The sequence below is a fragment of the Callorhinus ursinus genome, unplaced genomic scaffold (assembly GCF_003265705.2).
Source record: "Callorhinus ursinus isolate GAN/ISIS: 27379988/994484 unplaced genomic scaffold, GSC_fseal_2.0 scaffold1, whole genome shotgun sequence".
In the NCBI taxonomy this organism is placed as follows: Eukaryota; Metazoa; Chordata; class Mammalia; order Carnivora; family Otariidae; genus Callorhinus; species Callorhinus ursinus.
The window spans coordinates 49,839,208-49,900,155 of record NW_027397063.1 but is presented as its reverse complement, the minus strand read 5'-3'; the positions used below and the strand labels follow the sequence as shown (position 1 = coordinate 49,900,155).

At 37.5% G+C, this 60,948-nt stretch overlaps 1 protein-coding gene across 1 annotated transcript; it reads left to right on the top strand.

The window, feature by feature from the left end:
* Nucleotides 1–9,398: 9,398 nt before the first annotated feature.
* LOC112819346 (cell surface glycoprotein CD200 receptor 1-like) lies at nucleotides 9,399–49,303 on the top strand (the record flags this gene model as incomplete). Its single annotated transcript, XM_073893406.1, has 6 exons — nucleotides 9,399–9,471; nucleotides 24,756–24,815; nucleotides 27,305–27,622; nucleotides 27,740–27,988; nucleotides 38,309–38,414; nucleotides 47,515–49,303. Coding segments are annotated over 6 exons (867 nt in total), but the record flags the coding sequence as incomplete, so codon positions are not given.
* Nucleotides 49,304–60,948: the final 11,645 nt, after the last annotated feature.

The window sequence follows — 60,948 nt, the reverse complement described above, 5'->3', positions numbered from 1 at the left end:
TAAAAATTTATTCATGTTTCAGCCCTAATTTATGGTGTTTTGAACTATAGTTTTTTTCAGAGTACACAATGAACAATATTTCCAGAAATACAAGTTCTAAATAGAAGTAAGATGAGATCCTACATTAGATCCATTTTCTATATTAGATCTAATTTTTCAGCAATCAATTATTAGTAATATGAAGATATGTAAAAGTATAAAACATGTTGGCAATGATAAGTACATCGTCAAATTCAGACTACTCCAACACTGGTGTGTAAATCACTTAGTTGTAGTATAAAGATGAACAGAAGAAAGCATTAAAAATAACTATAGCTTTGACAATATGTTAATGGATACACAATATAAAAAGATGTAAATTGTGACATCAAAAACATAAAATAGGGAGCAGTAAAAGTGTAGAATTTTTATGTAAATGAGGTTAAGTTGTCATCAACTTAAAATGGATTGCTATATATACCACATCTTTATCCATTCATTTGTCAATAGACATCTGGGCTCTTTCCATATATTGCTTATTGTGCACATTGTTGCTATAAACATTGGAGTGCATGTGCCTCTTTTGGATAAATACCTAGTATGCAATTGCTGGGTTGTTCTATTTTTTAACTTTTTGAGGAACCTCCACACTGTTTTCCAGAGTGGCTGCACCAGTTTGCATTCCCACCAATAGTATAAGAAAGTTCCCCTTTCTCTGCATCCTCACCAACATCTGTTGCTTCCTAACTTGTTAATTTTAGCCATTCTGACTGGTGTGAGGTGCCATTTGTAATGACATGGATGGAACTAGAGGGTATTATACTTAGCGAAATAAGTCAGTCAAAGACAAACACCATATGATTTCATTCATATGTGGAATTTAAGAAACAAAACAGATGAACATAGGAGATGGGAAGGAAAATTAAATAAGATGAAAACAGAGTGAGGCAAACCATAAGAGACTTAACTATGGGAAACAAACAAGGTTGCTGGAGGGGAGTGACGTGGAGGGGAGGGGATAATTGGGTGATGGGTATTAAGGAGGGCACTTGATGTACTGAGCACTGGGAGTTAATTGCAACTGATGAATCACTAAATTCAACCCCTGAAACTAATAACGCATTATGTGTTAACTAAATTGAATTTAAATAAAAAATCTAAAAAAAGGAGACTGCTATAACTATGGGTTATATAAACCTAATGGTAACCATTAGGAAAACCTCCTTAGGTAACCAAAGGAAAAACCTCTAGTAGATACATGAAATATAAAAGTTAACAAAGAATACCATTATAGAAAGACATCAAATCACGAAGCAAAACTGCAAGAGAAGAAGAAAGGTATGAAGGATCTACAAAACAGCTAGAAAACAATAAAAGTACAGTATTAAGTCCTAACTTTTCAATAATTACTTTAAATATAAATGGATCAAGTTCTCCAAACTAAAGACAGAGAGTGGTTGAATGGATTTGAAAAAAAAATCCAACTCTATGCTGACTATGAGACTCACTTCAGTTTTCAGGATACACATAGATGTGATGAGATGGGAAGATATTCTACGCAAATGGAAACCAAAGGAGGATAGGGGTAACTATGCTTATATCATACAAAAGAGATTTTAAGTCAACCCTTGACAAGAGGCAAAGATGGTCATTATATCATGATACAGGGATCAGTTCCTCAAGAGGATATAACATTTGTAAATATATATGCCCCCAGTATTGGAAAATCTAAATATATTAAGCCAATAGTAACAGATCTGAAATACAGCAATACAATCATTGTAAGGGACTTTAAACCCCACTTCAGATATTAAAAGGAGATACTGCAACTGAATTGTTCAGACATATACAGAACACTTCATTCAGCAACAGCAGAATACACATTCTTTTCAATTGTACACAGAGTATTATCCAGGATAGATCACAAGTTAAAAACAAGTCTTATCAAATTTAAGAGTTTGGTTTATACCAACTATCTTTTCCAAACACAGTGATATGAAACTAGAAATTGATAACAAGAGGAAAACTGGAAAACTCACAAATATCTGGAAATTAAACAGCACACTCCAAAACCACTAATGGGTAAAAGAAGAAATCAAAAGGGAAATCAAAAATATCTGGAAGCAAGTGCAAATGGAAATACAATATACCAAAACTCCCAAGGTACAGCAAAATTAGTTCCAAGAGAGGAGAAAAAAAAATCAATAACCATTGTATTCACTGGTGAAAACCTCAAGTTTTCCCCTGAAGATCATGAACAAGACAAGAATGCCCACTTTTGCTACTTCTATTCAACATCATACCAGAAGTTCTAGCCAGAGCAATTACACAAGGAAAAGAAATGAAAAGTATCCAAATTGCCGAGGAAGACCTAGTGCTATCTCTTCACATATGACATGATCTTATATATAGAAAATCCTAAGCATTCTACCAACCCCCATCCCCAATACAATTAGGGTTAATAAACAAATTCAACAAAGTTCCAGGATACAAAATCAAAGCCAACATGCAGAAATTAGCAATGAACAACCTGAAAAAGAAATTAAGAAAACTATTCCATTTACAATAGCATCAAAAAGAGTAAGATACTGAGGAATAAATTTAACCAAAGAGTTGCAAAACATGCACTGAAAATTGTAAAACATTGCTAAAAGAATATAAAAATATATAAATAAATGGAAAGATGTCCTACATTCTTGGATTAAAGACAGTATTGATAAAATGGCAATATTACTCAAAGAGATCTACATATTCAATGCAATCCCTATCAAAATCCCATGGCTTTTTTTGGGGTGAAATGGAAAAAACTCAAATTCATGTGGAATTTTAAGAACTCCGAATAATCAAAACAATATTGAAAAATAAGTATAAATTTGGAGAATTAACATTCCCAATTTTAAAACTTCTTACAAAGCTATAACAACCAAACACGTTGGTACTGGCCAAAGCATAGGTATGCAGACCAATGGAAAAGAATTTAGAGTCGACAAATAAAACCACACTTTTAGGGCTCATTAATTTTCAACAAAAGCATCAAGACCATTCACTGGGGGTAAGAATAGTCTCTCCAACAAGTGAACAAACTGGATCATCACCTGCAAAAGAATGAAGGTGGGTCTTTATCTGACACCATATTCAAAAACTAACCCCAAATAGATCAAAGTCCTAAGTATGATTGGTAAAATGTTTAAACTCTTAGAAATGTTTCTACTACCTTTAGATTTGGCAATGGTTTTTAGATATGGCATCAAGAACACAAGCTCCAAAGAAAACCCAGAGAAATTAGAGTTCATCAAAATTAACAAATTTTGTGTACACAGTTTTGTGAATCATAGTACATTATCAAGAGTGGAAAACAACCCAAAGAATGTGAAAAAGGTAATTGCAAATGATATATCTGGTAAGATTCAAGGGTTGAGATATATAAAAAAAATTTTACTACTCAAAATTCAACAACCCAATTAAAAAATGGATGAAAGACTTGAATAGGCATTTTTGCAAGGAAGATTTACAAATACCCAATAAACACATGATGAGATGGTCAATGTTATTTGTTATTAGGAAAATGCAAATCAAAACTACAATGAGATACGACTTCACATCAACTAGGGAGGCAAATAATAATGAAAATAACAAGTGTGGGCAAGGATGTGGAGGAATTGGAGCTCTCATGTATTGTTAGTAGAAATGTACAATGGTGTAGTCATGATGAACAATAATTTGGCAAGTGCATAATAAGTTAAATATAGAATTACACATTGGTCAGCAATTTCACTTATAGGTATATAGCCAAGAGAATTGAAAACAGGTGTTCAAACAAAAACTTGTATACTAATGTTCATAGCAGAACTATTCACAATAGCCAAAATAGGAAACAATGCAAAAGCTCATCAGTTGTTGGATGTATACAAAAAAGTGGTAGATCTCTACAATGGAATATTATTGAGTCATGTAAAGAAAAGTAGTACTGACACATGCCACAACACAGATAAACTTTTAAAACACTATGGGACACGAACAAATCCAGACACAAAATGCCACATACTGTATGATTCCTTTTGTCTGAAATATCTAGAATAGGCATATACATAGAGACAGGAAGCAGATTAGTGATTGCCAGGGGCTGTGGGGTGAGTACTTATGAGTACGGAGTTTCCTTTTAGGATGATTAAAATCCCCTGGAATGTGGTAGTGGTGATGGTTTCTTTACACTGTGAATGTACCAAATGCTACTGAATTGTATACTTTAAATAGGTAAACTGGTAAAATTTAAGTTATGCATATTTGCCACAATAAAAAAAGGTACACTTTAGTTTCTTATAACACTTGAGGAGAAATATTTTAGGCAATCTTACAAATAAGAGAATGGAATTTTTAAAAATATTTTCACTTTAAATTAAATTTTATTTTTTATTTTGAGATGATTGCAGATTCACAAGCAGTTGTAAAAAATAAGCTAGAGATAGGGTGCTTAGGTGGCTCAGTTGGTTAGTGGTCTGACTCTTAATCTCAGCTCAGGTGTTGATCTCAGTTTTGTGAGTTCAAGCCCTTCCTTGGTCTCTATCCTGGACATGGAGCCTACTTAAAAAAAGAAGAAATAATCTAGAGAACCTATGTGACTTAACCCTGTTTTCTCCAATAGTAACATTTTGTAAAACTGTACTATAATAACAACTATTATATTGACATTGACCAAGATATAAAGCAGTTCTCTCATGTTATCTTCAAATAGGAAAAGATTTCTTTTCTTTCTCATCTGTATCCTCTTCATTTAGTTTTCTTGCCTTATTGCACTGGCTAGAACTTTCAACACTATGTGAATAAAAGTTTTGAGAATAGGATCCTTGCCTTGTTCACTGCCTAAGATGGAAAACATTCAGTCTTCCACATTTAATTATAAGGTGAGCTGTAGGTTTTTATAGATGCCTTTTATCAAAATGGGGAAGTTTCCTTTACTGCTATTTTTCTGAGAGTTTTTATCACAAGTTTGTGTTATGGCAATAGATATATTGAAGCTCTATCCCCAATGTGTTAGGAAGTAGGTCTTTAATGTGGTCATAAGGATGGGGTCTTAATCTAACTATTATTCTTAAAGGAGGAAGAGACAGAAGAAGCATATCTCACTCAAGCACATACACAGAAGAAAGCCATCCAAAAACATGACAAGAAGGCAGCTATCTTTTAGCCAGAAAGAGAAGCCTCACTAGAACACTGCTGGTACAAAGTTTGTGATATTTTCCTATAGTAGCTCTAGTGGACTAAGACAATTGATTGTAAAAGTGATTGATAAATGCACTTTAGTTACCCATAGCTGGAAGAGAAAAAATTAAAAAGAGAAACTTTAAGGAAACTTAAAGAGAATGGAATTTTCTTTCTCTCTCCTCCTCCTCCTCCTCCTTCTTCTATGGTCTGTTGTTATCAAAGTCATGCATAAACTTATTTAAGTTCTACTGCAGACTTTGAGTAAATAATTCCAGAGGAATTCAAAATTTATGTATATTTTGATGGCTGTATTGTAAACTGCATCTCTACTGTTTAAAATTGTATGTTGGAGAATAATTCAGAATAACTTTTTTTGCAATATTCTCAAGTTCTGAGAAAGGATTAGGTATATTGTTCCTTTGTCAAAAAAATTTTAGAGCATCCTAATGACCATAACAACAAATAATACTCTAGAATTATGGTGTACAATGTGTTAGTTGGCAGCCACAAGGACTGTCGACCACTTGAACTGTGGCTAATCTCAGTTGAGATGTAAGATGTGGCAAATTGTCTTGGCAGATATGGTGAGGATGTGTGTAACTGGCTCTCTGCAATGGTAGGAATGAAAAATGGCACTATTAGCTTGGAAGTGTATTAGTTTTCTAAGGCTCCCTTAACAAAGTACCACAACTAAGTAGCTGAATCAACAGAAATTACTGTCACAGTTCTGAAGGCTAGAAGTCTAAGATCATGGCATCAGCAGGGTTGGTTCTTTCTGAGATCTATTTGACAGTTTTTTTTTTTAAATGCTGTTTTTATTTAGTTTTAAGTTCCTTGCTAGAAGCCAGTTAGTTCCCCCTCTTAAGCGCTTGATTAAGTCTACCTCTCAACCACTTGCTTGTTAGGATTTGCACTTGGGGCCACCATGCACCTGCCCTAATTGCCACAGGACCAACACCAGATAACTAGGGACAGCCCTTGTGTCCTGGGGCCAAGGAATTATTCAAATTAGCCAGTTCATCAAGATAAAAATCTTTTGCACACTTAAGGAAACAGTCGACAAAGCCAAAAGACAACCTACAGAATGGGAGAAGATATTTGCAAATGTCTTATGAGATAAAGGGCTAGTATCCAAGGTCTATAAAGAACTTATCAAACCCAACACCCAAAGAACAACTAATCCAATCAAGAAATGGGCAGAAGACATGAACAGACATTTTTCCAGAGAAGACATCCAAATGGCCAACAGACACATGAAAAAGTGCTCAACATCGCTCAGCATCAGGGAAATCCAAATCAAAACCTCAATGAGATATCACCTCACACCAGTCAGAATGGCTAAAATTAACAAGTCAGGAAATGACAGATTTTGGTGAGGATGCAGAAAAAGGGGAACCCTCCTACACTGTTGGTGGGAATGCAAGCTGGTGCAGCCACTCTGGAAAACAGTATGGAGGTTCCTCAAAAAGTTGAAAATAGAGCTACCCCATGACCCAGCAATTGCACTACTAGGTATTTACCCAAAAAATGCAGTGAACTGAAGGGATACCTGCACCCCAATATTTATAGCAACAATATCCACAATAGCCAAAATATGGAAAGAGCCCTGATGTCCATTGACAGATGAATGGATAAAGAAAGTGTGATCTATATATCTATATATCTATATATCAATCTATATATATATAATGGGATATTACTCAACCCTCAAAGAAAATGAAATCTTACCATTTGCAACGATGTGGATGGAACTAGAGGATATTATGCTAAGTGAAATAAGTCGATCAGAGAAAGAAAATTATCACATGATTCAACTATTGTGGAGTTTAAAAAACAAAACAGATGAACATAGGGGAAGGGAGAAAAAAATAAAATAAGATGAAATCAGAGAGGGAGACAAACCATAATGACTCTTAAGTATAGGAAACAAACTGAGGGTTGCTGGAGGGGAGGTTGGGCAGGGGTTGGGGTAACTGGGTGATGGGCATTAAGGAGGGCACGTGATGTAATGAGCGCTGGGTGTTATATGCAATGGATGAATAACTGAATTTTACCTCTGAAACTAATGATATACTATGTTAATTAATTGAATTTAAATATAATAAAATTTTTAAAAAGGAGCAAAGTAACCAATGCATGGGAAACTAGGAAATCTAGTGAACTCTGCTCTACCTGCCAGGCATAAGCTTCTCCCTACGGTTCTCACTGTTACCTTGAACCTGGTTCATCCTCTGTGTGGCTCTGTATGGCAGCCTTCTTTCATTTGGAATTGTCACAGAAACTGCCTTTGATCTATTCTGAGTGTCATCTGTTGTGTTCCACCATAAAAAAAAAAAAATCTTTCAATCTTATAAAACATTTGGCACTGTGAGCAAGAAAGCATGGCCATGACTCTTGCATAGCTTCTTGGGGTCTGCTCTTGGCATACCAGTTTACTCCAAACCACCAGGAGAAGAGCTTGGATAAGAACTGCTGCCTGTTGTTAAGTGGGAGCTTTAACCTTGCAGCTTGCTGCTGTGTCTGCTGGTGGTTTCCATATTTTTCCTTACCCAAATTTTCTTGGTATTGGAAGATTAAGAAAAAAGAAACAACAGTCCTAAATGGCTAAACTCCATTGGCTAGATACTAGCCCGAGTGGGAGCCACCTTAAGGCAATGGGACTAATAGGCCACTTGAGCCACACTTTCCATGGTCCAGCCTTAAGTTGTGTTTTCAGTCTTCTGTAGACTGCAATTTGCAGGCAAATTTATATACTGAAACCTATTTTTCCAAAAGATGGTATTTGGAGGTGTGGCCTTTGGGAGCTGATTAGGTCATAGAAACAGAGCCTTCATGAATGGGATGAATGCCCTTAGAAAAGAAATCCTAGAGAGCTAGCTCCTCCCTTCTACCATGTGAGAATACAATGTAAAATTGTTCTATGAACTAGGAAGCGGGTCCTCAACAGGTACCAAATCTGCTGATGCCTTGTTCTTAGACTTCCCAGCATACAGAAGTATGAGAAATAAATTTCTTTTGTTTATATGTCACCCAGTCTAAAGTGTTTTGTTTTAGTCGCCTGAACAGACTAAAATAGTAGGCGTACACACTCTGACACAATAAGTAATAAAAAAATGAATTAAATTAATTAATTAATTAATTAATTATGTCATCAATTAAATTTGACAAAATGGGACCTGGTAACCTACAGTTAAAATAGTTAATATGGCTCAATGTAAATTAAAACAGGCCCCTCTGATAGACTGAAACATTTTGTAAGACCTAATCAATAGGTGATTATTCCCACTGCTTCTCCATTGGACAGCTCAGTTTGCCTGTTCTTAAACCTGCAAAGAATGAATGGTGCCTCATAGTAATTATTGCAACCTTAATACCATTGCTGCATCCATTAAAGCCCACATGCCCAATATCCAGCATTATTAAAAGTAGTAACATCATCTAATATGTTTCATGCAGTGCTTATTTCAACAGGCTCTCAGTTTGCCTTCTTCAAAGGGACACAATACACCTTTACTGGACTACCCATGGAGTACCTCAGCAGCCCTACCATCACACACAGGCTTTACAGGCAAGATTTTAAGTGCATCCACCTTTCCCCATGAACACAAGTAGGGCATTACATTAATAACATTCTCATCCAAGGAATTTTGTTTAACCTACTCATTAAATGCATAAGTAGACCAAAAGATATGTACAAAACAGAAATGTTCATAGAAGCTTTATTTGTGTTATTCTTGAACTGAAAAATCCAAGTCCACAGCAAAATGGATTAATAAACTATGGCATGGTCAGAACAAAAAGCCACTATATAGGGTTACAAAAATGAACTATGTGAACAGTTTCATTTATATGGAGTTCAAAATCCAAAGTGGTGATAGATGTCAGAGTAGTGTTTCTTTCTGGAGAAGGCTGTTGACAGAGAAGTAGCATGACGGAAACTTCTTGAGTAGCGGAAATGGTCTTATCTTGGTTTTGGAGGTGATTATCTGAATTCATACATATGTAAAAACTCATCAAGCTTTACATTAAAGATTTGTGCATTTTACCATATGTAATTTATGTTTCTCAAAATGCTGCTTTCTAAATAAATTGCTATATAATTTATTTTATCACCTCAGCACTATGGGAGAACCAATGAATTATAAGTATTGTCTTTTTTCGTTTATCGCTCAACAAAACTCAGTGACATTTCCTGTCCATGGCTAGTCAGTGGCTAACCACTCCAAATACATACTCTGGGGAGGAGTTCAGCTTTGAGAGTACTGATCTCTGTCAATATCCTGGTATCTGGTAAGTCTGATGCTGTGACATTTTTAGCAAAATGTAAAGCTGTTTTTCAATAGTGCCAAGGTTGCTCTTTAGCCACTCATAAGATGTTTTAAAATTTGTTTTAGTAGCAGTGATACATTTGTATATTATCCAGCAAACCTTCATATTTACCTTATGTCAATGGTGCACTGACTCGTTGTCTAGCTGAGTCCAGGGTAATACTGGGGGCCCTGGAATGGAGTGAAACCAAACTTGTGTGACTAGAAAAAATGTAGTTTGTCCTCCAGTTTCTTGGTTTGTATTTTTATTGTCTCCTTGAATTCTTATTTTTTGGGCCTTATATTTATTGATGTGTATTATTTTTCTCCTTTGATATTTCTAATATTTCTAGCACACAGGCTAAGAAAGAAACCATGTTTCTATTTGAGGTTGTTATAAAATAAAGGCAAAAAATGAATGGGTAAAATTTGTTTTAGAAAATGAGGATCAGAGAACATAAGAATATATAAATGATAAACAATTATTCGAAGTCACTTTATACAAATGGATCTTAACCCAAAGCATGAATAGGTAGAAGAAATGAGTGGAGTGACTAAAATTAGAGCAGTCTTAGGCCGATGGAAACAAACTTGAATCCATTCTGCGTTTCCTTGAAATCATCCCAAAGAAGTTCCAAAACATTCTTAGAAACAATTGCTTCCACATTTCCATATTATGTCTAGTTAAGGGAGAAGAGAACCAGTTCTTAGAAGAAAGGTGGGACTCTAGGGTGAGGAAAAGGTGAAAGAAATTGGGAGGGAGGAGGGAACATTTGGGAAGAACTCAGAAGACAGTGAATAGCAGATTTGACTCATGAAAAGTTCTAGAGAAATATTTAGATGTGGCAGGAAACAGATGGCAACAAAAAGATGTAATTGAGGAGTGTAATTAAAACCAGTTAATGTAATTGACTCCATTCCCTGTTTTAAGGAGAAATACCACAATATTGATGATGTATTTGATAAAATTAAATATCCATTTATTATAATAAGGGTGTTTTTTTTCATATTTTAGGACTTTTTTTAGGGCAGTTTTATGTTATAGCAAACTTGAGAGGGAGGTTCAGAGATTTCCCATATACCTCCTAACCTCACCTGTGCATAGCCTTTATCTCATTATCAACATCCCCACCAGCCTGTTACATTTGTTATAAGTGATGAACCTATACTGACACACAATTATCACCCAAAGTCCATAGTTTACACACGGTTCATTTTAGGTGTTGTGCATTCAATAGGTTTGAACAAAATATAATGACATATATCCAACACTAAAGAATCATACAGATTGGTTTCTCTGCCCTAAAAGTTCTCTGTGTTCTGTGTATTCATCCTCCCTACCCTCTAAACCATGACAACCACTTGTATTTTTTAGTGTCTCTACAGTGTCTGCCTTTTTCAGAAAATCACAGTTGGAATTGCACAGTATATAGCCTTTCAAGGGTTTTTTTCACTTTGCAATATGTATTACAGTTTCCTCTTAGTCTTTTCATGGCTTGATAGCTCATTCTTTTTAGCACTGAATAATATTCGTGTTTGGGTGCACCTCATTTTATTCAGCCATTTACCTATTGAATGGCATCTTTGTTGCTTCCCAGTGTTGGCAATTATGAATAAAGTTGTTACAAACATCTGGGTACAGGTTTTTGTAGCATTTTGCATTCCCACTGCCAATCACTGAGTCCATATTGCTTCACATCCTTGACAGCATTTGATGTTATTAGTGGTCTAGATTTTGGCCATTCCTTGTATTATTGCTGTCACTCATTTCAATTGTATATAAATATACTCTATCCAATTAAACATAGATAAGTATTTTTCTATTTGTATATATTTTATAATATATTTATGTTATATGTATATCCAAAGAATTATGTTATGTTATGTATATCCAAAGAATACATCGTTGCTATTATTATTTTGAATACACTGTTATCTGTTAAATCAATTAAGAATACGAAAAATAAAGAAAGAAAGAAGAAGAAAAATAAAAGTTTTTATTTTACCTTCACTTATTCATTCTCCAATACTCTTCTTTCTTTATGTAGATCTGAGTTTCTGACTTACATTATTTCTTTCCCTGAAGTCAACATTTCTTGCAAGGCAGGTCCACTGGAATCAACTGACCTCAATTTTTGTTTGTTTGAGAAAGACTTTCATTTCTCCATCCCTTTAGAAGGGGAAGATAATTTTCTAGGATACAGAATTCTAGGGTGGTGGGGTCTTTTCCTACTAACATTTTAAATATTTTACTTCATTCTTTTTCATTGCCTGGTTTCCTAGAATAAGTTGGATATAATTCTCATCTTTGTTCCTCTATGTTTTGTTTTTCCTGCCTTTTTTCAAATGTTCTTCTTTATCTTTGATTTTCTGTAGTTTTAATTAATATGACAGGTCTAAGCTTTTTTGGCATTTATTCTGCTTGGTGTTCTCCAAGCTTCCTAGAACTTTGGTTTGGTATCTGAGAGTAACTTGGGGGAAATTCTCAGTCATTGCTTCAAATATTTCTTCCGTTCCTTTCTCTCTTTTCCTTCTGATTTTTCCATTACATGTGTTTACATGTTTTCATAGTTGTCCCATAGTCCTTGGATATGCAGTTCTTTTTTTTTTTTTAACTGTTTGTCCTCTTTGCTCTTCAGTTTTGGAGGTTTCTATTGATATATTCTCTAGCTTAGAGATTCTTTCCTCAGTCATATCCCATCTATTAATAAACTCATCAAAGACATTCTTCATTTCTGTTACAGTATTTTTGATTTAATTTTGTCAACTTTGCCTCATGTATTTTGAAGCTCTTATTAGGTATATGGGCATATCTTGTTTTATTGTGTTTCACTTTATTGCACTTTGCAGATATTGTGTTTTTTAGTAAATGAAGATTTGTGGCAACCTTGAATGGAGGGTACCAGCACTGTTTTTCCAACAGCCTTTGTTCACTTTACCTCTCTGTTACATTTTGGTAATTCTTACAATATTTGAAACTTTGTTATTATATTTGTTATGGTGATCTGTGGTCAGTGATCTTTATGTTACTATTGTAATTGTTTCACACTGTCACTAAGCATGCTCATAGAAGATGGTAAATTAAGTGATACGTGTGTGTGTTCTGGTTCTTCCACTGACTGGTCATTCCCCGCTCTCTCTCTCCCTTTCCTTGGGCCTCCCTCTTCTCTGGGACACAACAATTTTGAAATTAGGCCAGTTAAAAACCTCACAATGGCCTCTAAGTGTTCAAGTGAAAGGAGGAGTCACATATTTCTCACTAAATCAAAAGTTAGAAATGATTAAGCTTCGTGAGGAAGACATGTCGCTATTTGTGCTTCTTGTGCCAAGAAGTTAGCTAAGTTGTGAATGTGAAGGAAAAATTCTTGGAGGAAATTAAAAGCACTACTCTAGTGAACACACTAATGATAAGAAAGTAAGAGAGCCTTATTGCTGCTAAGGAGAGAGTTTCAGTGGTCTGGAAAGAAGACCAAACCAGGTACAACATTTCCCTAAATCAAAGCCTAATCTAGAGTAAGGCACTAATTTTCTTTGATTCTGTGGAGGCAGAGAGAGTTGAGGAAGCTGCAGAAGAAAAGTGGGAAGCTAGCAGAGGTTGGTTCATGAGGTTTAAGGAAAGAAGCCGTCCCCATAACCTAGAGGTACAAAGGGGAAGCAGCAAAAGCTGATGTAGAAGTTATAGCAAGTTATCCAGAAGATCTAGCTAAGATAATTCATGAAGGCAACTACACTAAACAATAATTTTTTTTATGGAGATAAAACTGCTTTATATTGGAAGAAGTCATCTAGAACTTTCTGAAATTCTCCCTTTCTCATATCCTGTATGTTTGTTTTTCATTCTAGTTTTCCAGTTTGAATAAGGAGACAATGAGTATATTGAACTCTGTTGTGTTCTACTAATCTACCCAGGGTTTTTGGGAGGATAGATGAGGCATATATATATATATATATATATATATATATATATATATATATATTAATTGTTCTTTTATTTCTTTAAACATCCTCAATGCATTTAATTTATACCCTATATTCAATAATTCCAAACACTGAAGTAAAAGTACATTATCGAGGGGCACCTGGGTGGCACAGTCATTAAGCGTCTGACTCTTGGTTTTGGCTCAGGTCATAATCTCTCTGTGGTGGGATCGAGCCCCATGTTGGGCTCTGTACTCAGTATGGGGTCTGCTTCAGATTCTTTCTCCCTCCCTCTCTGCCCTTTCCCCATCAAAAAAAAATTTTTTTTAAATCTTAAAAAGGTGCATTATCTGATTTTATGGTTTGCTTTCTTTCCCCTGGTTTCATAATTTTGGAATATGAGCTCATAATTGTGTTGGTTTGAGTCTGAGAACTGGTTTGAGGTTAGAAACCTCGTGAAGGATCATCATTTTCCATTATGGCAACTAACCTGAGTCTTTACTCACTGCTATGGACTGAATGTGTCTTCCAAAATTCATATGTTGGAACCTAATCTCCAAGGTGATGGTATTTGGAGATGGAAACTTTGGGAATTAATTAGGTCATTATGGTGGAGCTTTCAGATTAGTACCCTTATATGAAGAGAACCAGGAGAGCTTGTTTTCTTTATTTCTCTCTCCCTCTGGCCCTCCCATGTGAGAATATAGTGAGAAGGCCACTGTCTACAAGCCAGGAAGTGGGCTTTCACTGGATACCATATCTGCCACTGCTTTCATCTTAGACTTCCCAGCCCCTAGAACCGTGAGAAAAAATATTTGTTATCTAAGCCACTCTATGGTATTTTTTTTTAAGATTTTATTTATTTATTTGACAGAGAGAGAGACAGTGAGAGAGGGAACACAAGCAGGCAGAGTGTAAGAGGGAGAAGCAGGCTTCCCGCTGAGCAGGGAGCCCGATGCGGGTCTCGATCCCAGGAAGCTGGGATCATGACCTGAGCCGAAGGCAGACGCTCAACGTTGCAAAGGGCAAAACTAAGACACTCATTTACCCTTAATTTGGTTATATAGGGCAAACCATACCCATAAATGGCAGGATTTCAGAATTCTGTCTGTTTTTGTGGGATTGAGAGGAGACACATAATCCTAAGACTTTCACCTTAAGGATCCAGGAGAATGGAGAAGGTGTGTGTCCTTAGGAAAGGTCTGAGAGACCCCCCAGAATCTCTAGCTGGGCTTACAGGTGAAGATCTTTTTCTGAAGTAGCCAGTCAGTAAAACTGGGTGAAATGACAGCCTCTAGAAATGTGAAGACTTAAAATTAATTAATTAAAATTAATTCTAAAGGGAGCTCTTCAAATTGTTATTAAAGGATGCTAATCAGCATAGTGAAGACATATAGACAACAAAACACACTGATAAAGGCAAATATGTAATTGAATTCCCCTGAGCCTAATCTAGATTTGGATGCTTAACTGATTGAGCCACTCAGGCACCCTAACTCTAAGGTATTTTATGTAAGTCTCATAGTAACCACAAAGAAAAACATCTGGTAAATACACAAAAGATATAGAAAAAGAAATTGGGGTGGTGCAAGATGGCGGAGGAGTAGGAGACCTGGATTTCATCTGGTCTCAGGAATTCAGCTGAATAGGGATCAAACCATTCTGAACACCTACGAACTCAACAGGAGATCAAAGAAAAGAATAGCAGCAACTCTCTGAACAGAAAAGTGACCACTTTCTGGAAGGTAGGACGTGCGGAGAAGTGAATCCGAGGCGATATTTTGGAGGATAGATGGTGGGGGAGGGGGCCTCCGTCGGCAGCTTCTGGCAAGTGATAGAGCCACGGAGGACAAAATCGGAACTTTTAGAAGTCGGCTCCGCTGAGGGACATTGCTCCAGTGGCTAAGTGGGGGGTGGAACCCTCGCGGGACAGTGGGGTCTCAGGACCCTCAGGGTCACAGAAAGACCGGGGGTGCCTGAGTGTGGCAGAGCTTCCAGATATCAGAACGGGGAAGCCAGCTGCAGAGACAGAGCCGAGGCGCGGGCTCTCAGCTCGGGGTTGCCATAAACCGTGATCCGTGGCACAATTGGGCCACTGCTTCTCCAGCAGGGACCCAATAAGTGGCAGATCCGGGGACATCCCCTTCCTCCCCCGGGAGAAGCGGCGCGGGAGCGCACCGCAGGGATCTGCTGGGTTTGGAGACTCCACACGGGGTCGTGAGCCAGAGATAGAAACGCTTGGTCACAGGCCGGGTGAGCACGGAGTGCGGCGGGAGACCAGGGAGACAGGAGTGATTGACTGCTTCTCTCTGGGGGCTCACTGAGGAGCGGGGCCCCGAGTTCTTAGCTCCTCTGGGGCAGAGATTGGGAAGCCGCCATTTTCACTCTTGTACTCCAAAGCCGATTGGAAAACTTGCAGGGAACAAAAGCTCCCGAGAGCAAACCCCAGCAGATTACTTAGCCCGGCCCTTGGCAAGGGTGGGGCAATTCCGCCTGCAGCAAAGACATTTGGGAACCACGGCAACAGGCCCCTCTCCTAGAAGACCAGCAGGAACAGCCAGCCAAGACCAAGTTTACCCATCAATGAGAACGGCAGAACTCCAGCGCTAGGGGAATACTGCACATAGAATTCATGGCTTTTTTACCATGATTAGTCTTTCAAAGTTAATTTTTTTCTTAACCGTCTTTTTTTTTTTTGAATTTTTCTTTTTCCCTTTTTCAACCAACATCTTATCAATCCCTTTTTTAAAAAAACATTTTTGTTTTTCATTTTTAGAGTCATATTCTATCCCTTCATAGTAGTTACCCTTATTTTTGGCATGTATATATAAGTTGTTCTCTCATTAAAATTTTGAGATACAGTTTCTTCTAACAGATCAATGTTAGAATTGTTAGAATGTTAGAATGTTATGGCTTTGTTCTGGTCTCCTGCCTGATCACATTCTCTCCCTTTTTATTCCTTTTTTTTTTTTAAATCCTCTTCTTTCTTTTTTTCAAACAACTTCTTACCAATTCCTTTTATAAAATCTTTTATAATTTTCATCTTTACAGCCATATTCCATCCCTTCATCATATTAACTCTTATTTTTGTACATATATAAGTTTTTCTTTCTTTAAATTTTTGGGAGGCACTTTCTTCTAACAGACCAAAATACATGAAAAATATAGTGTGTGGCACCGATCTATGCACCAGCCTGATCATATTTGATCATATTCTGTTTTTGTTTGTTTTTCTCTTTTTCTTTTTCTTTTTTCTTTCTTTCCCTTTCTTTTCCCCTGGTTTTGGGTCTCTTCTGATTTGTTTAGCACATATTTTTCTGGGGTTGTTGTTACCCTGTTAGCATTTTGTTCTCTCATTCAACTATTCTCCTCTGGACAAAATGACAAGACAGAAAAAATCACCTCAACGAAAAGAACAAGAGGCTGTACCAACTACCAGGGACCTACTCAATATGGACATTAGTACGATGTCAGAACTAGAGTTCAGAATGATGATTTTAAAGATACTAGCTGGGCTTGAAAAAAAACATGGAAGTTATTAGAGAAACCCTTTCTGGAGAAATAAAAGAACTAAAATCTAACCAAGTCGAAATCAAAAAGGCTATTAATGAGGTGCAATCAAAAATGGAGGCTCTAACTACTAGGATAAATGAAGCAAGAGAGAGAATTAATGATATAGAAGACCAAATGATGGAAAATAAAGAAGCTGAGAAAAAGAGAGATAAACAACTACAGGATCATGAGGGCAGAATTTGAGAGATAAGTGATACCATAAGACAAAACAACATTAGAATAATTGGGATTCCAGAAGAAGAAGAAAGAGAGAGAGGGGTAGAAGGTATATTGGAGCAAATTATAGCAGAGAACTTCCCTAATTTGGGGAAGGAAACAGGCATCAAAATCCAGGAGGCACAGAGAACCCCTCTCAAAATCAATAAATATAGGTCGACACCCCGACATCTAATAGTAAAACTTACAAGTCTCAGAGACAAAGAGAAAATCCTGAAAGCAGCTCAGGAGAAGAGATCTGTAACCTACAATGGTAGAAACATTAGATTGGCAACAGACCTATCTACAGAGACCTGGCAGGCCAGAAAGGACTGGGATGATATATTCAGAGCACTAAATGAGAAAAATATGCAGCCAATAATACTATATCCAGCTAGACTGTCATTGAAAATAGAAGGAGAGATAAAAAGCTTCCAGGACAAACAAAAACTTAAAGAATTTGCAAACATGAAACCAGCCCTACAAGAAATATTGAAAGGGGTCCTCTAAGCAAAGAGAGAGCCTAAAAGAAACATAGACCAGAAAGGAACAGAGACAATATACAGTACCAGTCACCTTACAGGGAATACAATGGCGCTAAACTCATATCTTTCATTAGTTACCCTGAATGTAAATGGGCTAAATGCCCCAATCAAAACACACGGGCTATCAGATTGGATAAAAATACAAGACCCATTGATATACTGTCTGCAAGACACTCATTTTACACCCAAAGAAACCCCCAGATTGAAAGTGAAGGGGTGGAAAACCATTTACCATGCTAATGGACACCAAAAGAAAGCTGGGGTGGCAATCCTTATATCAGACAAATTAGATTTTAAACCAAAGACTGTAATAAGAGATGAGGAAGGACACTATATCCTACTTAAAGGGTCTATCCAACAAGAAGATCTAACAATTGTAAATATCTATGCCCCTAACATGGGAGCAGCCAATTATATAAGACAATTAATAACAAAATCAAAGAAACACATCAACAACAATACAATAATAGTGGGGAACTTTAACACCCCACTCACTGAAATGGACAGATCATCTAAGCAAAAGATCAACAAGGAAATAAAGATTTTAAATGACACACTGGACCAAATGGACTTCACAGATATATTCAGAACATTCCATCCCAAAGCAACAGAATACACATTCTTCTCTAGTGCCCATGGAACATTCTCCAGAATAGATCACATCCTAGGTCACAAATCAGGTCTCAACTGGTACCAAAAGACTGGGATCATTCCCTGCATATTTTCAGACCACAGTGCTTTGAAACTAGAACTCAATCACCAGAGGAAAGTCAGAAAGAACTCAAACACATGGAGGTTAAAGAGCATCCTACTAGAGAACAAATGAGTCAACCAGGAAATTAAAGAAGAATTTAAAAAATTCATGAAAACAAATGAAAATGAAAACACAACTGTTGAAAATCTTTGGGATACAGCAAAGGCAGTCCTAAGAGGAAAGTATATAGCAATAAACCTTTCTCAAGAAACAAGAAAGGTCTCAAATACACAACCTAACCCTACACCTAAAGGAGCTGGAGAGAGAACAGCAAATAAAGCTTAAACTGAGCACGAGAAGAGAAATAATAAAGATCAGAGCAGAAATCAATGAAATAGAAACCGAAAGAACAGTAGAACAGATCAACGAAACAAGGAAATGGTTCTTTGAAAGAATCAATAAGATTGATAAACCCCTAGCCAGACTTATCAAAAAGAAAAGAGAAATGACCCAAATCAACAAAATCATGAATGAAAGAGGAGAGATCACAACCAACACCAAAGAAATACAAACAATTATAAGAACATATTACGAGCAACTATATGCCAGCAAATTAGATAATCTGGAAGAAATGCATTCCTAGATGTATCAACTACCAAAACTGAATCAGGAAGAAATAGAAAACCTGAACAGACCTATAAGCACTAAGGAAATTGAAGTAGTAATCAGAAATCTCCCAACAAACAAAAGCCCAGGGCCAGATGGCTTCCCAGGGGAATTCTACCAAACATTTCAAGAAGAATTAATACCTATTCTTCTGAAACTGTTCCAAAAAATAGAAATGGAAGGAAAACTTCCAAACTCATTTTATGAGGCCACCATTACCTTGATCCCAAAACCAGACAAAGACCCCATCAAAAAGGGGAATTACAGACCAATATCCTTGATGAACATGGATGCAAAAATTCTCACCAAAATACTAGCCAATAGGATCCAACAGTACATTAAAAGGATTATTCACCATGACCGAGTGGGATTTATCCCTGGGCTGCAAGGTTGGTTCAACATCCGCAAATCAATCAACGTGATACAATACATTAATAAAAGAAAGAACAAGAACCATATGATCCTCTCAATAGATGCAGAAAAAGCATTTGACAAAGTACAGCATCCTTTTTTGGTCAAAACTCTTCAGAGTATAGGCATAGAGGGTACGTACCTCAATATCATAAAAGCCATCTATTAAAAACCCACAGCGAATATCATTCTCAATGAGGAAAAACCGAGAGCTTCCCCCCTAAGGTCAGGAACACGGCAGGGATGTCCACTATCACCACTGCTATTCAACATAGTATTAGAAGTCCTAGCCATAGCAATCAGACAACAAAAAGAAATCAAAGGCATCCAAATCGGCAAAGAAGAAGTCAAACTCTCACTCTTTGCAGATGATATGATACTTTATGTGAAAAACCCAAAAGACTCCACCCCAAAACTGCTAGAACTCATACAGAAATTCAGTAAAGTGGCAGGATATAAAATCAATGCACAGAAATCAGTGGTATTCCTATACACCAACAACAAGACAGAAGAGAGACAAATTAAGGAGTCGATCCTATTTACAATTACACACTTCAAACCATAAGATATCTAGGAATAAATCTAACCAAAGAGGCAAAGGATCTATACTCAGAAAACTATAAAACACTCATGAAAGAAATTGAGGAAGACACAAAGAAATGGAAAAACGTTCCCTGCTCATGGATTGAAAGAACAAATATTGTGAAGATGTCAATGCTACCTAGAGCAATCTACACATTCAATGCAATCCTCATCAAAATACCATCCACTTTTTCAAAGAAATGGAACAAATAATCCTAAAATTTTATGGAACCAGAAAAGACCTCAAATAGCCAGAGGAATGTTGAAAAAGAAAAGCAAAGCTGGTGGCATCACAATTCTGGACTTCAAGCTCTATTACAAAGCTGTCATCATTAAGACAGTATGGTACTGGCACAAAAACAGACACATAGAACAAAGGAACAGAATAGAGAGCCCAGAAATGGACCCTCAACTCCATGGTCAACTAATCTTTGACAAAGCAGGAAAGAATGTCCAATGGAAAAAGACTGTCTTTTCAACAAATGGTGTTGGGAAAATTGGACAGCCACATGCAGAAGAATGAACCTGGACCATTTCCTTACACCACACACAAAAATAGACTCAAATGGTTGAAAGACCTCAGTGTCAGACAGGAGTACATCAACATCCTAAAGGAGAACACAGGCAGCAACCTCTTCGACTTCAGCCACAGCAACTTCTTCCTAGAAACATCACCAAAGGCAAGGGAAGGAAGGGCAAAAATGAACTAGTGGGACCTCATCAAGATAAAAAGCTTTTGCAGAGCAAAAGAAACAGTCAACAAAATCAAAAGACAACCGACAGAATGGGAGAAGATATTTGCAAATGACATATCAGATAAAGTGCTAGTATCCAAAATCTATAAAGACCTTCTTAAACTCAACACCCAAAGAACAAATGATCCAATCAAGAAATGGGCAGAAGACACGAACAGACATTTTTCCAAAGAAGACATCCAAATGGCCAACAAACACATGAAAAAGTGCTCAACATCGCTCGGCATCAGGGAAATCCAAATCAAAACCTCAATGAGATATCACCTCACACCAGTCAGAATGGCTAAAATTAACAAGTCAGGTAATGACAAATGTTGGCAGGGATGCGGAGAAAGGGGAACCCTCCTACACTGCTGGTGGGAATGCAAGCTGGTGCAGCCACTCTGGAAAACAGTATGGAGGTTCTTCAAAAAGTTGAAAATAGAGATACCATACGGTCTAGCAATTGCACTACTGGGTATTTAACCCAAAGATACAAATGTAGGGATCCGAAGGGCTACGTGCACCCTGATGTTTATAGAAGCAATGTCCACAATGGCCAAAGTGTGGAAAGAGCCATGATGTCCATTGACAGATGAATGGATAAAGATGTGGTATATGTATATAATGGAATATTATGCAGCCATCAAAAAGAATGAAATATTGCCATTTGCAATGACATGGGTGGAACTGGTGAGTATTATGCTGAGCGAAATAAGTCAATCAGAGAAAGACATGTATCATATGACCTCACTGATATGAGGAATTCTTAATCTCAGGAAACAAACTGAGGTTTGCTGGAGTGGTGGGGGTGGGAGGGATGGGGTAGCTGGGTGATAGACATTGGGGAGGGTATGTGCTATGGTGAGCGCTGTGAAGTGTGCAAGACTGTTGAATCACAGATCTGTACCTCTGAAGTAAATAATACATTATATGTTAAAAAAAAGAAGAATAAGATAGTAGGGGGGGAAGAATGAAGGGGGAAATCGGAGGGGGAGATGAACCATGAGAGACTATGGACTCTGAAAAACAAACTGAAGGTTCTAGAGGGGAGGGGGGTAGGAGGATGGGTTAACCTGGTGATGGGTATTAAAGAGGGCATGTACTGAACGGAGCACTGGGTGTTATACGCAAACAATGAATCATGGAACACTACATCAAAAACTAATGATGTATGTATGGTGATTAACATAACATAATAATAAAAAAATGTGCAAAGAAGTTGAATAAACATCTTTCCAAAGACATACAAAGAGCCAACAGGTACATGGAAAGGTACTCAACATCACTAATCATCATGGAAATGAAAATCAAAACTACAATGAGATGTCACCTCATACCTGTTAGAATGGCTATCATCAAAAGGACAAGAAATAACAAATCCTCAGACTGTTGAGAAAAGTGAACCCTCATGAATTATGGTAAGAATGCATATTGGTGCAGCCACTAAGGAAAACAGTATGGAATTTCCTCAAAATCCCCCAAATAGCTACTATATGATTCAGCAATCCCACTTCTGAGTATATATCCAAAGAAAATGGAAACAGGATCTCGAAGAGATATCTGCATTCAAGTTTTGTAGCCAAGAAATGGAAAGAACCTAAGTATCCATCAGTGGCTGAATGGATAAAGAAAATACAGTATTTATATACAGTGGAATATTATCCAGCCATGAGAAAGGACACCCTGCTATTTGCAACAAGATGGATGGACCTTGAGGGGATTATGCTAAGTAAAATAAGTCAGATAGAGAAAGACAAATACTGTATGGTTTCACTTATATGTGGAATTTTAAAAAGCTAAATTAATAGAAACAGATAGTAAAATGGGAGTTCCTAGGGGCTGGGGACTGGGAAAAGAGGGAGATAATGGTCAAAAGTATGAACTTCCAGTTGTGGGACGCCTGGGTGGCTCCATCAGTTGAGCGTCTGCCTTCAGCTCAGGTCATGATCTCAGGGTCCTGGGACTGAGTCCTACGTCGGGCTCCCTGTTCAGCAGGGAGTCTGCTTCTCCCTCTGCCTCTGCCCCTCCCCTCCACTCATGCTTTCACTCTATCAAATAAAAAAATCTTAAAAAAAAAGAAAGAAATCAAAGCATACGCTACAAAAAATCAGCAAATCACAAAGGACAGAAGGAGAGGAGAAAAAGAATAAAGGGACTTCACAGCAATCAGAAAACAATGAACAAAATGGCAATAGTAACTACATATCTACCAATTATCTTAATATAAATGGACTAAATTCTCCAATCAAAAGGTACATAGAGTCTGAACAGATGTAATAATAAGATTCAATAATATGTTACCTACAGGAGACTGACCTCAGCTCTAAGGATACACATAGGCCGAAAGTGAAGGGATGGAAAAAGGTGTTCAATACAAATGAAAACCACAAGAGAATAGGGATAGATATATTAGAGAAAAGAGACTTTAAGTCAAAAACTGTAACTAAAGGCAAAGAAAGTCACTATCTAATGGTAAAAGAGTCAATTCATCAAGAGGATATAACCCTTGTAAATATTTATGCATACAACATCAGAGCACCTAAATACATAAAGCAGATATTAACAGAACTGAAGGAGAGATAGAAAACAATATAGCAGTTGTAGGGAACTGTAATACTCCACATAAAAATGGATAGATCTTTCTAATATAAAATCAATAAGGAAACAGTGCACTTGAACAACATTGTAGACCAAATGGCCTAATCGACATGTACAGAACATTCCTTCCAACAGCAGAACACATTCTTCTCAAGCACACACAGAATATTCCACAGGATAAACCATAGTTTAAGAAAAAAGTTTTTACAAAAATTACTTCAATACAGAATTTTTTTCAGAACCTGGATTTGAAGTACATTAGGACTACTTTGATTGTCAGAAACTCTGTAGAACCCAAGCGAAGGAATGCATGTGGATCTCAGGAATTATGGAATTAGAAACGAGCTAGGTGAGGAGTATCATTCTATATCTTTCTGCTTCTGCTTCATTCTTCCCAAGATGGGTCTATTAATCAGTTCCTCAGAGAAACAGAATAACAGAGAGAGAGAAAGAGGGAAAGAGAGAGGAAGGAGGAGGGAGGAGGAATTGTGGGGGAGAGAGAGATTTATTTTAAAGAATTGGCTCACATGATTGCAGAGCCTTGGCAAGTCCAGAATCTGCAGAGTGGGCCAGCAGCTAGAGACCCAGGAAAGCATAGCAGTTTGAGTCTGAAGGCAGTCTACTATAGAACTCACTTTCCCAGCTGGTCACTTTTTTTCAATCAAGGCCTTCAACTGATTGGACAAGGCTCACCCACAAATGGAAGGTAATTTATTTTATTGAAAGTCTACTCATTTAAATGTTAATCTTATCTAAAAAAATACTTTCACAGAAACATCTAGAATACTGTTTAACTGAATACCTAGGAACCATGTCTAAGCCAGGCTGACGTAAAATTAGCAGTCACAGTAGGAAAAATGGGAGGAGAAAGGGGATGAGCTATTCTTCTCAATCTGGTTCCAAATTCTCCTGAAAGTAATCTCATTTCTGCAGCTGGGTGAGGCCTACCACTGGATTAAACAACTTTAATCCTGGGGGTGGCATCTTGAGAAAGCACTACTCAGCCCAGCTCATGTGAGGTACCCATGATGGACCAATCCACTGTGGCTAGGAAAGAGGTGGAAGCAGAGTTATCTCGGATAAAATGGTTACCAAGTATACAGGATGGTGTCCCATAAATGGGAAATCATTGATTAAGAAATTATAATGTAATTTTGAAGTATTAACATGTTTTTCCACTTGATGGAGTAACTTCTAATTTCTGTTTTGCAAAGCTTTTTGTGGAATTTATTTAGAGTTAACTGATTTTCTGTCATGGTTTCTGTAAGATTTGTGGATACACAGTGGCTTGCACTCCATTTAGGCACCTAAAATTGCTTTCTTTTACTTTTCTTTGAATATTTTCTAGCTACAACAAATAAGTCATCTGTGGAAGGAAAGCAGAGCAAGCTCACACCTCCTGTGGAAGGTAATATGGGTTTTAATTTTTTCTAGAGGCCAGTATTAAAGGGAGGAAGTGTGGAACTTCCTTAGAAGCATAGTTGACGGTCTGGTCAGGGGGCCAGGCTTGAGCCCAGTTGAAGAGTATGGTGATCTGAATGCTGTGGTGTGAGGGACCCTGAGTGACCCCAGTCCTCCTCCCCCAAAGCAGTTCAATTCCATGGGAAGATTATGGAGCTCTCTCTATCAGGCACTGTGCCGGGCTTTGTGGGGAGCACAGAGATGAGCAAGGTGAGCCAGACTGCCAAAGCGCCCTAAAGGGGTTCAGTTTTGTGGGGGAACCCAGAAATAAGCACAGATACCCTATAAAACAGAGGAGATAAGCCCTCACATCAGGTGTGCCGGGAATGTAGAGGAGGGAGAGAGAGCACCAAAGCCTGAGAAGGCCTCAAGGAGGATGCAGCATGTGAATTGGCTCTTGAAGGAAGAGGAGGGTTTTCATAGACAGAGGGTACTGTGTAGGCATCCCAGACTGCAAGAACCATTGAGGGAAGACCTAGATAGGCACTTGGGCTTGCTGTTTCCTTTTTGAAGTGTGGGGGCGACACAGGGATGATAAGCTTGCCAAGGTGAGTCAGTGTGAAAAAGAGGGCTTTCAAAGCCAGTACAAAGACATGTAAGTGTTGTCTTCAGGCAGTGAGAGATCTCTGAAGGGTGTCGGAGTGGAGAGGCTCACCCCTGTGTTACAGAATCATGTACCTGGCTGCAAGGTAAGGTATGAGGTGAGGAGAGGAGAATTTTGACAGAGAGACAGATGGGAGGAGGCTTCTGTAGTGGTCCAGGTGTGTCGTGATAGGGTCTTAAACTAGGGTAAGGCAGTGAGAACAGAAAGGAAAAGGGATTTGTGTGCAGAAGGCTGCAGAGGCTGGGGGGGAGTCATAGACACTGCAGGTGAAGGGGGATTGCTGGAGGGTCATAGAGCAGAGCAAGCTGAAAGAACAGAGACTACCCATGGTGCTTGGGATCCTCACTGATGGAGCTACTTCACTGGAGACTGTGCCCTTGTTAAAATGCATATGTTTAATTGATCAGCTCGTAGGTTCCTTTAAAATAATAGAGTCAGATCTTGAGAATAAGTATCAGGCAAAATATTAAAGCCTTAGACTGTTCACAGGCTGAAGTACAAACAGAACACTCACAACATGTTCCTCACCAGCCTCTTCTCTTTCTGCGGTCATCTTCAGCATCCTGGCCTTGGGCACATGTGTGCTCACCCACACCCACCCCTAGCTGTTCTCCAAGCAGCTGTGTTGCTGCTGGCCTCTGAGCCTTGGCCAAGTTGCCTAGGGTGGGGAGCCACCTGCAGTGGTAGGAGGAGCATGGTTTTAACTGCCCCTCAGATCTGCTCTAAAATCCACCCCCACTTGCTTCCTGCAGTTGTGGGATCTTGATTTGGCTGTGAAATGCAAGATCTTGAGTCCATCACAGAGGAGGCAAGTGACACCAAAAGAGGAGAGGAGAGATCTCACATACAGAGTTTCGCACAACGAGGTTCACCCACATAACAGCTTAGCCCGTCACAGCTGGTTCTGCTCACGTTAAAGTGATGAGCTCCCTGCCACACGTCTGCGTTACAGTACGTGGTACCTGATGCCCCTAATCCTCTCTCAGCAAAGCCCTCCCAGTCATGGATGCATTATGTGTATTTATGGGAGAGCTGAAGCTTCTAGACTGGAGAAAAATCATAGGTTGCAGGGCGTAATTTTTACACTAAATGGGCAAAAGCAGTGAACTTCTTCATTTAATCCTCATAATTAGGTAGAATGTCTAGAACCAACATCTGTGAGCAAATTCATAGTGGGACTGTTTGGCAGTATATGTGTGACTCAATAGGAAGGAAGGAAAATCTGTTGCTTTTACTGACTTTGTGATTCTCCAAATAAAAAGTAGCTTAAAAAAGTCCAGTTTGTTCAACCTGAATGCCATCTTATGCTTTTTATTTATGTTTGTCCGAAGTGGCACCCTTCGGGATAGGCATTTCATTCTGATAGTACTGATTTAGTCTCTCTGACCAAAACATAGGAGGAGAAAACCACATCATCAATTTTTCCACTTTCTGTCCTGAGGAGAACCAGTTATAAGATAAATCTAATAATTTCTGCTACCAAAAGATTAGATTTAGATGACGTTGTCCTTTAATTTAAATTGTGTTTTCTTGTTTGTTTTATACAGAACTTCTGAAGTGATTTTAGACCCTTAAAATATTTCTCATATATATATAATAAATATAGTTTATCTAATAACACAGAACATGAGAAAATGCTTTCATCTTTGGATTAGGTTTAATGTGCTATATATTTTGGTTCATATTTAATTTTTTATGTAGGCCTAATATTTTGGGATAGGATCACCAGCAAAGTCATGTTCTAGTACTACTTTATGTGCTATGTTGGGGAAAATTGAACACCTGAAGTTTTTTATCAAGCTTTTCTTTTCTTCCTCCTTGTGTGTGTCCAGCTAACACTTCTCGGTCTGCACCTGTGGCGACAAAGGCTGTGCTCACTTGCCCTTCTGTCAGCTTAACAAATGTGCTGATAATAAGGTGGGAAATAAACCTCCGAGACAAGCCTTCCTGCATCAGAGCCTACAGGAGAGATAACAATGAGACCAGTGAAAGAAACTGTACCGACGAGAGAATATCCTGGGAGTCCAGACCCGATCAGAATCCTGCCCTTCAGATTGATCCCGTGGCCACCACTCATGATGGATATTACAGGTGTGAAGTGGCCGCACCTGATGGGAATTTCGGTCTTGGATATCACCTCCAAGTGTTAGGTAAGGTGCATGACATATTGGGGTACGTCAGAGAAGCAGATCTGGGACTGAACCAAATCTCTCTCTATTCCATACCCCACGTGTTAAGCCTGAAGCACTTCCCCTGCATCTTTGCAGTGCCCCCCGAGGTGACCCTGTTTCGAGGCAGCAATGGAACCCTCGTGTGCAGGGCAGCTGCAGGGAAGCCAGCTGCACAGATCTCCTGGACCCCAGGGGGAGACTGTCACACTGCGGAACAACAGTTGGGCAATGGCACAGTGACCGTCCTGAGTACATGCCGCTGGGAGGACCGCCAGGTGTCTAACGTGTCCTGCTCTGTCTCCCACGTGACCGGCAACAAGACTCTGTCCTTTGAGCTGAATCCAGGTTAGTAATTCCGGTTTTTGCTTGATATGTTCATTCTTTCAGAGAAGTTACAGAAGAATGAAACAGGAGTGTGCAGAGAATTTCTCTCAAGCATAATCTCCCCACCCTCTTTTTTATGTCCTTCTCCTCCCCCATTAAGAGTTATGTCCAGAAGAATAATGCAGAAGTTTGTTTTCAATAAGCCATATTTTACAGCAAAGTTTATTATTTAATAAAGTAAAATGAAAAATAATTTAATAATTTAATGGCTACTCTATACTAGTAGTAAGTTGGCTTGAGTAGTATACTTTTAAATTAATACTTCTGGTTTTGGGAAAAGGCTAAATTGTATTTTTAAAGAAATCTTTGTGCTTTTATTTTTATTTATTTGTTTATTTTTAGATATATATATTTAATTTTTAAAATTTTATTATGTTATGTTAGTCACCATAAAATACTCAGGAAAGGATTCTGCATTCTGCATCAGTTGAGAGGACCATATTGTTCTCTCTCCTCTTACTAATGTGTTCTATCACATTGATTGATTTGCAAATTTTGAACCACCCTTGCATTCTGGGGATACATCCCGCTTGGTCGTGGTGGATGATCCTTTTAATGAATTGTTGGATCCTATTAGCTAGGATTTTGTTGAGGATTTTGGAATCCATATTCATCAGGGAGAATTCTCCTTTTTGATGGGGTCTTTGCCTGGTTTGGGGATTTAGGTAATGCTGGCCTCATAGAATGAGTTTGGAAGTTTTCCTTCTGTTTCTATTTTTGAAACAGCTTTAGGTAGATAGGTATTATTTTTTTTTATTTCTTCTTTGAATGTTTGGTAGAATTCCCCAGGGAATTGATCAGGCCCTGGACTCTTGTTTTTTGGAGGTTTTTAATCACTGCTTCAATCTCGTTACTGGTTATTGGGCAATTCAGATTGTCAATTTCTTCCTGTTCCAGTCTTGGCAGCTTATAGGTTTCCAGAAAGGCATTCATTTCATCCAGATTGCTCAGTTTATTGGCATATAGTTGTTGATAATAATTTCTAATAATTGTTTCCTTGGTGTTAGTCGTGATCTCTCCCCTTTCATTCATAATTTTATTAATTTGGGTCCTTTCTCTTTTCTTTTGGATGTCTGGCCAGTGGTTAATTTATCTTATTAATTCTTTCAAAGAACCAACTTCTAGTTTTATTGATCTTATCTTCTGTGCTTCTGGTTTCTAATTCATTGATCTCTGTTCTAATGTTAATTATTTCTCTTCTAATGCGTGGCTTAGGCATCGTTTGTTGCTTTTTCTCTAGTTCTTTAAGATGTAGAGTTAGTTGGTGAATTCGGGATTTTTCTGTTTTTTTGAGTGAGGCTTGGATGGCTATGTATTTCCCCCTTAGGACCGCCTTTGCAGTATCCCATAGGTTTTGGACCGACCTGTTTTCATTCTCATTGATTTCCATGAATTGTTTAAGTTCTTCTTTGATTTCCTGGTTGACCCAAACATTCTTGAGCAGAGTGGTCTTTAGCTTCCAAGTGTTTGAATTTCTGCCAAATTTTTTCTTGTGATTGAGTTCCAGTTTTAAAGCACTGTGGTCTGAGAATATGCAGGGAATAATCTCAGTCTTTTGCTATTGGTTGAGACCTGATTTGTGACCCAGTATGTGGTCTATTCTGGAGAAAGTTCCATGTGCGCTCGAGAAGAATGAGTATTCTGTTGTTTTAGGGTGGAATGTTCTGTAAATATGAGGTCCAGTGTATCATTCAAAACTCTTGTTTCCTTTTGATTTTCTGCTTAGATGATCTGTCCATTGCTGAGAGTGGAGTATTGAGGTCTCCTACGATTAACGTATTGTTATCAATATGACTCTTTATTTTGGTTAACAGTTTGCTTATGTAGATGGCTGCTCCCATGTTGGGGGCATAGATATTTACAATTGTTAGATCTTCTTGTTGGATAGACCCTTTAAGAATGATATAGTGTCCTTCTGTGTCTCTAACTACAGACTTTGGTTTAAAATCTAATTTGTCTGATATAAGAATTGCTACCCCCGCTTTCTTTTGAGGTCCGCTGGCATGGAAGATGGATCTCCATCCCTTCACTTTCAGTCTGGATGTATCTTTAGGTTCAAAATGAGTCTCTTGTAGACAGCATATGGATGGGCCCTGTCTTTTCATCCAATCTGCAACCCTGTGCCGTTTTATGGGAGCATTTAGGCCATTCACATTGAGAGCGATTATTGAAAGATATGAATTAATTGTCATCATGTTGCCTGTGAAGACGTTGTTTTCATATATTATCCCTGTAAATTTCTGTTGTGTATCACTCTTGGGGTCTTTCTCCTTTCATAGAACCCCCCTTAATATTTCTTGCAGGGCCAGCTTAGTGGTCACATGTTCTTTCAGTTTCTGCCAGTCTTGGAAGCCCTGCATCTCTCCATCCATTCTAAATGACAGCCTTGCCAGATAAAGTATTCTTGGCTGCATGTTCTCTCATTTAGTACCCTGAATATGTCTTGCCAGGCCTTTCTGGCTTGCCAGGTCTCTGTGGATAGATCTGACATTATTCTGATGTTCCTCCCTCTTTACATAAGGAATCTCTTCCCCCTAACTGCCCTTAAGATGGTTTCCTTGGTTCTAAAATTTGCGAGTTTTACTATTACATGACGGGTTGTTGGCCTGTTTTCCTTGATCTTGGGAGGGGTCCTCTCTGCCTCTAGAACACGAATGTTTGTTTCATTCCCCGGATTAGGAAAGTTCTCAGCTATGATTTGCTCAAATATATCTTCTAGTCCTCTCTCTCTCTCCACTTCCTCCGGGATTCCAATAATTCTGACACTGGAATGCTTCATGGTGTCACTTATTTCTCTGATTCTATTTTCATAGATTCTGAGTTGTTTTTCCCTGGCCTCCTCTTTTCCCTTTTTATCTATTAAATTGTCTTCCAGGTCACTGATTCATTCTTCTGCCTCATTTACCCTAGCTGTTAGATTATCTAGATTAGATTGGATCTCATTGATAGCATTTTTAAGTTCTGCCAATTCAGCTTTTGTTTCTGCCCTCAGAGACTCTATGTTGCCATTAATTGATTTCTCCATTCTAGCTATTGTCTTCACAATTGCTAGCCTGAATTTCCATCTCCGACATCTTGGTTATATCTGCATCCATTTGTAAATCTGCAGCATAAGTCATAATCTCTGAGTCTTTTCTATTTTGAGGGTTCCTCCTCCTAGTCATTCTGTTGATGGGTGGTTGAGGGAATGTATAGAGTCCAAATTATTGACCACAACCCAAGGAGGAGGCACCTGTATTCTAGGGACCTTAGGGTTACTGGCCTCTTGTTTTCCCAGCCTGTCTTCTGGGGGAGGGGCCTGCCACACTGTTACTCAGGCAACCCTGTTTGGGCAGAGTTGACCTGCCCCCCTGTGGTGGGGGATGGGCTCAGTGGGAACCAGTTTTGGGGGCTTTTGTTCTCTGGTGGCTTTCCGCATCTCTTCTGCGAGTCAGAGCAGAAGAGACCATTTCCAACCCTTTGCCTCAGAGCAGAGAGATCGTAGTCTGTTCTTCAGTGAGCTCTCCAGGCCACACCATCTCTCTTTCTGTCTGCGCTGCTATAAACTGCAGCAGCCTGGGTTGTGCTCCCCTCCGCAGCGCTCCCAGTCCTGCCTCCAGGTTGGAGCAGGTCTCTGCCCTTTGTGCTTCTAAAAGCACCAGCCGTTCCCCATTCACATTCGGGATCCCGCCGTTCCAGGTTTCCATCCAGGGGGCTGCCCCAAAGTCCTTTCCCTGCCGCTGCCAGTCTGCAAGTCTGTGCTCTGTCCCCAGCGTGGGAGGTTGTCACTCACTGGCTGTGTAGGATCCCCACCGCCAGGCTCCCTCCCACTCCCCTTCAATATCTGCCCTCGGAATCATGGCTCCCCGCTTCATACCTTGAAACCAAGTGCCTGCAATATTCTATTTGTAGAGATCCAGATCTTCTTACATCTCAGGCTGGTTTCGTGGGTGCTCAGAGTGGTCTGGTAGATATCCAACTCAATTCCGGGGACCAGTTGGAATAGGGTCCCCTACTCCTCCGCCATCTTTTCTCCTTCGAAATCTTTGTGCTTTTAGAAGGATCAAGTCACTCATAAGTTTTCTTCACAGATTTTTAGTTTGGTGGGATTTTCTTCTCCTGGTTCTTCCTAGAATTTCTTAGCTATATTATAGTAACCTCTATGCTTGATTTAAACTTTACTCTTTTCTATATATGTAGAAATATATAGAAAATATATGTATTTATTGTTAAATATATGTATTTATTGTTAATTATGATTAAGCTCACTGACAAAATTTTAAAAAACCATCTTTTTAAATTTAAATCCAGTTTATTTTTATTTATATTTATTTTTATATGTATTTATTATTTATGTATTTATTTATCTATTTATTAGCTATCTATTTATTTATTTATTTGACAGAGAGAGAGAGAGAACACAAGCAAGGGCAGTGGCAGGCAGAGGGAGAGGAAGAAGCAGGCTCCCCACCGAGCAGGTTGTCAGATGCAGGGCTTGATCCCAGGACCCTGGGATTAAGGCAGATGCTTAACCGACTGAGCCACCCAGGTGCCCCTAAATCCAATTTATTAACATATAGTGTATTATTAGTTTCAGAGGTAGAGTTCAGTGATTCATCAGTCTTATATAACACCCAGTGCTCATTATATACATGCCCTCCTTAACACCCATCACCCAGTTACCCCATCCCCCTACCCTCCTCTCCTCTAGCAGCTCTGTTTGTTTCCTATGATTAAGAGTTCTTATGGTAGAAAAACCCCTCTTAATCCTACTTTCCACATGGTCAAATTTATTGGGTAATCCATCGGTTCTATTTTTTTTTTTTCCTTGAAGAAATCCTTCTTGAGTTTTACAACCTCTTGTTCTAATTTGGCCTGGGGAGTCACTAGACCTGCTGCACAACTATTGTCCTGGGCACTCTTTCTCACAGTGCTCTGCTTGATTCCATGTCTGTTTAATCTGAGTTCCTTCTACCTTCCAGACATTTGCTAGTTTTATCTCTTTATGTATGAGGCTTTCCTTAACTCATTGGTATCCTTGGCTAACCATTCATTTCAAGCATTGAGCATTCAAAATGAACTGATTGGATGCTATGTTATCTGTGGGTGATCTTGTCATCTAGTTAGCTTCAAGGAGGTAAATGAAAAAAATTAAATATGGATTCTTTAGTTATTTAAAGGACTTTTCTCTGGGACTTCTTAGGTTCTGCAGAAAATAATTCTCCAGTCTATTGTCTTAGAGGGATAATCCTGACTATTAGTGTTATGAGAGTAGGGAAGAAGAGGAGTGTGTATGTGTGTGTGTGTGTGTGTGTGAGAGAGAGAGAGAGAGAGAGAGAGAGAGACTGTTCAGAACTCAGACTTTTCTTTAACACCTCTCTTCAGTGTGGTACTTCCTCTCCACCTTCCATTATGTCTGGATCCTTGACTCTGGAATCTCTGCAGTTTACCTTTTCTGGTCAAACTTCCTGTTTCCTACGGTTTGAGGAAGGTGAAGTGACCTGGCTGCACAGGGTGGGAGTGGACTTGGCAGCCTACCTCTTCTTAATACAGACCTTCAAAGAAGCTTCCAACTTTTAGCTCACAGTTCACCCCCTCCACTTGCCCCTTTTTTATATATTTACCCTTCCTATTCTAAAGTCTTCTTGGTGTTCTATGGGCACCAAGATTCTTACTTATTTCTACCTTAAATTATTTGCCACCTTCTGTTCATTTTTCATTTATAATGAAATGAAATAAGTTGAAATAGTTTGAAAATAAGTTGAAAATTTTTATCTGCTCATCTTATCCATGTTCTTTGTCTTTGCAAGTCTATATGGAAAAAATTTTCCTACTGATAATTTAGTAAAGTTTAAGAAGGGAGAGGAGAAAAACCCATTTCTTTAAACCACCATTTTCTAATATCCATTATTAAAGTGATTTTTAAAAAAGATTTTAGCATTATTTACTGAGGAGAGTAACTGTGCCTTACTTATGTATGCAATTTGACTATCCAGTATTACAATAAGATGTCATGTTTATGGATGCTCAGACTTGAAGGGACTGTCTCATTCACTCTCAGCCAGTGCTGGGGTCACCTCCCTCTCTTCCTTGCAGGGCAGATCCTCAGCCTCTATGGCTATACTTCCAAAGAAAGAGAGTGCATTAATTTGCAAGAAAGGGTTTCAAAACAATATTATTGGTTTTAAATGTAATTTTTTTTCAAATAAAAGAGAAACACAATGTTTAAAAAACAAACTGTTGAAGGAATGTGAAGGGACAGGATGCCAGCCTACTTAGCCTCCACTTACTTCCCTCTGCTGCCCTCAGCCCCATTCAGGGCACAGCAGGAAGAAGGTCTTAGAACCACTGCCTCTTAAAATGGATGAAAGACCTAAATGTGAGACAGGAATCCATTAAAATCCTAGAGGAGAACACAGATAGCAACCTCTTTGACCTTGGCCACAGCAACTTCTTCCTGGACACATCTCCAAGGCAAGGGAAACAAAACTGAACTACTGGAACTTAATCAGGATAAAATGTTTTTGCACAGCAAAGGAAATAGTCAACAAAACCAAAAGACAACTGCCAGAAGGGGAGGTGATATTTGCAAATGATTTATCAGATAAAGGACTAGTATACAAAATCTATAAAGAGCTTATGAAACTCAACACCCAAAAAACAAAAAAATCCAATCAAGAAATGGGCAGAAGACATGAACATACATTTCTCCAAAAAAGACATAAAAATGGCCAACAGACACATAAAAAAGTGCTCAACATCACTCCACATCAGGGAAATACAAATCAAAACCATAATGAGATACCACCTCATACCAGTCAGAATGGCTAAAATTAACAACACAGGAAACAACAGGTGTTGATGAGGATGCAGAGAAAGGGCAACCCTCTTACACTGTTGGTGGGAATGAAAACTGCTGCAGCCACTCTGGAAAATAGTATGGAGGTTCCTCAAAAAGTTAAAAATAGAGCTACTTTATGATCCCGCAATTGCACTACTAGGTATTTGTCTAAAGGATACAAACATAGCAATTCAAAGGGGCACATGCACCAGAATGTTTATAGCAGCAATGCCCACAACAGCCAAAGTATGGAAAGAGCCCAGATGTCCATTGAGAGATGAATGGATAAAGATGGTGTGGCATATATATACATAGTGGAATATCACTCAGCCATCAAAAAGAATGAAATCTTGCCCCTTGCAACGATACAGATGGAACTAGAGGATATTATGCTAAGCGAAATAAGTCAGTCAAAAAGACAAATACCATATGATTGCACTCATATGTGGAATTTAAGAAACAAAACAGATTAACATAGGGGAAGGGAAGGAAAAATGAAGATGAAAACAGAGATGGAGACAAACTATAAGAGACTCCTAATGCTAGGAAACAAACTCAGGGTTGTTGGAGGGGAAGTGTGTGGGAAAATGGGGTATTTAGGAGGGCACATTATGTAATGAGAACTGGATGTTATAAGCAACTGATGAATTACTAAATTCTACCCCTGTATCTAATAATACAGAATATGTTAACTAAATTGAATTTAAACAAACAAACAGTGCCTCTCAGAGCTGGCAATTCCTTTGTTGACATCTCTTTTTGCTGCCAGAGTTAATAAATAATTGAAAGTTGCTACCATGCACTCATGTCAGTTTCAAAGACCTGGAAGAAAGGTGACTTCAGGATTCAGTTGTTTTTCCAATTACCTCCTTTGCAACTCCCCATTTATTTCTGAATATTGGAGATGAGAAACACCCTGATATTACTGTAACTGAGAAATTTAGTCTGCACATCTCTCCTATAGGAATTCATCATTCATGAATCCTTAAAGCCACAAAACCTTGACTTAGGATGATGTCTTGCTAAATACCCTAGAATTGGAATTAATAAAGCAATTTTATTATAATAATGAGTTGAACTATTAATGAATTAAAACTGTTTAAAATCACAGAAGTGAACTTCCTGAACTCTGAGACATCCTTGAACATATATTTTATTTTACAGTTATATATATATTTAATAGACTTTAGTTTTTAGAGAAGTTTTAAGTTCACAGCAAAATTGAGTGGAAAGTTCAGAGAGTTCCCATATTACCCCGTCCCAACACAAGCACTGTCTCCCCCTCTCTCTACATCACCCATGCTACAGTACAGTACATTTGTGAGAGTTGATAAACCTACATTAACACAACATTGTTACCAGGCTGTGTTACCAGGGGTACTTGGAAAAGATGGTGGAGGAGTAGGGGACCCTATTCCAAATGACCCCCGGAATTGACCTGGATATCTATCAGACCACAAACAATCCTAAAATTTGTATGGAATCAGAAAAGACCCCGAATCACCAAGGAAATGGAAAAGGAAAAACAAAGCTGGGGGCATGATGTTACCTGATTTCAAGCTATATTACAAAGCAGTGATCACTAATACTTCATGTTACTGGCACAAAAACAACCATATAGACCAATGGAACAGAATAGAGAACCCAGATATGGAACCTCAACTCTATGGTCAAATAATCTTCACAAAGCAGGAGAAAATATGCAATGGAAAAAAGACAGTCTCTTCAATAAATGGTGCTGAGAAAATTGGACAGCCACGTGCAGAAGAATGAAACTCAACCATTCTGTAACACCATACACAAAGATAAACTCAAAATGGATGAAAGACCTCAATGTGAGACAGGAATCCATCAAAATCCTAGAGGAGAACATAGGCAATAACCTCTTTGACATCGGCCACAGCAACTTCTTTCAAGATACATCTCCAAAAGCTAGTGAAACAAAAGCAAAAATGAACTTTTGGGACTTCATCAAGATAAAAAGCTTCTGCACAGCAACGGAAATAGTCAACAAAACAAAGAGGCAACCCACAGAACGGGAGAAGATATTTGCAAATGACACTACAGATGAAGGGCTGGTATCAAAGATCTATAAAGAACTTCTCAAACTCAACATCCAAAAAACAAATAATCAAGTCAAAACACGGGCAGAAGACATGAACAGACACTTCTCTGAAGAAGACATACAATGGCTACAGACACATGAAAAAATGTTCATCATCATTAGCCATCAGGGAAATTCAAATCAAAACCACATTGAGATACCACCTTACACCAGTTAGAACGGCAAAAATGGACAGGGAAAGAAACAACAAATGTTGGAGAGGTTGTGGAGAAAGGGGAACCCTCTTACACTGTTGGTGGGAATGCAAGTTGCTGTAGCTACTTTGGAAAACAGTGTGGCGGTTCCTCAAAAATTTAAAAATAGAGCTACCCTATGACCCAGCAATTGCACTCCTGGGTATTTACCCCAAAGACACAGATGTAGTGAAAAGAAGGGCCATATGCACCCCAATGTTCATAGCAGCAATGTCCTCAATAGCCAAACTGTGGAAAGAGCTGAGACACCCTTCAACAGATGAATGGATAAAGAAGATGTGGTTATATACAATGGAATATTACTCAGCCATCAGAAAGGATGAATACCCAACTTTTACATCAACATGGATGGGACTGGAGGAGATGATGCTAAGTGAAATAAGTCAAGCAGAGAAAGTCAATTATCAGATGGTTTCACTTATTTGTGGAACCTAAGGAATAGAATGGAGGACATTAGGAGAAGGAAGGGAAAAATGAAGAGGGGGGAGATCGGAGGGAGAGAAAAACCATGAGAGATGATGGACTCTGAGAAACAAACTGAGGGTTTTAGAGGGGAGGGGGGTGGGGGGATGGGTTAGCCCGGAGATGGGTATTAAGGAGGGAACATACTGCATGGAGCACTGGGTGTTGTATGAAAACAATGAATCATGGAACACCACATCAAAAACTAATGATGTATTGTATGGTGACTAACATAACATAATAAAATTAAATTAAAAAAACCACGATATTATCACTCAAAGTTTGTAGTTTACATTAGGGTTCACTCTAGGTGTACATTCTATGAGTTTTAGCAAACGTAGAAGTGGCATATATCCACCACTGTAGTTTCATACAGAGTAGTTTCACTGTCCCAAAGGTCCCCTATGCTCACTTGCTCATCTCTCCCTCCACCCTAACCTCTAGCAACCCCTGATCTTTACACTGTCTCCATAGTTTTGCCTTTTCCAGAATGTTTATATAATTGGAATCATACAGAATGTAGCAGTGTCAGATTGGCTTCTTTCACTGAGTAATATGCATTTAAATTTCCTCCATGTCTTTTCATGACTTGATAGCTCATTTCTTTTTAGTGCTAAGTAATATTTCATTGTCTGGATGCACCACAGATAAACCATATATTTTTGTGTTTATTTTTACAGGTGACCAATCACCACTAAACTTAACTATTCTATTTATCACCTCCTCTATTTTGATTACCTTGGTCATTGTGGGATCCATTTGGCTTTTGAAAATCGATTGCTGCAGGTATTGAGTGATGCCTTTTCTTAGCTTTCTTGGGCTGGAAGGGGCCAGGTATATGGAGTTAATGGGGTATAATTAATGTGTTAACAATAACTCTCCCATAATCAAGAAGCATGTCCTAGAGGTGTTAGATTTGGATGACTCTAAATGACAAGACGGATTTTGCTTGGTCACTTAGGCATGCAAGCATAGTGAAATAGGCCATTTAGGGCAAGATCTTGGTAGAGACAATGTATGCTAATCTGTATTTGAGAAAAGAATAACAATAATTCATTTCAAGTACCAAAAAGGATGTGCCACATTTATTTCATATATCTGGCTTCTGTTGCATAATTGTGGTTCCTTTCCCCAAATCCAGAATTATATTGTTTAGATATATTAACTGCAAGCAGTATTCTTATTTCTGATGGTCGATTTCTGATTTACTATGGCTTCTATAAAAAATAAACCACACATATCAATAGTATACTGTTTTGTTTTCCTATTTTTCATTAAATAATGATGTTTTCTACATTCACTCCAGCTTATTTTTTGGGGGGGCAGAAAATGTTAATTAAAAAAAAAGAAGCTACTGAAGTTGTTGAGGAGGTAAGATAACATTAAAAAGTATTTTTGCAAACTTTTTTTTTTGCATCTGTAAAAGGCATTTATTCTGAGAATCTAAAACCTGGACAAAGAATACTGAACTTTTTAGAAAAAGCGTACACAGGATTTTGTTGTTTCTTCCTAATACATTAACAAACCTAATAAGGAGAAAAGAAAAACTTTTAAAACAGTATCGCTCCAGTTTGTCTGCAGTTATGGGATTCAAAATATTCCTGTTCTATTGAGGTAAAAGCTGCAAACTTTGGTAAAGTTAGAAAAAAAAATCAACAAATCATTAAAAAAAAATACAAAACCAAAAAAGAAAAAAACAAAACAAAAACAAAAACACAACCAAACCCTAAGTTATAGCTTTCTTGGTACATATACAATAACTACAAAAAATTTCATTCAAAAAAGTACTTAAAAAAAATTCCCCTCTTAAAATTCTCAGTTGGTGAGCTGACAATTCAACTGAAAGGATCCACAGAAATGAAATCATCCCCAAACACTCACCCAGTATCAGGAAGAACTGGCTAGCCCCAGTTTTAGAATCTGGCCGGCGTTTTCAACAATTCAGTGCTAAAAGAGAGCCTCGTGTTTACAACAAAAGAAAGACCCCAAGGCAAATGTCAAAATATAGCCATGTAATTATAATTTGCATCCATATTAGTATTTTAGTTAAAAAGCAAATATTCTAATTTCATAATGCTAATAGTCAGGTGTACTTATTTTGTGAATTATCTACCATGTACTACTTATACACATTCTGAACAATATTGTAATTTCAAGAACTGTATCCTATATAGCACATAATATTTGCCAAATTTGGACTCTAATGTTTGGAGAAACTGAATTGGCCTTTCCTCCCCCATGAAACCATCTCTAATTCTTGACTTCCCTTTCTCCATACGAACATTATTTCCCTCTTACTTGCACTTAAATCCTCTTCTGCTCCATTATCTCTTTTTTTTAAATTTTTATTTTGTTATGTTAAACAACATACATTACATCATTAGTTTTTGATGTAGTGATCCATGATTCATTGTTTTCATATAACACCCAGTGCTCCATGCAGAATGTGCCCTCTTTAATACCCATCAGCGGGCTAACCCATCCCCCCACCCCCTCCCCTCTAGAATCCTCAGTTTCTTCTCAAAGTCCATCGTCTCTCATGGTTCGTCTCTCCCTCTGATTCCCCCCCCTTCATTTTTCCCTTCCTATTATCTTTTTTTTTTTTTAACATATAATGTATTATTTGTTTCAGAGGTACAGGTCTGTGATTCATCAGTCTTAAACTATTCACAGCGCTCACCATAGCACATACCCTCCCCAATGACTATCACCCAGCCACCCCATCCCTCCCACCCCCCACCACTCCAGCAACCCTCAGTTTGTTTCCTGAGATTAAGAACTCCTCATATCAGTGAGTACATATGATACATCTCTTTCTTTGATTGACTTATTTCGCTTAGCATAATACCCTCTAGTTCCATCCACGTCTTTGCATATAGCAAGATTTCGTGGGGGTTTTTTTGATGGTTGCATAATATTCCATTGTGTGTGTGTGTGTGTGTGTGTGTGTGTGTGTGTGTGTGTGTATGCCACATCTTTATCCATTCATCTGTTGATGGACATCTTGGCTCATTCCATAGTTTGGGTATTGTGGACATTGCTGCTATAAACATTGGGGTTCACATACCCCTTTGAATCACTACATTTGTTTCTTTGGGGTAAATACCCAGTAGTGGAATTGGTGGGTCGTATGGTAGCTCTATTTTCAACTTTTTGAGGAACCTCCATACTGTTTTCCAGAGTGGCTGCACCAGCTTGCATTCCCACCAGCAGTGTAGGAGGGTTCCTCTTTCTCCGCATCCTCACCAACAATTTCGTTTCCTGACTTGTTAATTTTAGCCATTCTGACTGGTGTGAGGTGATATCTCATTGAGGTTTTGATTTGGATTTCCCTGATGCCAAGGGATGTTGAGCACTTTTTCATGTGTCTGTTGGCTATTTGGATGTCTTCTTTGGAAAAATGTCTGTTCATGCCTTCTGCCCATTTCTTGATTGGATCATTTGTTCTTTGGGTGTTGAGTTTAAGAAGGTCTTTATAGATTTTGGATACTAAACGTTTATCTGATATGTCATTTACAAATATCTTCTCCCATTCTGTCGGTTGTCTTTTGGTTTTGTTGACTGTTTCTTTTGCTCTGCAAAAGCTTTTTATCTTGATGAAGTCCCAATAGTTCATTTTTGCCCTTCCTTCCCTTGCCTTTGGTGATGTTTCTAGGAAGAAGTTGAGGCGGCTGAGGTCGAAGAGGTTGCTCTCTGTGTTCTCCTTTAGGATTTTGGTGGATTCCTGTCTCACATTTAGGTTTTTTCAACCATGTTGAGTCTGTTTTTGTGTGTGGTGTAAGGAAACGGTCCAGTTTCATTCTTCTGCATGTGGTTGTCCAATTTTCCCAACACCATTTGTTGAAGAGACTGTCTTTTTTTCCATTGGACATTCTTTCCTGCTTTGTCAAAGATTAGTTGACCATTGAGTTGAGGGTCCATTTCTGGGCTCTCTATTCTGTTCCATTGATCTATGTGTCTGTTTTTGTGCCAGTACCATACTGTCTTGATGATGACAGATTTGTAATAGAACTTGAAGTACGGAATTGTGATGCCACCAGCTTTGCTTTTCTTTTTCAACATTCCTCTGGCTATTCGAGGTCTTTTCTGGTTCCATACACATTTTAGGATTATTTGTTCCATTTCTTTGAAAAAAGTGGATGGTATTTTGATAGGGATTGCATCAGATTGCTCTAGGTAGCATTGACATCTTCATAATATTTGTTCTTCCAATCCATGAGCAGGGAACGTTTTTCCATTTCTTTGTGTCTTCCTCAATTTCTTTCATGAGTATTCTATAGTTTTCTGAGTACAGATTCTTTGCCTCTTTGGTTAGATTTATTCCTAGGTATCTTATGGTTTTGGGTGCAATGGTAATTGGGATCGACTCCTTAATTTCTCTTTCTTCTGTCTTGTTGTTGGTGTATAGGAATACCACTGATTTCTGTGCATTGATTTTATATCCTGCCACTTTACTGAATTCCTGTATGAGTTCTAGAGTTTTGGGGTGGAGTCTTTTGGGTTTTCCACATAAAGTATCATATCATCTGCAAAGAGTGAGAGCATGACTTCTTCTTTGCTGATTCGTATGCCTTTTATTTCTTTTTGTTGTCTGATTGCTGTGGCTAGGACTTCTAGTACTATGTTGAATAGCAGTGGTGATAATGGACATCCCTGCCATGTTCCTGACCTTAGGGGGAAACTCTCAGTTTTTCCCCATTGAGAATGATATTCACTGTGGGATTTTCATAGATGGCTTTTATGATATTGAGGTATGTATTCTCTATCCCTACACTCTGAAGAGCTTTAATCAAGAACGGATGCTGTACTTTGTCAAATGCTTTTTCTGCATCTATTGAGAGGATCATATGGTTCTTGTTCTTTCTTTTATTAATGTATTGTATCACATTGATTGATTTGCGGATATTGAACCAATCTTGCAGCCCAGGGATAAATCCCACTTGGTCGTGGTGAATGATCCTTTTAACGTACTGTTGGATTCTATTGGCTAGTATTTTGGTGAGAATTTTTGCATCCATGTTCATCAGGGATATTGGTCTGTAGCTCTCCTTGATGGGGTCTATCTGGTTTTGGGATCAAGGTAATGGTGGCCTCATAAAATGAGTTTGAAAGTTTTCCTTCCATTTCTATTTTTTGGAACAGTTTCAGAAGAATAGGTATTAATTCTTCTTGAAATGTTTGATAGAATTCCCCTGGGAAGCCATCTGGCCCTGGGCTTTTGTTTCTTGGGAGATTTTTGATGACTGCTTCAATTTCCTTAGTGGTTATAGGTCTGTTCAGGTTTTCTATTTCTTCCTGGTTCAGGTTTGGTAGTTGATACATCTCTAGGAATGCATCCATTTCTTCCAGATTATCTAATTTGATAGTATATAGTTGTTCATAATATGTTCTTATAATAGTTTGTATTTCTTTAGTGTTGGTTGTGATCTCTCCTCTTTTATTCATGATTTTATTTATTTGGGTCCTTTCTGTTTTCTTTTTGGTAAGTCTGGTCAGGGGTCCATCAATCTTATTAATCCTTTCAAAGAACCAGCTCCTAGTTTCGTTGATCTGTTCTACTGTTCTTTTGGTTTCTATTTCATTGATTTCTGCTCTGATCTTTATTATTTCTCTTCTCCTGCTGGACTTAGGCTTTATTTGCTGTTCTCTTTCCAGGTCCTTTAGGTGTATGGTTAGGTTGTGTATTTGAGACCTTTCTTGTTTCTTGAAAAAGCCTTGTATTGCTATATACTTTCCTCTTAGGACTGCCTTTGCTGCATCCCAAAGATTTTGAACAGTTCTGCTTTCATTTTCATTTGTTTTCATGAATTTTTTAAATTCTTCCTTAATTTCCTGGTTGACCCATTCAGTCTTTTTTTTTTTTCAATGAGATACCACCCATTCATTCTTTAGTAGGATGCTGTTTGGTCTCCAGGTATTTGAGTTCTTTCTGACTTTCCTCTGGTGATTGAGTTCTAGTTTCAAAGCACTGTGATCCGAAAATATGCAGAGAATGATCCCAGTCTTTTGGTACCAGTTGAAACCTGATTTGTGACCTAGGATGTGATCTATTCTGGAGAATCATCCATAGGCACTAGAGAAAAATGTGTATTCTGTTGCTTTGGGATGGAATGTTCTGAATATATCTGTGAAATCCATTTGGTCCAGTATGTCATTTAAAGTTTTTATTTCCTTATTGATCTTTTGCTTAGATGATCTGCCCATTTCCGTGTGGGGGATGTTAAAGTCCCCTACTATTATTGTATTGTTGTCAATATGTTTCTTTGATTCTGTTATTAATTGGCTTATATAATTGGCTACTCCCATGTTAGGGGGATAGATATTTACAATTGTTAGATCTTCTTGTTGGATAGACCCTTTAAGTAGGATATAGTGTCCTTCCTCATCTCTTATTACAGTCTCTGGTTTAAAATCTAATTTTTCTGTATAAGGATTGCCACCCCAGCTTTCTTTTGGTGTCCATTAGCATGGTAAATTGTTTGCCACCCCCTCACTTTCAATCTGGAGGTGTCCTTGCATCTAAAATGAGTCTCTTGCAGACAGCATATCGATGGGTCTTGTTTTTTTATCCAATCTGATACCTTGTGTCTTTTGATTGGGGCATTTAGCCCATTTACATTCAGGGTAACTATTGAAAGATATGAATTTAATGCCATTGTATTGCCTGTAAGGTGACTGTTACTGTATATTGTCTCTGTTCTTTTCTGGTCTATGTTACTTTTAGGCTCTCTCTTTGCTTAGAGGACCTCTATCAATATTTCTTGCAGGGCTGGTTTGTGTTTGCAAATTCTTTAAGTTTTTGTTTGTCCTGGAAGCTTTTTATCTCTCCTTCTATTTTCAGTGACAGCCTAGCTGGATATAGTATTCTTGGTTGCATATTTTTCTCGTTTAGTGCTCTGAATATATCATCCCAGTCCTTTCTGGCCGGCCAGGTCCCTGTGAATAGGTCTTTTGCCAATCTAATGTTTCTACCATTGTAGGTTACAGACCTTTTTTCCTGAGCTGCTTTCAGGATTTTCTCTTCTCCTCTGAGACTCGTAAGTTTTACTATTAGATTTCGGGGTGTTGACCTATTTTTGTTGATTTTGAGGGGGTTCTCTGTGTCTCCTGGATCTTGATGCCTGTTTCCTTCCCCAGATTAAGGAAGTTCTCTGCTATAATTTGCTCCAGTATTCCTTCGGCCCCTCTCTCTCCTTCTTCTTCCTCTGGGATCCCAATTATTTTAATATTGTTTTGTGTTATGGTATCACTTATCTCTCAAATTCTGCCCTCGTGATCCAGTAGTTGTTTATCTCTTTTTCTCAGCTTCCTTATTTTCCATCATTTGGTCTTCTACATCACTAATTCTCTCTTCTGCCTCATTTTTCCTAGTAGTTAGAGCCTCCATTTTTGATTGCACCTCATTAATAGCCTTTTTGTTTTAGACTTAGTTAGATTTTAGTTCTTTTATTTCTTCAGAAAGGGTTTCTCTAGTATCTCCCATGCTTTTTTCAAGCCCAACTAGTATCTTTATAATCATCATTCTGAACTCTAGTTCTGACATCTTACTAATGTCCATATTGATTAGGTCCCCGGCAGTAGGTACTGCCTCTTGTTCTTTTTTTTTGAGGTGAATTTTTGTCTCTCGTCATTTTGTCCAGAGGAGAATAGTTGAATGAGAGAACAAAATGCTAACAGGGTAACAATGACCCCAGAAAAATATGCACTAACCATTCAGAAGAGACCCAAAACTGGGGGAAAAGGGAAAGAAAGAAAAAAAAAAGAAAAAGATAAAAAAAGAAGAATATGATCAAATATGATCAGGCTGTTGAATATATCAGTGACACACAGCAGATTTTGGGCGTATTTTGGTTTGTTAGAAGAAAGTGCCTCCCAAAATTTTAAAGAAAGAAAAACTTATATATGTACAAAAATAAGGGTAAATATGATGAAGGGATGGAATATGACTGTAAAGATGAAAATTATAAAAGATTTTATAAAAGGAATTGATAAGATAAGAAGTTGGTTGAAAAAAGAAAGAAGAGAAATTTTTTTTAAAGAAAGGGAGAGAATTGATCAGGCAGGAGACTAGAACAAAGCCATACACTAGAGATTTCAGGTATATTTTGGTCTGTTAGAAGAAACTGGATCCAGGGTGCCTGGGTGGCTCAGTCAGTTAAGTGGCTGCCTTCGGCTCAGGTCATGATCCTGGGGTCCCGGGATCGAGCCCCATGTCCGGCTCCCTGCTCAGCAGAGAGCCTGCTTCTCCCTCTCCCTCTGCCTACTTGTGCCTCTATCTCTGTGTCAAATAAATAAAATCTTTTAAAAAAAAAAAGAAGAAACTGGATCCCAAAATTTTAAAGAGAGTACAACTTATATATATACCAAAAATAAGGTTAACTACAATGAAGGGATTGAATATGACTAAAAATGAAAAATAAAAAAAGATTTTTATAAAAGGGATTGATAGGATGTTGGTTAAAAAAAGGAAAAAGAAAAATTCCAAAAAAATAGAAAAAGAACCAAAGAAAATTTTAAAAATTAACTTTAAAAGACTAAAGAATCATGGGAAAAAAGCCATGAATTCTATGTGCAATACTCCCCTAGTGCTGGAGTTCTGCCATTCTCATTGATTGGCAAACTTGATCTTGGCTGACTGTTCTTGCTGATCTTCTGGGGGAGGGGCCTGTTGCGTGGTTCCCAAATGCCTTTGCCAGAGGCGGAATTGCCCCGCCCTTGCCAGGGGCCGGGCTAAGTAATCTGCTCGGGTTTGCTCTTGTAGCTTTTGTTCCCTGCAAGCTTTCCATACAGCTTTGGAGGCCGAGAGTGAAAATGGCAGCCTCCCAATCTCTGCCCCGGCAGAACCGAGAACTCAGGGCCCCGCTCCTCAGTGAGCCCCCAGAGAAAAGCAGTCAGTCACTCCCATCTCCCCGGTCTCCGGCTGCACTCCATTTTCACCTGGTCTGTGACCGAGTGTTTCTATCTCTGGCACACGACCCTGTTTGGAGTCTCAAAACCCAGCAGATTCCTGCAGTGCACTCCTGTGCCACTCCTCCCTGGGGGAGGAAGGGGGTCTCCCCAGATCTGCCCCTTGTTGGGTCCCTGCTGGAAGAGCAGTGGCCCGACTGTGCCGCAGATCATGGTTTATGGCAACCCCCGAGCTGAGAGCCCACTCCCCGGCTCCGTCTTTGAAGCTGGCTTCCCTGCTCCAATACCTGAGAGCTCTGCCTCACTTAGGCATCCCCAGTCTTTCTGTGACCCTGAATGTCCTGAGACCACAGTGTCCCAGTGAGGCTTCCACCCCCCGCTTAGCCACTAGAGCTACATCCCTCAGCAGAGCCGACTTCTAAAAGTTCTAATTTGTGCTCCACTGCTCTATCACTTGCCAGTAGTGGCTGATGGAGGCTCCCTCCCCCGCCATCTATCTTCCCGAATATAGCCTCGGATTCACTTCTCTGCACGTCCTACCTTCCAGAAAGTGGTCGCTTTTCTGTTTAGAGAGTTCTTTTCTTCAATCTCCTGTTGAGTTTGTAGGTGTTCAGAATGGTTTGATCCCTAACTCACTGAATTCCTGGGACCAGACGAAATTTATGTCTCCTCCTCCTCCATTATCTCTTATTACCAGGAGCTTCCCAAGTCTTTGACCCTCTCCTTTGAAATACCTCACATATTACTTCATTTTATTGTCAAGCAGGCTTTATAATCTCACCCTGAGACTTAAGTAATCAGTAATTTTTTTGACAAAATAATAGAAAAAAAGTCTTTCTCTTGTGTCCATATAAGCCCAGAGACACAAATATAAGCACTCTTGGTAGATACTAAAGCTAATTGTACTTTGAGAAAAACATAGGTAGTTGATGACTTCTGGATTTTTTGAATTAATTTTGACTTTGAGTTTTTTTCTTAGGATGAAACGCAGCCCCATGTCAGCTACACAGAGAAGAACAATCCCCTCTATGACACTGTGAGCAACTGAAGAGGTCTCAGGTTTTACAAAGTGAAGTTGATGGGCTGTGTCTCCATAGATTTTTATAAGTTACTGGAATCTAACAGCAGGACAAATGAATAAAGATACAGCACAGCTACTATTTTGATTTCCTTAGAGTTGTAGCATGAAACTCTATTTTGAGGTTAGCTTTTCAAAGATTCTGAGAAGACAGAGATGTTTTAAAGGGTTTTAACTCATATCCTTATACAATTGAAAAACTTTAGAATGTTAGCTGCTATTAGCTAGATATTGAAGAATTGATATTAATACAAAGAAAGCATATGCTCATGATAAAACATTCAAATTGTTCAGTACAGTTGATAATGAAAACTGAGTTTCCTCAAGAAGGAACTCTGTAGAAGGAACAATCATCAACAGCTTTTATATATTCTCCCAGAAAATTTTATGTACATATACCTGTATAGCCTAGGTATGTGTGTACATTTATAAGTCTATTTACTTATACATGTATACCCATATGCTTGTCAAGACATGAATAGGAACATACCATGATACTGTCCTGTACTTACATAAAGCTAATAATATGATGTCTTAAAGATCTTCTATCAACACAAGCAGAGCAGTTTTATTCAATAGTTACAAAAAATTCCTTTGTATGGTTATGTAATAATTAGTTAACCATAGACCTATTGATGGACATTTAGAGAATTTATTTGTTTGTTTTGCTATTATAAACAATAACACATAGAATATTTCTTGTGGATAGATCTCTTTGTATTTATTTGAGTATATTTGTAAAAAAATTTCCCTGAGTGGAATTACCTGGTCAAAAGGGTTTGTGCATTTTTATTTTGACTGATATTTCAAATTGTATCCATTTTCACTCCCATCAACTGTGTTTGAATGTGTCTTTCCATATACTGTTATTTTATTTTCTGCAATTTGCCACTTTTTTTTTAAATCAACCAATTACCTAATGTGATGTAAAGTTATAATAAGAATTACACCAATAAAACCAGATTTATGATTTTCTGCCATGTTTATGAGAAAGAGCAGGAGTAAGACAGATGGAACACATGTGAGGAATTAGCTCTCTGAACTCATTATATCACTATAGAGGTATTGATAGCTACTGCCTAACAGTTTTGCAGATGTGATAAACTGAAATTGTGTATTTTTATGATGTACATTTTATTGTGAGGAATTTAGCAAATAACAGATGTTCTTTGACTATAAAAGCAGATGAATATGCATTATGAAGAACTTGGGTATCCATAAAATATGGTCTCAGTGCTAAGAGAATGGTCAAGGGATGACATGACTTTCCCCCAATTTTTCTGTGGAATGCAGTATTAAGAATGTGTATATTACTTGTTTTTAGCATTATAAAAATATATTTTATTTGTGAAGACTTATGAAAAGAATCAGTCTGCTTCTCCATTGTAGGAAAAACATTAAAAATTTCGATTATTCCAAGTGAAATAAGGCAAACAGAGAAAGACAATTATCACATGGTTTCACTCATATGTGGAACATAAGGAATAGTGTGGAGGATCTTAGGGGGCAGCGAGGGAAAACTGAATGGGAAGAAATCAGAGAGGGAGACAAACCTTGAGAGACTCTGGACTCTGGGAAATAAACTGAGGGTTGCTGGAGGGGAGGTGGGGGGGGAATGGGGTAACCAGGTGATGCGTGTTATGGGCACATGTTGTGATGAGCAGTGGGTGTTATATGCAACTAATGAATCATTGAACTCCACATCAAAAACTAATGATGTACAATATGTTGGCTAACTGAACATAATAAAAAATATTTTATCATAGTAGAAATTAAAAGAAAATCCATTCATTCTTCAATTATGCCATGCAGCTCTTTTGTCACTATTTTCCCCTCTCCAGAAATTTTTGGCTACACTAGGCTTTATCATTAAAAAGATTCTTAGTTTATTTTGGAGGTGAACTAATCTAATGACATTTACATGAGTTTGACCAAATCATTTTGACACCATTTGGCTATTCCCAAAAAACAGTCCATTAAGCTTCCCCATATAAATATTAATAAGCAGTGCACATAATAGACATCAAACCTTATCCTTGACCTTTTCTAAATTCTTCATCCATCCCTGGGTGGGATGAGACTCACAGTTAACTGGATTCAAAAATATCTGTTTAAATATCACGGAAAAACAAAAAGGCAAAATTTTATTTACATCTAAACTGGATAATATTTGTCAAAACAGCCATGTAAATAAAACTTAAAGCTAGTTTATAAATGATAAATTATGATGTACAGGAAACAAATGTATTAAAATCTTCTACTACAGGGGTGCTAAATGTGGTTGAACATGAGAATCATGTGAGGAAATAAAAAATTATATAGATTCCCCAGATCCACTTTAGATCTGCTGAATCAGAAAAAAATCTAGAAACTAAAACAGGTGTGTCAGTTAGGTCTTCCAGGAAGCAGAAGCTGAGATGGAGTTAGGAGCAGTAAAGTATTTGGGAGAGAGGGGTTATATGTGTGAAAGATTAAAAGGTCAGGAAGTAGGGGAGGGGAGGGAAAGCCTTCAGACCATGACACTGATCTGAATGAAACCTGTGAAAGAAAGGGGAGGAAGCAGGATACAAGAGCCTCAGATCCAGATATAAAACCGTCAAAGTCTTGGCCAAACCTATGAGAAACTCTGGAGCAATTATTTCTAAGAAGAAACTTTCGTGAGCAGAAGTGGCAAAATGTTTAGTTATTGTCTAGGAAGTGTAGGACCTCAGCTCAAAAGCTGAAATGGATCCTGAAGGCCTTAGCAACTGGAGGCCATCAGCTGATTGCACTCCTTGCATGTGAATGGTAAGTTTTCTATTGATGGGAAATCTGAACCCCTTGCCTCCTTGGCTGCCCAGTCCATCCTTCCACTAGTTAGTATTTGCCTGGTATATCATTGTCTGTCTCTCTTCAACTTCTCTGTGACACTTTATTTTAAGTATACCTTTTACAAAGAAACTACAGATTTTTAAAAGACAAGATATAGCTTATTTTTTTAACTCTTTGAGGATTTTAACTTTTAATAGGAGAATTTAAACCATCCACATTTGTTGTGGTTACTTACATATTTGGTCATATTTTTACAATCTTAATTTGTATGTCTTGTTTTCTATGTTTACTCTCCATGCCCTGTGTTACTTTTGTCTTTGCTTTTTCTTTTACTCTGCTTTTAGATTGGCTAATATTTTTCCTCTTTTCTTTCTTTTACCTCTTCTAATTTAAAAGATATCCCTTGTAATATACATGTATTAGTGGTTATGCTTCATTTCAGAACACCTGAAAACAGCTTTGTTATTATTTCCTCAACAAAATTTTTCTGTCTCCTTTTCTCTCTTCTGTCCTTTGGTCACTCCAAATTTATATATGTAATCAGGCTACTCCAAATATATATGTATACGTAATCAGGCCTCTTGAAATTGGCCATAGCTCACTGATACTCCATTCATGTTAATGTAGTCTTTTCTCTCCATTTATTTTTGCATAATTTCTATTATCAAGGTCAATATTTTTTTCTTTTGCAATGTGTGTTCTGTTGTTAATTCTATTCAGTGTATTTTTCACCTCACATATGTAGTATTCATTTTTAGAAATCTGATTTTGGTTTAGTTAATGCCCTCCATATGTTGAATTAACCTTTGGAATATATGGATGATAGTAATTTTATAATGATTTTTAGTGTCCTTGTTCACTGTATCTTTCATCTGTGTCAGTTTTGAGTTGGTTTAACTGAATGTCTTTTTTACTCATTGTGGATGGTATTTTCCTGTTTCTTTGAATGCCTTATAATTAAAAATATTTTTTTGTAATCATTCATAATGTGAAATTGACCATTTTAACCATTTTTAAATGTACAGTTCAGTGGTACATTCCTACTGTTGTGTGTATAGGATTTATTATATATCATATATCTGGGTTAAGAAATTGTGACAATTTTAATATTTATTGTTATGTTTATATATTTGATATAATATTTAAATATTAATATATAATCATTTATATTTATCCTGATTTTTCTGTGGTTATCAGTTTTTCCCTTCCTTTTTGACTTAGCGAGCTTGAAAAGTTCTATTTTAATTGTACTGGAAATTACACACTCCATTTCTATTCTTTTGAGATTCCCCTTCAATATTTATGCTTGAAATCTAGTTATTCAATATTATTTTACCTAAAGAATTAAAATATCTTAGGACATTTTAACTCCTATTACTTCATCTTCCATCTTGGGATGGAGACTACAATTTTTTAAAAACCATTCTCCAAACTAGATATTACTATAATGGTTTATAAGAGTTTATCCCTATATTACCAATTTTTTTTGTTCAGTATTTCTTCTTGAAACTTAGACCTTCCTCTTGAGATCAGTGTCCTTCCCTTCCTCATTTTTCAGTTTTGTTCAAGAGTTTATGTAGTGAGGTTCTGTATTTATTAGTAATAAGCTCTCAGTTTTTGTTCGTCTAGAGGAAAGTTCTTTAGTTTCTCCTCATTTGTTAAAAATATGTTTTTTTCTGGATAAGTAAATCTAAACAGTTATTTTCCTTCAACATTTTCAAGATATTCCATGTATTTTGGCCTTCATCATTGTTGTTAAGAATTCTACTGTCGGTACAGGTGTTATTCCCTGGTGAGTAATCTGTCTTTTCTTCCTGACTGCTTTTAAGATCATCTCTTTATCATCAGTGTTTTGTAGTTTCACTGTTGTGCATCTAAATATGGATTTCTTTTTATTATTCTGGCTTAGGATTGCCTGTGTATCCTGAATTTGAAAATTCTGGTTTTTTTTTTATTAATTCGATACTGGAAAACTCTTAGTTATTATCTCTTTTGACATTAGGTTTCATTATTTGTATCTGTTTTCTTCTTCTGGAAATCTAATGAGGTCTTCTCTATCTTCCATGACTCAACATGTTTCATATTTTCTATATCTTGGTCTCTGTGTGTAGTATTTTCTGTTTTTTGTTGTTGTTGTTGTTTTTTCACATTTCTCTTGGAAACCACAAATTTTTCCTCACTTGTTTCTAATCTACTGTTTGGGCTGTTCCTGGCATTTTAACTTTTAACAACACTAAATTTCATTCTGTAAGTTCTATTCAGTTCCTTTAAATCTCTTTTTTGGTTTGAATATCATTTTGAATTTTTATAAACATGTTAAAAATAATCATTCTATAAATATTTTAAATATATATTCTATAAATCTATTTGAATGTTACAGCACTTAAATCTTTTTGTAGGTCTGTTTATTTTTATTTGTCATCTCCTGCTATGAATATTTGTCTTGATGTTCTTTTTGTTCTTGTAATTTTGGATTGTGTACTCATATTTCACTAATCTGTATCTGTAGGTATCATGTGGAATCTGGAATCTTGGGGCAGGGGTTTCTTCCAAAGAGGATTTTCTGTTCTTGGGATTGCTACTAAGATGGGGATAGTGTATTTTAATTTCCAAGATTAGAGTTGCTTAGATATAAGCAATATAAATTCAACCCCTAGACCCATCTGAGGGCAGTGTGGTAACACATTCATGGTGGAAAACTTTCCATTGTTCTTATAAAAATAAGAAATAAGGGCATGACAAGTAATTTCCTCTTCTTTGTTTTCAAATAAAAACTTATTTAAACTTTATTCTGGCTTTAATCAGGGGAGGGTAATCAGTTTTTACTTTCTGCTTTGCCTGCATCCAATATTCTTCTATTCCCTAAATAGGTCTTAAAATCCTAGTTTCTATGTTTCTAATACCACTCTTGAGAGTTTTTAGGTTAAATCAATCTTTCCAATCCATGTTTGCTGCTTTTTACTTTTGATTCCAGAAGTTCTCTTTAATTACTTGTGAGCTCAGTTAAGTATTAAAATTTTATACATACTTAAGCCCTCATTTTTGTGTATTGGACTGTAGATTTTTTCAGAGTACATAATGAACAATATTTTCAGAAATAGAAATCAGATCCCATTTTAGATCTAATTTTTCAGCAATTAGTTGTTAGTAATGTGAAGATATGTAAAAGGATAAAACACACTGACAATGATAAGTATGTAGTCAAATTCAGACTGCCTTAACACTGTAATGCTGGTCTGTAAATCATGTAGTTCTAGTATAAAGATGAACAGATGAAAGTATTAAAAATAAGTATAGCTGTGATAATATGTTAATACACAATATAAAAAGATGTAAACTGTGACATCAAAAACATAAAATGAGGAGCAGTAAAAGGGTAGAGTTTTTATGTAAGTGTAGGTAAGTTGTCATCAACTTAAAATAGATTTCTATAACTATAAGATGTTTTATATAAACCTCATGGTAACCACAAAGGAAAAACCTCTAGTAGATTCATGAAACATAAAGAGAAAGTAACTAAAGCATACCAGTATGGAAAGTTGTCAAATCACAAAGCAATACTGCAAGAGACAAAGAAAAGTACAAAGAATCTACAAAAGAGCTAGAAAACAATGAAAGTACAGTATTCAGTCTTGACTTTTCAATAATTACTTTAAATGTAAATGGATCAAGTTCTCCAACCTAAAGACAGAGAGTGGTCAAATGTATAAAAAACCAAGATCTTACTCTATGCTGCCTATGAGACTCACTTCAGCTTTCAGGACACACATAGGCTGAATGCGATGAGAAGGGAAAAGATAATTCCACACAAATGGAAACCAAAGGGGAGCAGGGGTAATTATGCTTATATCAAACAAAATAGATTTTAAATCAGAACCTTAACAAGAGATAAAGAAAATCATTATATCACGGTAAAGGGATCAATTTCTTAAGAGGATATGACAACTTTTTTTTAAGATTTTATTTATTTATTTGAGAGAGAGAACACAAGAGAGAGAAAATATAAGAGAAAGCGTGCATGTGAGAAGGAGCATGGGGGGGGGCGGAGAGAGAGGGAGAACAGACTCCTGTGAGCAGGGAGCCAGATGCGAGGCTTGATCCCAGGACACTGAGATCATGAACTGAACCAAAGGCAGATGCTTAACTGACTAAGCCACCTAGGCACCCCAAACTTATGACAACTGTAAACATATATGCCCCCAATATTAGAAAACCCAAATATATTAAGCCAATACTAACAGATCTGAAATACAACAACAAAATCAAGGTAAGAGACTTCAATACCCAACTTAGGAAATTAAAAGGAACCATTGAACCTGAACTGTACTGTAGACTAAATGGACCTTACAGACATATACAGAACACTTCATTCAACAACAGCTGAATACACATTCTTTTCAACTGTACACAGAATATTATCCAGGATTGATCACAAGTTAAAAACAAGTCTTATCAAATTTAAGCGGTTTGTTTATACCAACTATCTTCCAAACACAGTGGTCTGAAACTAGAAATTGAAAACAAGAGGAAAATTGGAAAACTCACAAATATCTGGAAATTAAACAGCACATTCCAGAACCACTAATGGGTAAAAGAAGAAATCAAAAGGGAAATAAAAAAATATCTGGAAGCAAGTGAAAATGGAAATACAATATACCAAAACTCATAAGGTGCAGCAAAATAAGTTCCAAGAGAGAAGAAAAAAATCAATAACCATGTATTCACTGGTGAAAACCTGCAAGCTTTCCCCTTAAGATCATGAACAAGACAAGAATGCCCCTTTTTGCTACTTCTATTCAACATCATACCAGAAGTTCTAGCCAGAGCAATTACACAAGGAAAAGAAATGAAAGGTATCCAAATTGCAGAGGAAGACCTACTATCTGGTCACATATAATATGATTTTATATATAGAAAATCCTAAGCATTCTATCAATCCCCCAACCCCAATGCAATTAGGGTTAATAAACAAATTAAACAAAGTTCCAGGATACAAAATCAAAATCAACATGCAGAAATGTGTTGTATTTCTGTACATTAACAATGAATAACCTGAAAAGGAAATTAAGAAAACTGTTCCATTTACAATAGCATCAAAAAGAATAAGATACTGAAGAGTAAATTTAACCAAGGGGTTGCAAGACTTATACACTGAAAACTGTAAAATGTGCCTAAAAGAAAGTAAAAAATATATAAATAAATGGAAAGACATCCTATATTCATGGATTAGAGACAATATTGATAAAACAGTAATACTCTCCAAAGAGATCTACATATTCAATGCAATTACTATCAAAATCAGAAATGGTCTTTTTTGGCAGAAATGGAAAATCATCTAATTCATATGGAATTTCAAGAGAACTAAAATAATAGAAACAATATTGAAATATAAGAATAAGTTTGGAGAACTGACATTACCAATTTTAAAGCTTCTACAAAGCTAAAATAATCAAAACAGTTTGATACTGACCAAAACATAGACATGCAGAGCAATGGAAAAGAATTTAGAGACCGCAAATAAAACCATACTTTTGTGGATCATTAATTTTCAGCAAAAGTGTCAAGACCATTCACTGTGGGTAAGAATGGTGTCTCCAACCAGTGAACAAACTAGATTATCATCACCTACAAAAGAATGAAGGTGCACCTTTATCTGACACCATATTAAAAAACTAACCTTAAGTAGGTCAAAATCTAAATATGATTGCTAAAATGATCAAACTCATAGAAAAGAAATGTCTTCACTACTTTTAGATTTAGCAATCATTTTTAGGTATGGCATCAAGAGCACAAACATTCAAGGAAAACATAGAGAAATTAGAGTTCATCAATATTAACAACTTTTGTATACGAAGTTTTATGTATCAGAGTACACTATCAAGAGTGGAAAACAGGGGTGCCTGAATGGCTCAGAATGGCTCAGTCCTTAAGCGTCTGCCTTTGGCTCAGGTCACAATCCCAGTGTCCTGGGATTGAGCCACGCATCAGGCTCCCTGCTCAGCGGGGAGCCTACTTCTACCTCTCCAGCTCCCCTCTGCTTGTGTTCCCTCTCTCACTGTCTCCTTCTGTCAAATAAATAAATAAAATCTTAAAAAAAAAAGAGTGGAAAACAACCCATAGAATGTGAAAATATTATTGTGAATGATAGATAAGATTTGAGTATCCAGAATATGTAAAATTTTTTTACTACTCAAAATCAAACAACCAAATTAAAAAATGAATGAAAGACTTGAATAGGCATTTTCCCAAGGAAGATTAATAAATAGTCAATAAACACAAGATAAGATGGTCAATGTTATTTGTTATTAGGAAAATGCCAATTGAAACTACAATGGGATACCACTTCACACTAACTAGGATGGTTAGTAATAATGAAAATAACAAGTGTGGGCAAGGATGTGGAGGAATTAGAACTCTCATGTATTGCTAGTAGAAATGTACAATGGTGTAGCCATGAGGAACGGCAATTGGCTAGTGCCTAATAAGTTAAACATAGAATTACACATAGTTGTACATAGCCAAGAGAATTGAAAACAGGTGTTCAAGCAAAAACTTATACCTAACGTTCATAGCAGCACTGTTCACAAAAGCCAAAATAGGAAATAATGCAAAAGCTCATCAGTTGTTGGATGTATACACAAAAGTGGTAGATCTATACAATGGAATATTATTGAGCCACAAAAAGAAAAGAAGTACTGATAGATGCCAAAACATGGATAGACCTTTAAAACACTATGGGACATGAATGAAGCCAGACACAAAATGCTACATATTAGGATTCCATTTATCTGAAATATCTAGAATAGGAAAATCCATAGAGACAGAAAGCAGATTAGTGATTGCCAGAGGCTATGGGGTTGAGTACTGATGACTATAGAGTTTCCTTTAGGATGATGAAAATCCTGTGGAACTTGGTAGTGGTGATGGTTTCCTTACATTGTGAATGTACTAAATGCTACTGAATTATACACTTTAAAAAGGGTAAACTGGTGGAATTTAAGTTATGCATATTTGCCACAAGAAAAATAGTCTACTTTAGTTACTTGTAAAAACTGAGTGGAAATTGTTTAGGCAATCTTACAAATAAGAGAATGGAATCTTCTAAAAATTTTTCACTTTTTAATTAAATTTTTTATTTTGAGATGATTGCAGATTCACAAGCAGTTGTAAGAAATAATCTAGAGATCCTATGTGCCTTTAACCCAGTTTTCTCCAATAGTAACATTTTGTAAAACTATAGTACAATAACAACTAGGATATTGACATTGATCAAGATACAAAACAGTTCTCTCATGTCATCTTCAAATAGGAACAGTTTTCTTTTTTACTTTCTCATCTGTATTCCCTTTATTTAGTTTTCTTGCCTTATTGCACTGGCTAGAACTTTCAACACTGTGTTGAATAAGAGTTTTGAGAGTAGGCATCCTTGCCCCATTCACTCTTTTAGGTGGAAAACATTCAGTCTTCCATAATTATTTATAATGTGAGCTGTAGGTTTTTATAGATGCTCTTTGTCAAAATGGGGTAGTTTCCTTTATTGCTATTTTTTTAGAGGTTTTATCACAAATTTGTGTTATGCCAATAGATATATTGAAGCCCTATCCCCAATGTATTAGGAAGTAGGGCCTTCAATGCAGTCATAAGGATGGGGCCCTAAACTAACGTACCTGTTATTCTTTATTTTTTTAAAGACTTTATTTGTTTGAGAGAGAGAGAGCACAATTTGGGGGAAGGGGCAGAGAAAGAGGGATAAGGACGGATAAGCAGAATCCTTGCTGAGCTGAGCAGGGAGCCTGATGTGGGGCTTGATCTCAGGACCCTGGGATCATGACCTGAACTCAAGGCAAACACTTAACTGACTGAGCCACCCAGGTGTCCCTGTAACTGTTATTCTTAAAGGAATAAACTATTATTCTTAAAGGAAGAAGAAAATACATGAGCGGTATCTCTCACACATACACATACACAGAAGAAAGCCATCTGAAAACATAATGAGAAAGCAGATTTCTGTTAGCCAGGAAAAGAAGCTTCATCGGATCCCTGCTGGTACTTTGATCTTGGACATCTATCCTCCAGCGTTCTGAGATAATAAATTCCTCTGAAGTCACTAAGGTTGTGATATTTTGCCTAGCAGCCCTACTGGACAAAGACAATTGATTGTTGAATGTTGTCAAGTGCTTTTCTGTTATTGATAAATGCACTTTAGTTACCTGTACTAAAACAAAACAAAGCACACAAAAAACCGAGAAAGACAAACAAAAAAAACTTTAAGGAAACTTGAAGATAATGGAATTTTCTTTTTTTCTTTCTCCTCTTCTCCTCCTCCTTCTTCTGCATTTTTTTATTTTTTGCTATGTTGCTATCAAAGTCATGTATCAACTCATTAAGCAAAACGTGAGTAAATAATTTCAAGAGAATTAAAAATTTATGTATATTTTGATGGCTTTATTGTAAACTGCATCTCTACCATTTAAAATTGTATGTTGAAGAATAATTTGGAATAATTTTTTGGCAATGTTTTCTAGTTCTTAGAAAGGATTAAGTATATTTGTCCCTTTAAGAAATAATTTTATCAGAAAACTTCAGAGCATCATAATGACCATAAAAACAAATAGTGCTCTAGAATGAAGGCATCCAATATGTTAGTTGGCAGCCACAAGGGCTGTTGACCACTTGAATTGTGGCTAATCTCAACTGAGATATAAGATGTGGCAAATTCTCTTAAGAGATGTTGAAGATGTGTGTAACTGGCTCTCTGCAATGGTAGAAATGAAAATGGCACTATTCATTTGGAAGTGTATTAGTTTTCTAGGGCTGCCTTAACAAAGTACCACAAACTAAGTGGCTGAAGCAACAGAAAATACTGTGTTACAGTTCTGAAGGCTAGAAGTCCAAGATCATCGTGTTAGCAGGGTTGGTTCTTTTTGAGAAGTATTTGATACAGTTTTTTTTTTTAATGCTATTTTTATTTGGTTTTAGGCTCTGGTTAGAGCCCAGTCAGTTCTTCTTCTTGAGCACTTGATTAAGTCCACCTCTCAACCACCTCCTTATTAGGGCTCCTATTCTGGGACACAATTCACCTGTCCTGATTGCCCCAGGACCCAACACCAGACAACTAGGGACCACCCTTGTGCCCAGATCCCATGAAATTATTCAAATTAGCCAATGCATGGAAACCCAGGAAATCTAGTGAACTCTGCTCTACCTGCCATACATAAGCTTCTCCCTACAGTTCTCACGGTTACCTTGAACCCAGTTCATCCCCTGTGTAGCCCTGTATGGCAGCTGCTTTTATTTGGAATTGTCAGAGTCTGACTTTCATCTATTCTGAGTGTCATTTGCTGTGTCCCACCATAAAAAAAAAAACTTTCAATCTTATAAAACATTTGGCACTGTGAGCAAGAAAGCATGGCCATGACTGCTTACTGTTGCTTAGCTTCTTGGGGGTCAGCTCTTGGCATACTAATCTATTCTAAACCACCAGGAGAAGAGCTTGGGAAGGAACTGTTCCCTGTTGGTAAGTGTGAACTTTAACCTTGCAGCTTGTTGCTGTGTCTGCTGGTGGTTACCATGTCTCCCCTTACCCAAACTTTGTCACAGTTGGAAGATTAAGAAAAAAGAAACAACAGTCCTAAATGGCTAAACTCCACTCGCTAGATACTAGCCCAAATGGGAGCCACCTAGGGACAATGGGAGTGATAGGCCACTTGAGCCACACTTTCCATGGTCCAGCCTTAAGTTGTGTTTTCAGTCTGCTGTAGACTGCATATTTCCTCCCCTTATTCAAATTTATATATTGAAACCTATTTTTCCAAAAGATGGTATTTGGAGGTGTGGCCTTTGGGAGCTGATTAGGTCGTGGGGGCAGAGCCTTCATGAATGGGATGAATGCCCTTAGAAAAGAAACACCAGAGAGTTAGCTCATCCCTTCTACCATGTGAGGATGCAATGCAAAATTGGTCTATGAACTAGGAAGTGGGTCCTCAACAGGTACCAAATCTGCTGGTGCTTTGTTCTGGGACTTCCCAGCCTCCAAAACTGTGAGAAATAAGTTTCTTTTGTTTATATGTCACCCAGTCTATGGTGTTTTGTGGTAGTAGCCTGAACAAACTAAAATAGTGGATGTATTAACTGTAACACAATAAGTATTAAATTAAAATTAAATTTCAACAGATGAGTGGATAAAGAAGTGGTACACACACACACACACACACACACACACACACACACACACACTTGAATATTACTCAGCCATCAGAAAGAATGAAATCTTGCCATTTGGAAGATGGACCTAGAGGGTGTTACGCTAAGCGAAGCAAGTCAGAGAAAGACAAATATCATATGATTTCACTCATATGTGGAATTTAAAAACAAAACAGATAAACATAAGGGAAGGGAAGGAAAAATAGGATGAAAAGAAAGTGGGAGACAAACCATAAGAGACTCTTAACTACAGGAAACAAACTGAGGGTTGCTGGAGGGGAGGTGGGTGGGGGATGGGGTAACTGAGCAATGGGCATTAAA